This window comes from Mangifera indica, chromosome 1, assembly GCF_011075055.1.
Source record: "Mangifera indica cultivar Alphonso chromosome 1, CATAS_Mindica_2.1, whole genome shotgun sequence".
In the NCBI taxonomy this organism is placed as follows: Eukaryota; Viridiplantae; Streptophyta; class Magnoliopsida; order Sapindales; family Anacardiaceae; genus Mangifera; species Mangifera indica.
This window is the reverse complement of record NC_058137.1, coordinates 11,548,813-11,620,901: the sequence shown is the minus strand read 5'-3', so window position 1 is coordinate 11,620,901 and position 72,089 is coordinate 11,548,813. Positions and strand designations below refer to the sequence as shown.

Sequence of the window (72,089 nt, the reverse complement as noted above, 5' to 3'; positions counted from 1 at the left end):
TGGTAGTATCAAAGTTACAGATGTTTTAAAAACAATCACCTAATCACCTGTCTTCTCATGATTAGGTGACATGGGATCTCCTTGTCATGATTCAACCATTCTAACAACATTTGTCTAAGTATAAACATATGCTTTCATGCACAAGGAATGCTACAAAAAATTACAAATATAACATTTATTAATGAATTTGTTTCTCCATGAGGATTGACTTTAGGACACCAACCCCAATATTTTTATCACCTATCAACATTAAGATTCCTATCTCTCTCTCTCTCTCTCTCTCTCTCTCTCTCTCTCTCTCTCTCTCTATATATATATATATATATATATATATATATATATATATATATGTATATTTTCAAATTTTAGTGTAAATTAAGAGTGGGTGACCTTCATATTTATTGAGAAGGAAAATATAATTAGTGTAATTCAAAGAAATATCATCAACTAAAACTCATTCATAAAAATCATTTTCACTATAATATTCTCAACACGTCCATTATTTATTTATTTCCATTTTTGTTCCTGGTTCTCTTCTTTGATTTACCCAACCTAGTCTTTTTAAGCAAAAATTAAATTAAAATACAATCTCAAAGGAAGAATGACTTAACTTTAACAATAAAATTATGTATAATTAAAATGAGTATTAAATTAGATATCAATAATAATATATCACTATATAATTAATTGATTTAAAATTAAAAATAAAAAAATATTAAATTATATAATTCACAAATCATTACAATAACTTTAAAATGGCGAATAAAAAATTGTACATGTTCTAAACGGTATTCATATTGTTGAAATGATAAGTAATGCTTAAAGATTAAAAAAAATAAATTGTACCATGCTCAATGCCAGAAAATTTTATTAAAATTGCCTCGAAACATTTATAAACATTTACTAATTGTTAATTGTTGTCGATTAACAACATCCAAATTAAAAGAAAAAAAGGAAGATGGTAAGATCCTTCTTTGAAATTTGTATGCAACATCAACGTATAATGAATAGGAAAAGGGCGAAAGACTTCCAGTGCGCGTGGCCAAATAATTGAGTTGACAATTTTTTAAGTTTTCTATTTTTATTACTTTTTGACCTCCTTAGACCAAAAAAACAAATGAATTAATTAATTGTTGACGGGTCAAAATCTGAAACATACCCAGGTACGACAAAATAAAAAAGAAATCCCTTTCACATTATTTCTAGGTTTTTCATATTAAATTAAGAAAGAAAACAATTTGATAATATTTGCTGATATATAATAATATAAAATTTAATGACTCATTAATGGTAATATCAATGGAAAGTTGGCTTAAAAAATAAGATTTTGATTTTTTTTTCTGAGAAGAAAAATGACGAAATAGTAAAAGAGTAATATTTAGGGCTGACAATGGGGGGGGGGGGGGATCTCAATCCCCGTCTCCGTCCCCGTTACGGAAATAAAAATAATTCTTCGTTCCCACTTTGCAAAGAAAAATCTCCTCTATATCCCCTCTCCATCTCCGCAGAGAAAAATCTCCTCTCCGTATCCGTAAAAAAAAATTTCTTTTTTTTTACTTTCTAAACACAATATAAATATATCAAATAATATAATTAAATAAAATTAACATTAACCCACTATTTCAAATATCACAAATATAATACATTAACTACTTTAATATATACAACAAAAATCTAAATAAATTTGAAAAACATAAATAATTTAAAACTATAAAAAATATATTAGTATTTTAAATAAATATATTAATATAAAGGGATTGGGATGGGGGCGGGGAGGGTACACATGTATCTCCATCTAGATTGCGGGGATTTTTTTCGTCCCTGTCCCCGTTTCTATCGGAAAATTCCCTCCCCGTTAGGGTTGGGGAGGGTCGAAGCCCCTAAAGTTGGGTTCAAATTGTCATCCTTAGTAATATTGTAGAATTTTACATAAAACATTTGATATATAAGGCATTAAAAAAATTGACAAAAAATTAAAAAAGTTAATAATCTTTAATACACCCTGTTAATATGATATGACACAATAGAAACAAATTATGTAAGTTAGGGTTTTTTTTTAACACAAATTTAATTTAGGTCAATTCGATACAATTAGAAACTAAATCAGATCGTATTGGGATTGACACGAACATAATTCGAACTAACTTAAACTGACTCAAATGTTTAAAAAAATATTATTTTAATAAAATTTATTAGAGATAGATAAATATAGAAGAACAAGTATCAATATTAATTAAAATTCTTATATATTACACGTAGTTTTATCTTCACATAATTCTAATTATTTTTATCTAAAAAAATTATTTTATTCAATAGTGATAATGAAATTTGGTTACTAAGATTATTGATATATTTTAAAAATTTTAGTATGCAAATTTTTAGACCATTTATAAATAAAACAAAATGTTATGTGGTGTATTTTATTAATTGTAAGTTGAGGTAATTTGGTAAAAAAATTAAAATGTTAAAGACACTTAGAAAAGTGGAAATAATAGATAATTTTAAGTCATTCGAGTTGTATTAGGTTAATTTGAATATAATTCAGATTATGTTAAAATTAAAAATTTTTTGTATGATTTTAATTTGAGTTAGGTTAAAATTAAAAGTCTATAATTTAAAACCTAAACTAAGAAGATACAAACACGATTTGATGATGTAATTTGACATGTATAAGAAAATCCATAAGTAATATTTATTTTATAAATGTAAAAATTATATAAGAAAAATTAATATAATTAGATAAAAATAAAAATAAAGGTTAAAATAATTCATAATTCTTATTTAATTACCAAGGTTTCGATCATTGATATTATAACAAATACATGAAGTCATGTAAGTATAACATATAATAACGATCAATTAGAGCTGAGACCGTAGATTTGACTAAAGATATTGATTTACCGTGTACCTGGAATATATAATACGAAACAAGATTCCTTTTCTTTGTATTCTTTCAATTCAAATTATGAGAAAGACCTAATGACAGAAGAATTTTAACAATTGGTTAGTCAACGTAATTTCATGTACAAGCCAAAAATTATGACTGCATACAACAAATGAGCACAATCAAATTCGTTTCAAAGTTTGACAATTTCATCTGATGATCAGTCTCACTCATCCAATCAAATAACAACCCATATCCAACGGTTCTACCTACTTTTTATAATAGGCTGGATCCCTCTAATTTTGTATATAAGATCAAATATAATTCAAAATGGGACATACAAGGTCTTCACAACATTATATTATTCTTCCCCATTAAGGTCTTTTAAATTTTCATTCGGAAAATTAATTTCCCTTTTTTCTTTTTTGGGTCAAATATACCATTAAAGTTCGACAAATCTTGACTAATACTTCTTAAATATTTGCCTTGCCAATAAATCGTCAAAGCTTAAAAAATTTATCACTCATACATATATGTAGACCTAATAAATGAGTAGATCGGATTGGATACGGGTTAGATCAATACAGATACAAGTAATACAGTACAAATCAAAATAAATTAAATTATATAGGTAATTATTTCTAAAACTCATACTCAATCTATGGATACGAGTTAACTCGTTAGTTACCTGCTAATATTGATATCTAAATTAGTATTTACTATAAATTTACATATCATTAATTTTGAAATTTCCATTTCATAATCAAAGTTAGGTAAGGTAGCATTAATGTTACAGTTTTCAAATTTTGATGGTTCATTTGGAAAAAAAAAGGTGAAAGTTGTTTTCCAAAAATAATAAATTTAAAACTGTAGGGTCGTTTATGATATAAATTTAAGATGGATAATAACGTAGAACCGGATACATGGAATCAGCTGGTTGATATAATATTAAAAATAATATTAATAAAACATCTTCTAGCCATATTCGCAGCAGCAACGTAGTAGCTTCTTCTTTCTCTTCAAATACTCATACAACACGTACCCTCGAGACGCGCTTAAAAGCAGAGGAGACTACATAAAGCTAGAGACAGAAGACGGAGGAAGAAACAAGAAAGAAAATAAGAGAGGACTTAACTTTGATTTTGTGGCTTTTCGTTAATGGAAAATCTCCAGAAGTTATCCAACTCCGAAATTATGGCAGAGACGGCTGAGCCGCTCATGCTGCTGAGCGATGAAGAGAACAACAGCAGCAGCGAGAGCGAGTGCAAGAACGAGAAAAAGAAGTCACGTGAACAATATGAAGTTATATGGGCGACGATAGAGGAGATTTTTGGGAAAGAAGAAGAAGAAGAAGAAGAAGAAGAAGAAGAAGAGGAAGAAGAAGAAGAGATTCTTGGGCCAGCGAAGAAGAGATATCGATCTATTGCAAGTATATACATGAGCACGAAACCGACGCCATCAGAGATGGGAAGAAGAAGCTGAAGCTTGTCTGGTTAATGGAACTTCTTATAATTCACTCTGTGAAACTTTAACTTGTTTCTTTCTTGAAAATTATGCTAATATGAGAATTTCCAATTAATGTTCAGAAAAAATTCTCAAATGTTCTGATAATGCTAACTGAGAAAAGTTGACGAAGTCTTGAGCTCGTCTACCCTTCAAATTCTAGTTTACTATAAGCAAAATTAACACAAATTAGGATTGGTAATTTCTAACTCTAGTTATGTTATTTATTTTTTAAATGATAATAAGTAGTTTATGTGGGAAATGCTTAGACTTGGGAATCTTTGTTTATTTTATACCAATGCATTTATCAGGTCATGGTGAGACTGAAGATGAAAATAGTAAGATGTGGGCAATTTCTGTGCTTTTTAAGTGAGGTCTAGTACTGTATTTGGCGTTTTTGTTTTCAAACACGAAAATAGGAAGCATGATTTTTTATTTAAAAAATAAATTTTAAAGAAAATATCCACGATAAATTGTATTTGTTATCATTTCTTATGATAGCTACAAATAAAATATTGTAAAAAAATATCATGAAAATATAGAAAAAAAATTGTTTCTGTTATAAATAATGGCTTTCCACATGATGAAGAAAGCTTTGCAATTAATGTGGGCGGCAAAGTAATTCTATTGTCTGGATGGGCGGTGGATTGTAGTATACAAGCCCCTGTTTCTCTATGCAATATACACATTCACATCTTTATTTGAGACGTTTTTGCACAGCCAATGCATGATTCCGTTTCTCAACCAAAGTCTTATCAATATGTTTTTGACAATATTTTTAAAATCAGATTAGTGAGGAAATTAATTATCTCATTAATTCATGATTTAATTGGTTTAACCAGTTTGGTTGGAGAATAATTAAAAAAATAATTAAATTATTTAAAAGTAATTAAAATTAAAAAAAATTTAAAAGTCAAACCTAATCAAACCCAGTTTTCGATCGGTTTATCCAATCAAACCCGGTTTTTGATTGAGTTTGATCAAATCAATAACAAAATCAATTTTTTATATTAACTAGACCGAACTTGAAACTAGTTTTTAGTTTAACCGATTGAATCGATTGATCTAATCTGATTTTCAAATCATTGGTTTTTCTTCTTTCTTTTTTCAATCTTTAATTATTCAGTTATATTTACAAAATGATATTAACACAATTTGCTAGGTATATTTTAATAGCATTACTATTAATTATTCATTTTATCTAATCCATTCATATTTTCATTACAAAACTATAGACATCTTGTAAAAGCAAATTCTGGTGATTTATGTTTATGTTATTATATTTATTATCTCATTTGCCAAAAGAAAATTATGGTAATTTATATTTATATTATTTTTGTAATCAATCCTCATTTGCAAATGCAAATTATAATTTTATATTATTTGTAATTTGAAATTGGCAAAATCATTGAAATATATGAATACAAAGTCTCAAATACTATCAGAACTAAGATTTTAAATGTTATAATTTAAAAACTGAACATTTTGAATATTAATCATAAAACTAGAAGTTTTATAAGTATGAGACAAATATAAATTTGAAGTTCTAACACAATAATTTTTGTTTAATTTTGTTTTTTCATATTATAATTATAATTGTAATTCATTTGCAATTTGAAGTTTGCATAAATTTGTAAAATATAGACTTGAAGTTTGAAATATCATTAGAATTAAAGTCTTAAATACTATATATTCTGAATATTAATTATAAATTAAACCAAAAGTTTTGTAAATATAAGACAATATCTTTACCTGAAATTTCAAAAATTAATCTCAATACATTCTCTACAAAACTAGAAGTTTTGTGAATATAAAATAATATCTAAACCTAAAGTTTCTAAGATTGAATGGACAAAATTAAATAGGTTTTAACACGATTCTCCATCTAAAATTTATAAGTCTTAAAAAAGTGATTAAATAAAATATCTTAGAAGAACAAATCCAAGACCACTATTTTTTCGGCATAACATCCATGAAGGATTGCGAATCGAATAAGTGGATATAGTGGTAGGTCTACTAGATTTGTAGAGAAATTTGAATATTAGATTCAATAATACTCTCAATGACTCTATAATTCAATACAACCCTACGATATTCAGAAATTTTCTCGGATTGAGGTAACATGGAAGAGAAAATGTTCTCCACCTTTCATCTTTATAACATGCTCATGTAGTAACAGTATTAGGAAAGGAAATTTTGAATTAATGTTATATTTGATCGTTGATGAAAAACCATCAAACTAGCCCCACAAGCACTGCACCATTCCTTGAAGTAAACGTGATTGCCAGTAATAGTTATTGTAGGCGTGAGCAAGGTTATGAATGAAATAATTTTGATATGAAAATAGTTATAATAGAAAATCTTAATCATACCACCATAAATAGACTAAGACTGAAGCAAAATAAAGAATAATGCAGAGTAAACCACAAAACAATTAGTGTGGTAGTAAATATCATTGGTTGTGTACCTGTTGTAAACACAAACATTGAACATATACAAAAATATAATAATGGTTGTTCGGTCTCTTGATCTAAAAAAGAACCTATTTCATCTTAAAGAAGAAAATGAAAATATACTCGGTCTTGAAATACTATATTTTAATGTCATTAGAGCTTTATTATATTTGGGCTAATTCACTAGACCATATATATCATTTGCAGTGAATTTATTGCCCGATTTAGCTCAACACTAACCCGTCGCCATTGGAACAGAATAAAGTATATATTCCATTACCTATGTGAAACCACAAATTTAAGAGTATTTTATTCTATCAAATCCTCTAAAAACATAGTTTGGTTGAATATGCAGATATTTGTTATCTTTCTAACCCTTATAAAGCCCACTCACAGACATGATATGTTTTTACTTATAATGACACAACAATATCATGGTGCTCCACTAAACAGACTGTGGTTGTAATATCTTTAAATCATTCAGAGATTATAGCTCTCTATGAAACTAGTTAAGAATACATATGGTTATAGTCATCATTCATCATATCTAAAATACATGTAGCCTTTCGTTCATAACAGACACTCCTTCCATATTATATGAAGATAATGCCAACATATACTACTCAAATTAGAGGTGGATAAATTAAAGGAGATAGAACCAAACATATATCACCAAAATTCCTTTTACTAATAAGCTTCAACAGAGACGAAAAATTGATATTAAACAAATACGATCTAGTGACAACCTTATGGCTTTGTTCACCAAGACATTATCAATATCAACATTTGAAAAGTTAATATATAACATCGGTAAACAATAGCTCAACAAACAACCAAATTAATCTCATTACAAAGAGGGGGAGCAAATTTTTGAAGTGTGACACATATTGAACAAATGTGCACTATACTTTTTTTTCTTGACTAGGATTTGTCTCACTAGGTTTTTATAAAAAAGATATTTAGTGACACAGTTTAAGCACGTCCAACCCACATTACAGGATAATAAATAATTACATTCCTTTGTGTTAGTTTTTATATTATTAGGTTTTTTCTTAACAGGGTTAATGTAATTACCTGTAATCAATGCAAATCCAAAGAGGAGGATTATAATTAATGGCTTTCATGTGATAAAGAAAGTTTTGCCATTAATATGGGCGGCAAACTATTTCTACTGGCTGGAGGAGCGGTCGATTATGGTATATAAACCCCTCTCTTTCTTTGTAATATACATATTCACCTCTTTTTTATTTGAGATGTTATTGTGCAGCCTATGTATGCTTCCATTTCTCAACCAAAATCTTACCTCTCTTTTAATCTTTAATTGTTCAGCTACATTTACAACAGTTTCTACATTGCGTGTATATTTTAATTTTTTAAAGTTACATATATATATTTGAAACGAGCATAATCCCAAAATTAAATATTTAAAAATAAAAAAAACTGCAAAAATGAACCCGATGTAAATTTTTCAGGTATTTTTGTTGTATAAATTAAAGTCAAACTTTATCACAATTTAATTTGAGAATGTATTGATATTGAAACAATAAAACTATGTATACCCATTTTAGGTACACAAATGTATACACATTTATATGTGTCATCATGTGATTGGATGATTTTGAATTAAGAATAAAACAATAACTAATCATATGATGACACATATGAGTGTGTATACATTTGTGTACCCAAAGTGGGTACACATAGTATTGCTCATATTGAAATTTGCACATCGGTTGGCAAGCCCATTTTAGCCCAAGAGAATTTAAGCTTTGGAAAAGGTCGAAGGACTATTTGCCACCCAAGGTTTAGTGAAATGATATTATTACTCGTTAATTTTAGAAAACCTAAATACCCACCCATATGTTAAAATTCATTATTAGGGTTAAGGGTAAAAATATTATTTAGCAAAACTATTTAAAAAAAACCTAAAAATTTACCATATTTCCCCTTTTTAGGTTTAAAAATTCAATAATTTTTCTCCAATCAAAGGTTTGAAAAGTGATCGAATCTCCCCTGGGGTTTTCTTTTCCCTTCTTTGGTGACCATCTCTAATGGTCCACCTTCCTAGAATCCTCTTCTCCAAATGAAGCATGCTGATCTTTGACCCAAATTGTCTTCATTCGACAAAGAGATGAAGACGTCGTCTTCGTCTTGCTAGGAAGATGATAATGATTTGTCTTTGTCTATAGTAGATCAGTGTCAAAAATGAATCTTCTGACTTTGATCTGCAGTAAACAAAAATGAATCGTCTTTATCCACTTGAAGAGATAAAGACGACGTCTTCGTCTCTTCATTAGACGAAGATGATTCTTTTTCATCCAACAAAAATGCATGTCATGGCTTGATCATTAATGGAAGAGAAAGATAAAGTGAAGGTCAGTTGTTGATGGGGATCATGGTAGTCACTGGAGAAGGGAAAAGAAAAACCTAGGGGGGATTCAGTCATTTTTAAAACCTTGGGTTAGAGGAAATTGTTAGATTTTTTTAAACCTAGGGGAAAATGTGATAAATTTTCAGTTTTTAAATAGTTTTACTAAATGATTTTTTTTATCTCTAACCTTAATAGTGAATTTTAATAGATGAGTGTGTATTTAGGTTTTTTTAAAGTTAATAGATAAGAATTTGTCATTTCACTAAACCTTGGGTTAGACATAGTCCTTTGGAAAATTCCACCAAACCCCTCAACCATCGTAATTTCCATAAAGCCTCTATAGTTTTAGTAATAATCTTGACATGTGAGACGTTTCGACTTTTTGGTTACATTAGATGGATCAAGGTAAGAAGGTAATTATGTATATAAATAGCATTGGGAAAAGTTTTTCTTAATCAAATAAAATAAGAGGGATACTATATAAACCCATAAATTATCTTATTGACCCTATTTCCAAAAAATCACTATTTCAAATGTTTTTTTTTTTTGAAGATTCTAGGTAAAGCAATCATATATCTCAATCTATAATTGTTCTAAAGTTGAACAAATGGTCATTTTGTTGATCACGTTTCATGAGAATGAACATAGGCATGAATGACAAATCATCATGGTATCTTTGTGTTTCCAAGTTGAGCCTTATTATAGAAATATTATGGATTGTTGAAGCTTTTACAATTAATGAGGTTCAAGGAAAAAATGTGTAAAAACCTTGATAATAAAATTTTATATACAAATAATGAATATAACTTATACATAAACAATGATCTATCATTATTTATATACAAATTTATATTTTTTATTTATATATATAATGCTACTTACACCTGAAGTAGTTAGAACTTGAATATCTTCTAATGAATTGTCAAATCAATTGAAAATGAAAGAAAAAAACTATTTTTGTTTTTTATTTTTAATTTGAGGGAGATAATCATGAGTGATTAAGGTTTTATAATTAAGGATACTATAGTAAGAAAAAGGGTTTAAACCAGTCGTTAGAAAGATGATAATTAAAATAATGAAAATCAAACCTTTTTCATTTTTAAAAGGATTTATTTTATTCATTTCCTCTAGTTTTTAACTCTCAATTACGTTTCAGTTTTTGTCCTTTTTCATAACATACCCTTATTTTCTAATACCACTGTATAAACATGGTGGGGGTTAGTGTAGCAACCCCAGGTGTATGTAGGGATAATTTAGTCATTTTGACATGATCTGAGTCTTTTGGGAGGTTTGATTGTGTTGAATTTTTAAAGTCAAAGAAAAGTCAAACATGTGGGACACCCATCCCTATAAGCCAATAATTTCAAATCATGCTTATGTGATTTTTGCAGTGCGAATCTTAGGTATGCTTGTTCACTCAAAGGGACGATTGTCCTAGACGTGTTTTCTAGCAGTTATAAAACTCCTCCTTGCGCTTGAATTAGGGTTACACGTTTTTAAGCCTAAACTTAATTTCCATAAGGAGTAATAAGGACTTGGGAGCATTGGGAGCTATCGGAGGAGAGGGTTGCCACTGGAATCTTGCCCCGTGAAGACTCGAGCAGTGTCGAAAGAGAGGTAGACGCCCTTCCTTATTCTTTAATTAGTTTATGATATGTATGGATGTTATTTCATAAGTATGTGTGTAGTATAGGGTGTTGTGATTGCTATGAATAATTGTTGTGATTAATGGTTATGAAACGTATTGGTATAAAATTGTGGAAACATGATGATTGCATATTGATATGCATTCGAGATTTACATTTTTTGCATGATCATTTATTGATATCAGTAGTTAGAGGTTGTTTTGATGAAGTGAGAGTGTTAGGCTAGCACTAGGATGATTCTGGATATTTAGGTTACTAAACTACTGTCGAAAATGGTAAGGTTATGGAAGTAACAAAGACGAGGGACACACATCCCCTTATGGGAGGGATGGTCATCCCATCGCAAGATAGAAGATAAAGTCATAACATGTATAAGGGTAGTTTGATAAATTAGCTATATAGGACATTTGATTATGTATGGCTGTGGTCATGGATGATGGTCATGCCTCCCCATCCAAGAATAGGCGTCCCTCATATAAGGAAGGATTGGTCGTCTCCTAGTGCAAAACGGTCATCCCCAAGGTGATCAAGTAAACTGTACCGAGGGCTTAGAAATAATGGTTTTACCTTTCGTTCAATATTATAAAGTGTAAGACATGTCAATGGCTGAAGGATTTTGACAAGAAAATTAGAATTTTTAGATCATGTTCACATCATATGTAACAATGGTAATATAAAATTTATATGTTGTTTCAAGAAATAAAACATAGAAACATGTAAACTACCTTGTATCTTGTAAGTTGATTTGAAGTTTGGAAGCTTGAATCACTAAAATAAGTGATCTCTTGACTTACACCCTTCAAGGAAGAAAAATGGTGCTTTTCCCAAGAAAAAAAGAAGAAGAAGAGAAAAATATATTATTTTTCTACATTTTTCTCTCTTTTATTAAACTAAAACTTGATATTAATCAAGTTGAAGCATGTGTTCAATTCTCATTAGTTGATAATTAAGAGAAATTAGAATTTGACACATGTTGAATAATTTGTGCCCAAAATTATTCATTCTAACTTTCTAAACAATTTAAAAGGTGTAAAACGACAATTTTACCCCTTTTCTGAATCTTATTCAAAAAACACAATTTTTATTCTCGGAAAGTGCTAGCCAGTCATAGATAAATATTTTCAGCTTCATAACACCATTTTCTTCCTTGAAATATAGGTATGACCTTCAAGGCTTATAGTGACATAGCCGTGGGCCCTATATCAGACGATACGTTTCATTATATCATTGTGTAACTCAAAACTGTTGTTAACCAATATATTTTGTTTTTTGCTACAAAATGAAGCTCCCACTGATCATATGGTGTCATCTAGCAATGTCCCATGACTCCTACATCATAATGAAGTACAAGCTTCACATAATGTCAAATTAACCTTTCTTACTTACACTTACCATGTAGTCCAATCCTTCCGTCATTACATCCCAATTGAACTTAGATTCATGGAATGTCAAAATCCAATATTTAATCTTTTCGAATATCAAATCATACATCATAACGTGCCACATCGAAACTGTCTTCATGTGGTCTTTTATTTACACTAGCCAATGTCTTAGATTTTTATATTTTTCGATATTCGTATGAGAACTCGGGAGCAATTGAGCTGACGGATCCCTGTATGATCATCACTTGTCCTTTCGCTGAAGCAACATATGATCAAAGCAACTTTTGAATGAGACATGATTAGCCTCGTGGTATACACCGTATGAACCATACATTCCGAAACGAAGTACAACTGTGATATCTCAAGTCAAAGGATCTATACACAAGTATGATTTATGATGTATCATTGACTACATAGTAATGCCTATGTGATCATCGTTCAACGGTCACGTTCGATAAACAATATAATACAATAACCTTTGATCAGTTCTTTAACTATCAAATGGTTCAATTATTTACCCATGTGTATATCTACCATGTCTAATATCATCCATTGATATACTGTGGTGATATAACACACACCCACTATGCAATACTATTGCCTAAACAGATTGCCTATGCAGAGAACGTTTTGATGACGTTTATTAAAACTGATCGGGACCTTTCACGTGTCGTATGCATGTAGCTAATATGAATGTAATATACAACTACAACATAGATATAAAAGTGACGTAGAAAATATGTGAAGTATGACAGAATTATTCTTTTATTAATAATGTATATGCAAGATATACAACCCTTAAAACCAATTAAAACGATTGGTTTTTAAAGCATATTCTAACAAGAACTCCTACTTGCACTAAAGCCAATCGTGGTAATACCTAATGCCCATCCTCTCTAGATGCTAGTCCAACAGTCTTTACGTTAGTGCTTTAGTTAATGGGTCTGCAAGATTGGTCGCCGAAACAATCTTCTGAACGACAATATCTTAAGCTCCAACGAATTCTCTCAAGATGTGATATTTTCGTTGAACATGCTTTAGCCTTTGATGCGTTCTTGGTTCCTTTGCCTGTGCAATGACACTAGTATTGTTACATAATATAATTACTGGTTGACTCATCTGAGGAACCATGCCCAACTTTGTGGCGAATTTATGCATCCAAACAGCCTCTTTCGTAGCTTCTGAAGTGACAATATACTCAGCTTCTGTAGTAGAGTCTACAGTAGTCGCTTGTTTGGTACTTTTCTAGCTGACTACGTCTCAATTACAAACAAAAATAAATACAGACGTAAACTTTCTATGGTCTACATCTGATTAGAAATCAGAATCTGAGTATTCTTTAAGCGTCAACTCTGAACCCCTATAACCCAGTATTAACTTTTTGGTCCTTCTTAAATACTTCAGGAGGGCTTTTACTACTGTCCAGTGTCTTTCTCCAGGATTTGACTGATATTTGTTTATTGCACTAACTGCAAAAGCAATGTCTGGTTGTGTACATAACATGGCGTACATGAGACTCTCTACTGCCAAATCATATGACACCTCACACATTCGTTGTCGCTCCTCATTAGTCTTTAGACACATATCTTTTGATAGCCACTTTCTCTATGTACAACTTTTGAGGAAACGGTAGAAGACCTCTCTTAGAGTCTTACATATGAAAGCGTTTAAACACTTTCTCTATGTACAACTTTTGAGATAAACCTATTAATCCTTTCGCTCTATCTCTATAGATGCGAATACCTATAATATAGGTTGCTTCTCCAAGATCCTTAATGGAAAAAGATTTTGCTAGCCATAGCTTAACCTCAGTCATAGTGCCAATGTCGTTTCCAATTAATAATATGTCATTTACATACAAGACTAGGAAAACGACAATTTTATCCTTATTCAATTTATAAACACACGGCTCATCCGAATTTTTAATAAAACTGAATACTCAAATTGTTTCATCAAACTGGATATTCCAGCTTCTTGAAGCTTGTTTCAATCCATATATAGATCGATGTAGTTTGCACATTTTATGCCTCTTGATAGCGGATACAAAACCGATTAGCTACTCCATATAAATATTTTCTTCAATATACCCATTGAGAAAAGCAATTTTAACATCCATCTGCCATATCTCATAATCATAGTGTGCTACGATAACTAGTAGGATTATGATGGATTTAAGCATCGTGACTGGTGAAAAGGTCTCCTCATAACCCAACTCTTGTTTTTTAGTATAACCTTTAGCTACCAATCGAGCTTTATAAGTTTCAACTTTTCCATCCTTGCCAATTTTCCTCTTGAAAATCCATTTACATTCGATCAGAACTATTCCATCAAGTGGATCAACGAGTGTCCATACTTGATTGACATTCATAGATTCAATTTATGAATTCATTGCCTCTAGCCATCTACTAGAGTCAATATCTAATATTGCCTCTTGGTAAGTTTTTGGATCCTCTAGATACTCAGTTTCTTCCATTAGAAGCGATTCAAAATCTCTTTTTGTCAGAAATCTATATCTCTCGGGAGGTCGAGACACTCTAACAGACTTTCTTATTTGAGCCATTGTAGTTGGTATAAGTTATTATATACCTAGAAGATTTACCTGAATAGACTCGGTTACAGGTTCTCCAGACTCTTCTTCAAGCATAACTTTCCTTCCTATACCACATTCCTCTAAGAACTCTTTCTCAAGAAAATATACATTTCTACTGACCATAATTCTTTGATCAGAGTGAAAGTAAAAATAATATCCTAAACTTTCTTTTGGATACCCAATGAACCAACCCTTTTTTGCTCGGGACTCCAGTTTATCAATTCTAACCACTTTGACAAATACTGGACATCCCCAGATTTTCAGGTAGTTTACACTTGGAAGTCTGCCATACCATAATTCATATGGTGTCTTTCGAATGGACTTTGATGGTGCTTTATTCAACACATGTAGTGCTGTCTGAAGAGCATATCCTCATAAATAAACTGGCAAATCAGTAAAACTCATCATAGATCGTACCATATCTAACAAAGTACGATTTCTCTGTTCAGACACACCATTATGTTGTGGTGTGAATGACGGAGTCAACTGAGATAGTATTTCTTTGTCTCTTAGGAACTCCTAGAATTATGTACTCAAGTATTCACCTTCATGATCTAAACGTAAAGCTTTAATATTTTTTCCAGTCTGGTTTTCTACTTCTTTTTGGAACTCTTTGAACTTTTCAAAAGCTTCAGATTTGTATTTCATCAAATACAAATACCCGTATCGAGAATAATCATCGATAAAGGTAATAAAGTATGAAAAACCTCCTTGGGCCATTTCATTAAAGGGGCCACACACACCAGTGTGTATCAACTCTAATATATTTTTGGCTCGCTCCCTTTTATTCTTAAACGGAAGCTTGATCATTTTTCCTCGAAGACAAGATTCACAAGTAAGATAGGGTTCTAAACCCAATGAACCTAAAAATCCACTTTGTCCTAATTGTCGAATCCAATCCTCTCCAATATAACCAAATTTGTGATGCCATAAAACTATTGGATTTATATGTTCTCTAGTTCTTTTAGATGATTTGGAATACATAGTGCTATGTAAATCAATTTCTACCACATACGAACCATTTGTATTGATAGCATTTCCTACTAATCTATTCCCAAAATAAATTAGGCATTCATTTCTAGTAAATGTAAACTGATAACCATTTTTACACAAAACTAGAATAGAGATGATATTCCTGGTGGCATTAGCAAAATACAAAGTTTTATACAAAGTTATTACATGCCTAGTAGGTAACTATACACTACATACACCTATAGCTTCTGCAGAAACTCGTGTCCTATCAGCCAGTCTTAGTGTGATCTCATCACATCTCAAGGTAGAACTATTTTGCAGATGTTGTAAACAAGCACAAACATGTGAAGTTGCAGCAGAATCTAATATCCAAGAATCAATGTTTGAATTAACATTTAATTCAAATTCAATTACATAATATTGATATGTACCTGCTTTGCTTTTTCTTAGATCATCAAGGTATAAAGGGTAGTTCCTCTTCCAATGCCCCTCTTGATTGCAATAAAAGCAATTGCTCTTCTCTTGCTTCTTTTCTTTCTGTAGAACATATAGTCGTGGAGGCTGAGAACGTGATAGCCTGATGTCAGAACCCTTCATCCTAGAAGGCCTAGTAATGGTTTTCCTAAAACCTTTTCTTTGTACTTTTGGTCCATCAGATCCCATCTATGAACCTTTCCTCTAAGGCTTTTGAGTTTACCTCTTTTTGCCTCTTGTGGCAAAGGTAGCTAGCAACTCAGCTAGTGTTTTCCCTTTCTTCTCATTATTGTAAAATTCTTGAATATCATTGAGAAGCTCAATGAGAGTACGCTCAATCCTATTGAGATTATAATTTGTAATAAATGGCATAAAAGTTGGACAGAGTGAATGGAGAATCAAATTCACTCGAACATTATGTGGCAAATCTGTGCCTATAATTTGTAACTCCCCAGTCTTGTTAATCATTTCAATAACATGATCATCTGGGGAAATGCCCTCCTTAAGCCGCATGTTGAATAGTGAAGTCATCAAATTATATTCCTTCACTCAAGCATTTTCACTATATAATTGTCTTAAAGTAGTGATAATTTCATACGCACTCTTCACGTTCTCAAACCGAGTTTGAAGTTCAGAGTTCATTGATGCTAGCATATAACTGCGAACTCGTAAGTCAACATCTACCCATTCAGTATAAGCCCTTTGCTCTTCTTTAGGGGCATCAAGGTCTACTGCTACTGGTAAAGGTGCCTCTAAGACATAAGCTGACTTTTCAAGATTGAGAACAATGGTCAGATTTCCCAGCCAATCCTTAAAATTGGGACCAATAAGCATATGCGAGTCCATCAATTTCAGGAGTATATTGTTTGTTGTTGACATTTTGAGATTTTAGATCACAAGAGAGAATGCTGCAAGAAATAACAAATTCATTAGAAATTACCAATAAACCTAATCTTATTAGCTCCCACTATTTTATTCAAATCTTATACTTCCATGGTTGAAGATTCGAAAAGTTCATTGGATCACTTTCTAGTGGGGAATCAAGTTCTTATCAAACTTGACAAATTGCACATAATAGATCTAAGTCCATCAAGCTTAATAAGTAGGAATCGATTTCCTTTTACATTCTAAATGCAAGCTATGATTCATATGAGCCTCTAGCTTTGAGCACTGCACATAATAGATCTAAACACTCTAAACTAGTCAAATTCAACCCATCGTGCTTTCTAGATATAATACCCCATCACTCCGGCACATAATAAAATCTAGGGAATGATAGAAATAGTACTCTAGACACCAATCGACTAATTTTACGTCATATGGCATAGTATCCGTCACATTATAGAAATCTAGGATTTCTAGCCTTATGACGTAACCCTAATCAACCCATAATGGAATGCTCGAATTTGATATTGAAAATTTGGGGAAGATTTTATTATTATTAATTAGGTTCATTTTATATCTTGGGCAGTCTAGTATGTATCTTTGGATAAGTATTTGTCACCCAAGACATGTTACTAAACCATATTCTTACAATTTATACCATTAAAAACGTTTCTAATATCCTAAATGGTATTGTAAGAATATTTCATGCCTAAAAGTTTTAGTTCTCTAAAACACAAAACTATGTGTTATATGCCATAAATAAATTACATGATAACATAAAACATAAAACTTAGGCATGCCATTGAACACATATCAACTATATTATTCAATAATCAAAAGAAATTATATTTTCATACAACTTAGCATATTACATATCTAAAATGTACATTAGGTTGATCTTGCATATAAAACATCCAATATCTTATAACTTAATTTAGACTAGCAAACTTGAGTTTTTATTTATGTATCTAAGACAACAAACATATCCAATAGGTTAAGTCCATTTCAATCTAGCATACATAATATTAAGCATTTAGATGCATGATGTTTACCATGTCACAATGTCTCATATATAACATACACATGTCACACATTAATACTATCACATATACCTATAATAACATGATATTTTGGGCATCATATTAATATTTGTAACACCATAGTCAAACATTTAAACATAGAAATTAAATTTGTAATTTGGTAAACTTAACAAATAATTTACCATACTTCATGCTTTTTATTCAAGTTTGCTAAAACACAAACACATCCAATGTTTGGTGTCTACAAGATCAAACCATAAAAAGTAAACAAAGTAATTTAACCAAAATTTTATATTGCATTTTTCTTGAAACCAACCATGAAACCCTAACTCTTGATGTTTCCAAAATACATACCAAGTTCACCAAAATCTCACTAAACATGGTTCAATTCATACTTAAACATGAATAGATTTTAGAATGACAAGTTGTAAAATAAATACATAACACATGCCTAATGTGAGCCAAATTCACAAGTGTCATGCATTTCACCAAATCATGACATATATGAATTATTCATCACTCAAACATAATCCATCTCACCATGCAATAATTATTCAAGCATGAATATGGTTACTCATAAAGTAATTTATCCAATCCAAGCTATCAAGAATTCAATTCTCAATCAAACCAAGTCAAACACTAGTTTAATGAACTAGTAACAATTCAATCAACATTGAATGTTATTTCCATCAACCAAACACATGGAAATCATGTCAACTTGTTCATGCCCTTCACCAAGTCACACAAACTAAGTTTCTTAAAAGCACATTCCCATGTAAAGTCAAGATTAAAATTCATGTGTATATCATGACAATTATGTATCAATCATGATTAAGCCATTAATTTCAAAAACACCCAAATTTCTAAAGTTAGGGTTTTTAAAATTTTTTTTTTTTAATTATGTCAAAAGTTATCCAACACAATTTCAACAATTTAAAGCTTCTCAAATGCCATTAAAACATTCCTAATAACATATGTACACTTGGTTTGAACCAATCACACATAACAAAACTTATATCTTAGGTTTTGATCACTAACATTTTCAAACACCTAAAATTATGGCATGTTCTTGTCATTCAAGGATCAAACTCTTGCTCTGATACGATTTGAAGGATTTTGGCAAGAAAATTAGAATTTTTAGATCATGTTCACATCATATGTAACAATGGTAAAATAAATTTTACATGTTGTTTCAAGAAATAAAACATAGAAACATGTAAACTACCTTGTACCTTGTAAGTTGATTTGAAGTTTGAAAGCTTGAATCACTAAAATAAGTGATCTCTTGACTTGCACCCTTCAAGGAAGAAAAATGGTGCTTTTTCCGGCAAAAGAAGAAGAAGAAGAGAAAATTATATTATTTTTCTACATTTTTCTCTCTTTTATTAAACTAAAACTTGATATTTATCAAGTTAAAATATGTGTTCAATTCTCATTGGTTGATAATTAAGAGAAATTAGAATTTGACACATGTTGAATAATTTGTGCCCAAAATTACTCATTCTAACTTTCTAAACAATTTAAAAGATGTAAAATGATAATTTTGCCTCTTTTCCGAATCTTATTCAAAAAGCACAATTTTTATCCTCGGAAAGTGCTAGCCAACCGTGGATAAATATTTTCAGCTTCATAACACCATTTTCTTTCTTGAAATATGGGTGTGACCTTCAAGATTCATAGTGAAGTAGTTGTGGGTCTGATATACGTTTCATTATATCATTGTATAACTCAAAACTGTCGTTAACCAATATACTTTGTTTTTCACTATAAAACGAAGCTCCCACTGATCATGTGGTGTCATCTAGCAATGGTCCATGACCCCTATATCACAATGAAGTACAAGCTTCACATAATGTCAAATTAACCTTTCTTACTCACATTTACCATGTAGTCTAATTCTTCCGTCATTACATCCCGATTGAACTTAGATTCATGGAATGTCAAAATCCAATATTTAATCTTTTCGAATATCAAGTCATACATCATAACGTGCCACATCAAAACTCTCTTCATATGGTCTTTTATTTACACTGGCCAGTGTCTTAGATTTTTATATTTTTCAATATTCGTATGGGAACTCGGGAGCAGTTGAGCTGACGGATCCCTGTATGATCATCACTTGTCCTTTCTTTCAAGTAACATATGATCAAAGAAACTTCTGAATAAGACATGATTAGCCTTATGGTATACATCGTATGAACCATACGTTCCAGAACGAAATACAACTGTGATATCTCAAGTCAAAGGATCTATACACTAGTATGATTTACGATGTATCATTGACTACATATTAATGCCCATGTGATCATCGTTCAGCGGTCACGTTCAATTAACAATATAATACAATAACCTTTGATCAGTTCTCTAACCATCAAATGGTTCCATTGTTTACCCATGTGTATATCTACCATGTCTAATATCATTCATTGATATACTGTGGTGATATAGCTCACACCCACTATGCAATACTATTGCCTAAATAGATTGCCTATGCAGGGAACGATTTGATGAAGTTTATTAAAACTGATCGGGACCTTTCACGTGTCATATGCAAGTAGCTAATATGGATGTAATATACAACTACAGCATAGATATAAAGTGATGTAGAAAACATGTGAAGTATGACAAAACTCTTCTTTTATTAATAATGTATATGCAAGATATACAACCCTTAAAACCAATTAAAACGATTGGTTTTTAGGGCATATTCTAACAATGACATCCATTCTTATTGAGTTACAGATAAGAGGCATCTGGGACATCCATTTCAATGAAATACAGATTTTAAGAGACATCTAGGATGTCTATTACATGGGTGTACTAGGTAAAAGAGGCATCCAAGATGTCTATCTTGATTCTCAATATGGTGTAAGAGACCTTTAAGACATCTTACCTGAGAGCATTACCAGTATTAAGTTGTTAATAATAAGCCATATTTGAGACATCCTACCTGAGAACATTACGAGTATTGAGTTATTAATGGTAAGAAATGTTTGGGTGTCCTACCCGAGAGCATTACAGGTATTGAGTTATTAATAATAAGAGATGTCTGGCATATCTTACTCGAGAGCATTATGCGTATTGAGTTATTAATAGTAAGAGATGTATGGGATGTCTTACCTATTATAGGCAATGAGATGTTAATGGTAAGAGACGTCTAGTATGTCCACTTGACAAGCATCCAAGACACAAGCTTATATAAATATATGTATAGTTGAGCTATCAAAGGATGTTTCAAGAATGCTCAATTGATTGTTTGCCTACTAGGTGTATGGTCACTCATGCTTTTTTGGTTGTTTGCAAGTAGACATGAGAGTAGGATAAACAAATAGGCTAACAGATCAGTTCACTGACGACACGACCACCGTAGCAAATGCATTTTTTATTTATTTTAATTCTATTTTTAGGGAGTTATTTTGGGGTTATTCCATGCACATTACTATGTTTCATAGTAATTTGAGGTATTAGTTAGATAATTGGCATTGTATGATACCTTGGGCAAAGTTTCTTATTTTAATAAAATCATTGAGGTATTTTCATAGAGTTATTTTTAGTAAATGCATTTATGAGAATTTTATGGCATGCGTGACATATCATCCCAGTAAATTACTTTTAGGTGTATGACTTAGAGATGGGGTGTTACTTTTTTGGTATCAAAGCATGGTTTTGGGACCCTAAAAGAGTTAAGTAATTTTAAAATTTTTCGTGCTTAAGTATGGTGGCCTATGAAATGTTGATCCCTCTTTCAACTTGCCACTGTAAGTAAATGTGCCTTTTTCTTCCTTTATTATGTATAAATCATGGACTGGTGTGTGCATGTTTAGAGACAATGTTTGCTGGCTTTAGGCATTGTATTCTTGGTTAAGAAATTACAAGAAAATAACCCTAGAAAACCAAAATAAACAAAAATTGCATGAGAAATCTCCTTGTGTGTATGTGTTTGCATCCACCGAACCTTATTAGCTTGCTAGGAAATTCCTAGTTGCTGTAATCGTATAAGTTTAATTAGTTTCTAGATTTCAGTCCAAACTCATAAAGGAAGATGAAACCGGGTGATGGGTACTAAAGTGTCATGTCTTCCTACAAAGAATGTGGGATAAATTAGTGGCCAACGTGTGTTTTATTTAATTGATTTCCATGCCTGTAGGTTTGGATTTTTACCTTACAAAATTATGATTATTAATAGGGTTTGCATGAGAGCTTGGTATGTTGCATAACATGAAGTTCACTTGGAAGATTAGCATATCTCTAGAAGAAAGTTAAGTAGACATATTTTTTTCCCCTATGAATGATTTAATCATTGTGAAATTACAAACCATTATATGTATGTGTGATGAGGATTTAGTGTGGTTGCTACTTGTGAGATTTAGGAGGATATGAGATAAAAAATATATATACACCCCTAATTGTTCAAATGAATTTTGAGGATGAAAATCATTTAAGGAAGAGGAAATGTAGCAACCCTAAGTGCATGTAGGAGTAATTTAGTCATTTTAGCATGATTTAGGTCTTTCAGAAGGTTTAACTATGTTGAATTTTCAAAGTCAAACTTGTAGGACACTCGTCCCTATGAGTCGGTAATTTTCAATCATGCTTGTGTGATTTTTAAGGTACGAATCTTGGGGACACATGTTCTGCTTGAATGGATGGTCATCCTAGATGTGTTTTCCTGTGGTTATAAAACTCTTTGCACTTGAATTAGGGTTACATGTTTTTAACCCTAAATTCAATTTCCACAGGGAGTAATGAGGACTTGAAAGCATTGGGAGCCGCTAGAGGAGAGGATCGCCATCAAAATCTTACCACATGAAGACTTAAGCAACGCTAGAAGAGAGGTAAACGCCCTTCCTTATTCTTTAATTAGTTTATAGTATGTTTGGATGTTATTTTATAAGTATGTGTATAGTATAGGGTGTTGTGACTATCATGAATAGTTATTATGATTAATAGGGGTGAAACGTATTGGTATAAATTTATGGAAGCATGATAGTTGTATTTATTGATGTGCATTTAAGATTTACTTTTTTTGCATGTTCATGGATTGATATCGGTAGTTAGAGGTTGTTTTGATGAATTGGAAGTGTTAGGGTAGCGTTAGGATGATTATAGATAATTAGGTTATTGAACCACCATCGAAAACAATGAGTTTTTAGAAGTAATAGAAATGAGGGATGCCCATCCCCTTATGGGAGGGATGGGCATCCCCTCACAAGGTAAAAGATGAAGTCATAACATGTATAACAGTAGTTTGGTAAATTAGCTATATGGGATATTCGATTACATGTGGATGTGATTAGAGTAGGACAATCATCCCTTGCCATCCTAGAATGGTCATCTCTTATATAAGAGGGAAGACTGTCTCCTAGTGTTGAAGGGTGATCAGTTTAATCATAATAAGGGCTTAGAAAAGATGGTTTTGCCCTTCGTGTGATAATATAAGGTTTAAAAGATGTCAAGGACATTCATTCCTATTGAGTTAAAGATAAGAGGCGTTTGGGACGTCTATTTCAATGTGTTAGTAGAAATTAAATAATTCCAGAATCATAAAAAACATACTCGGATTTGATATTCTTGTATTCTGATGATGATTGGTGCTCCATGCATTCCAATTATCAATCCATAATGCAATTTGTTTAATTGTCTTTCTGTATTCTATGATAATTTTGCAGAAAAAAGTAATAGAAAAGAGAACGTAATTTTGAGAGTTCTAAAAACTATCCTTAGAAGTTATGTAACTTCTTAATTAATATGAGAGACAATTGAGAATTCGAACTTTGAAATCCTAACAATAATTAACCTCTATAACTGCAAAAGACAGTAAAGTCATTTTCTCTGCAAAGGTTAATTAATAATATATTTTAACCCTGATATCTCATAATGGGTGGATTGGATCCAATTTCTCCTACTCACACATAATGGGTGATCCGAATAAAAAACTCTTCTACAAAAATCTTACAAAACAAAGCAATTCATATTGGCAAATGTGTCATGCAACCTTGCGAGCAACCTAAACTTAGGAGCTAATTTGCTATGCATCTATTAGGAAAAACATAATGTCTTCAACTCGAATAAAATGATAAAGCATTAGTCTCGCAACACCTTAGACTTACTCAATAACACTAGCTCACTTTAATCCCTTATTTATTATTGTGTTATATTTCTATGTATTCATGATCAAGTCCAATCTCTTGTATGAGTGATATGATCCACCGACTAATAGACACATATAATATATATAAGTTTTCCTCTTTTACTCAAAATTCTTAATTTAAATTTAGTTGTTTTTCTAGTCATGTTCCTAAACCAAATCGTGTGTGGCTATAAATATCAAGCTAAGATAACAACATTAAGAGTAAATATCAAATAAAAGCAAAGAGTCAAAAGGTACCAATATGAGGTAATTCTCATAAAGTCTTACACAATGAAAGAATAGGGATTCATCCTTCCACAACTTAAAATGGTTGTCTTATGCACACATAGTATGAATCATGTGCTACATTGTGTATCTATTCAACATGTTATTACTAACATTATACAGATCTTAGTTTAGTCATTCCACTCAGTGTCTAACCTGAGTTCTTAATCATCTTTTTAATCTTGTAGATGTCACAATATATTAAGAACTCATATCTGATACTCATAAGTTATTTGGATGTGAAGAATCCAAACCATTCATTGCAAAAATTCATCTATTCATAACCTTATCTTGTTTAATTATCAAAGCGACCTATCTAATAATAATTCATTTCTTGAGTAACTTTCATATTTTACGTGTGTTTTCTCAGTGTTATCAATCTCAAGAAATATATCTTATCTTTGCACACTATTCTCAGTGTCAAAGGCGATTACTTGTGTGACATTATCACTTGTTGAGCTTTCAAAAACAATGTGTACATCGATAAACACCAAGAATTTAAGCACATAAATAAAGTAAATTCGAATTATTCGGTTTTCTAACATTGTGTTACAAGTATAATATATACTCAACAATTCATATATTATATTCTACGCAAACCAACAGATTTAACATGTGCAAGATATACATCTCTCAGAATTGGTTTGATTAAAGGATCAACAACCATATTATACATAGAAATATATTGTACAATCATTTCCTTCTTCGAAATGACCTATCTAACAAAGTTATATCTAATATTGATATGTTTGGTTCTATTATAGAATTTGGGATCTTTGTGAAAACTATTATAACTTGATTATCACAATGTACAACTATTAGACCAACTACTTCGTTCTGTACACCCCAAATTCTTAAAAAATCTTCTTAACTTCCATGCTATAAATTCAACTTCCATTATGGACAAGATTGTGCATATCTGTTTTTTACTGCTCTAAAATATGACGCTTTTTTAGAGTAAGAAAGTATAACTAGAAGTTAATTTGCATTGGTCCATCACCACCCTCGTTGGCATCTAAATAGCCAATCATACACAAATATGATTCTTGATAGTGTAAAAAATAATCCATAATGCCATTCAGATATCTCAATATCCTGTTGAAAGTCTTCTAATGTTCCCTTCTTGGATTCGATTGATATTGACTAACCAACCAAACAATAAAGCAAATATTGGGGCGAGTACACATCATTGCTTACATGAGACTTTCAACTGCATTTGAATAAGGTACTAAGGACATTTCATTTCTTTCGTTTTGAGTCTTTGGACATAAATCTTGGCTTAATAGATTGTCTTTTGACACAGGGTTATTTACGAGCTTGTAGTTTGCCATGTTAAATTGTTCTAGAATCTTTTGGATATAATACTTTTGTGATAGAGCCAAAAGTTTATTTGAAGGATCCTTTTTTATTTTAATACCTAAAGTATAATCTGGTTCACCCATATCCTTCATATCAAAATTTATGGATAACCAATTTTTAATGATCATCACATACTTCAAATCACTCCTAACTATCAATACATCATCTATATAAAGAGATAGAATTGCAAACTTGTCATCAGACCTTTTTACATAGACACAGTGATCTTGTTCTAACATCTTAAAATTATAAGATAATATAGTCTTATAGAATTTTAAGTACCATTGTCTTAATGGTTGTTTCATGTCATATATCAATCTTTAGAGCTTGCATACTTTGTGTTCTTGGCCTTTTACCATGAAACCTACAAGTTGATCCATATAGATCTCTTTGTCAAGTTCTCCATTGAGAAAAGCTATCTTGATGTCCATTTGATGCAATTTTAGATCTAGATGTGCTACCACAACTAAAATTACATGGATTCAAGTAAATGTCACAATAGGTGAAAAAGTTTCTTCGTAATCTATACTTTCTTTTTGGGTATAGCCTCTCACCATAAGAAGAACTTTGTATTTATTTATTGTGCCATACACCTTACATTTAATATTGAGAATCCATTTATTTTCAATAGGTTTTCGACTCAGTGGTAAGTATACCAAACTCCAGACTTGGTTAATTTCTATGGATTTCACTTTTTTCTCTGTTACTACTTATCATTTTTCCTTATCAAAGGACAATAAAGCTTTTTTTGATATTCTTAGTCTTTTTCTCTTCAAGAAGAGCGGTTATGAAAACTTCATTTTCAATTCCAAAATGTCGCTTAGGGATTTTATGACGTTTACTCTTATACAATTGAGAATTTGTGCTCCTATTATCCAAAATAGGTTAGAGCTCAATCTCATTGCTCCTATTATCTAAAACATGTAAAAACATTATCTCTTGTGACACAATTGATAGTCATTAAGATGTGCTTTCTTTACATTCCTGTTTTGTCTTATATAGATAAAGACTTTTATCAATGTCATAGGAAAATCAACTTATATGAATGTTATATCTCTAGATTCTATTTAAGTCATTCTTCCATCAGAGTCCTCTTTTATGAACACGTACCCTTTAGAGTGTTCAGAGTATCTTATAAAAATACATTTCTTTTCTTTTGGTCTTAATTTTTTCGAATTTATGGAACATATCATGGATATATGTAACAGACCCCCAAGGTTACATCATATTCAACTTAAGTTTTCTACTTGTTTATAACTCATAAAAAGTGAAAGTTACTGACTTAATGGGTCTTCAGTTAAGTATATAAGTCATAGTCAAAAGTGCATCTCCCTAAAATGAAATTGGAAAATTTACTTGCGCCATTATAGACTTAACCATTTCTAATAAAGTTCGGTTCCTTTTCTCCACTACATCATTTTATTGTGGAGTTTTTGGAATTGTTAGTTGCCTCACAATACCTTTTCCACTACATAATTCCTTAAATTTAGTAAATAAATATTCATTGTCTCGATTAGTTCTCAAAGCTTTTATTCTTTTATCTAATTAATTCTCAACCTTATTTGTACAATCTCTAAAGCAATATATTGCTTCTGACTTATGAGAGATCAAATAGACATAACCAAACTGTGAATAATCATCTATGAAAGTGATGAAATAAAATGCTCATTTTCTAGCTCTAACATTCATAGGATCACAAATATCTGAGTGTACAAGTCATAAAAGAATTTTAACTCTACTAGTTTTGCCAAAAGGTTTTCTAATAGTTTTTCCTTCTAAACAATGCTCATAAACAGGCATATCTAATTTTAGGACAGATCCTAATAAACCTTCATAGACCAGTCTGTTCATTATTTCTTAGCCAATGTGCCCTAATCTAACATGTCATTTATTTGCATCCACATCCAGGCTACTAGGAGTTGCAAATAACAAAAAACTAACAAAATTATTATAATTACATGATAAGGTTTCTAGCACCATAAAACCTTCAGACAGAAATCCATATCTATAAAATACAGAATCACAATAAATTTTAACCAAATTCCAAAAGAATGGTAAATTGTATCCTAATTTAACAGAATAATTACAGAAACTAAATTTCATCAAATTTTTAGAGCATACAGGACATCATATAAGTATAAGGTTTGACTACTGTGCAAAACCAATTTGCATATGCCCATTCTTTTAACTTCTACTTTAATATTATTACCCACATAAATCCATCGTGTTTCCTTTGGTATTCAACAAAATTCCACGAAAACTTCTCTATCATGAGCTACATGGTTTGTGGCTCTTGAGTCTACAGTCCACATAGGATGAGATTCAATTAATAAAATAGTGGCCAAAGGACAATTTCCCATCCAAGGTTTGATGAAAGGACAAGTTCTCACCCGTTAATTTTCAAAAACTCAAACACCCACTTATTTACTGTTATGAATAGGGGTAAAATTGTTATTTCATAAAAAATAAAAAATAATTTATTTCCCCCTAAGTTTATAAATTTGATTTCCTCTCATGAAGGTTTGAAAAATTATCTTTTCCCCTTAGGGTTTTGAAACTATCACCAGAGACGGCAAATGTATTCTCTCTCCCTTCCAACTTCTCTCTTCCTCCTAGTCTAAAACCCTAAATCTTGGTCGAAGATCGTTGGCATCAGTCGTTGCTTCCAAACGATCCATTAAACGACAGATCTTCGATGACGTTGCTTTCAATTGTCATATTCATGGCCTTTTCATGACTACGTCTTTGTCATAGAGGCTAGAGGGAGCATCGATAGATGAAAGGTTAGCCGAAGAATGTCATCGGAGAAGGAATAAAACCCTAGGGGAGAAATGGCAATTTTTCAAACCTAGAATGGGGGAAAAACATGATAGTATTTTATTTTTTAAATATTTTTAGTTAAATAACAATTTTACCTTTATTTGTAATAGTAAATGGATGGGTATTTGGGTTTTTGAAAGTTAATGGGTGGAGATTTGTCCTTTCATTAAACCTTGGGGGGGAAATTGTCCTTCGGCCTAAAATAGTACTAGAAGTATAAATCTTACAATTTGAGACAATATAAGGCAATACCTTCTTCAGCTCCATGTATTCATGAACAAAGTGACCCTTGTTTCCACAATTGTAACTGGTCAGATTGGTCTTATATCTTTTCCTAGTATACTTGCCTCTTTTTGTGCTTGAATCGTTTGTTCTTATTCATAGGTCCTTAGATAATCTATTTCCCTTTTTTGGATTTTTTCCATTTTCGTTTGTAACAAGAAAACTTCTTGGAACTGGACTTAATAACATATGGTTGAGCATTTGGTCCAATAGCATTTAGACGCTCAGTTTCTAGTTCAAGATGACGAGCAATGTCATCGAAAGTCTTGATGTTGTCATTATGAGTCATATTAACTTTCATGTGGCTCCAACTATTAGATAAAGATCATATAACAACTTAAACTTGCTATTCATCAGTCAGGTCATGCCCAACCTTTTTCAGCTCAATTATCATGTTTGATATTTCCCTTAGATGTTGCTTTATCATCTTATTAGGAACTTTCTTATACGTAATGAACTTGATAGTCAACTGCCTCAATTTGGAAACGACCATTCCTTCAAACTTTTCCATCATTGCCACTTGCATAACATTTACAATTTAAAATTGCTCATACTGATAAGCAATGTTATCATTGTAAGCATCCATGTCATGCTTATGCTGGGCATTATTAGGATTCTACCCCTTAGCCAGTTGGGGCTCTTCCATAACTTAATTAATAGCTTCTAAAACATCTTGTTTATCTAGGATATAATGCATTCTCATTCTCCAGATCTTATAATTGTCCCTATTTAGTCTTTCTTCCTTATTAAAATCAATAATAATTTTTTTCAAAGCCATTATTTATATAACTATAGAAATATGCCAACATAACATCAGCAATAAGATATCTACACATTTTATTGTCATAATTGTATGTTAAAAAAATTAAAATATTTCACATAAGGTATAGAGTTAAAAGTTCATTATGTTCCCAATTATCGTCTATAATACAAATGTTCAATATTTTAACAATTAATCCAATTGTGTCAATAAATATTCTAGACGAGAATAGTTAAATTCTACCAATCTTAGAATTCCTACAAATAGTCGTAATATTTATTGAATCAACATATGATTCAATAGATTCATAATTCAAAAGAAGTTCTATATAGTAGCATAACTAAAAATAAAAAATAAGCATGAAATTCAAACATTTTAATGACTAGTTTCAATGGCTAGAACCATTCTTGCCTAGAACTAGAATTTGAACCATCTTTGATACGAGGCTTATAATTGTTGAAACATAGCATTTTAACAATCAATTGTTCTTCCACTCAGTACCAATCCCGAGGACAAAAGACCTCTTTAGTTTTTTCAATGATCCTCAGAGTGACTTTATCCAAGATAAAGTTCCTACATTGTTTGCGATAGCTAACATGCCTCACACTTCGTTGATTTAGGAAAATAAAAAAAGCTGTAGATTTTCTTATGTTCATAACAATTTTTCGCTCTTCTGCTAACTATAACTCACACAAACAATCCCAAAAGTTCAATACTTTCTTGTCATCCTGGATAATATTGGACAATTATGTGGGTTCAATGATTGGGCATTAACATCAAAAGTTCATAAATCCTTACATTATAAGTTAAGGATACACCCTCATTTCTTAATTCTAATATTCTCTTAATCATGGTCCAAATATGAGTGAAGAAGTTGTGTTTTGGATTCATTTTATAGTTTAAATAGTAGTCATTCGTCAACATGTTCACCCTATATATGACTAACAAATGGATAATAATAAATTACACATGCATAACTATATAAACAATACATGTTCACATGTTTAGCAATATATAATTTAAAACCATGATCAGAAAAAACACTTATAAGTGTTCAATTCATGCAAAAATAGGTCATACAAAATAGAATTAATAAAATCTGAGTTTATGCAAGCTGCCAAACACATATAGAAGCATGCACGCACCACGCATTGGAGAACGTTTCTCATACGTTGCCACGACATGGGAAAAGGTCCTCAAGTGTCACGTTGGAGTTTTCCTTGTCAATCAAACCTTGACTATTGACTGGTTAATCATTTGATTGTTGACCGATCAAACATTGGCCATTGACTGTCATCTAACTTGTGGGTTAAAACTTGGGTCGAGCCACTTGGTTGACCAAAATGGGTTGACCCATTAACCAACAGGTTTTTGATCAATGTGTTACCAATGAGTCAGGTAATCGGGTTTCCTCACGTGATTTCGACCCATGACAAAGGCAAAACCCTAGCAATTTCAACAGCAAAATTGGCTAACTTCCGACCATTGAACGATGGTGATTTAATGGGACTTTTGAAGCCCGTGACTAAAAGATTCAGAGTCATCCAATTTTAGGTGAAAACGTCATCAAATTTCAGCGAATTTAATGCATGAATGTCACGATTTTTTGGATGAAAAATTTGCCACTAAAATTTGATAAATTGATGCGATTTTGATGCAATATTTTATTAAAAAAAAATAGATGTATATCATATCCACAAATCATCCTAACATAATTATATGCTATAATTATACACAATTACATCGAATTCATCAATAACTTGAAAACGGTCCATACATATTTAAATAAAAATAGTCATTGTTCAAAGCAATTTAATTTCTTAAAACATGTTTCAGAATTATGCTTACATCACCAACACCACAATCAAACATATAACCATACTTTGATACCAATGTTAGTGGAAATTAAATAATTCCAAAATCATAAAAAAACATACTCAGATTCGATATTCTTGTAGTCTGATGATAATTGGTGATCCAAGTATTCTAATTGTCAATCCATAACACAATTTGCTTAATTGTCTTTTTGTATTTTGTGATAATTTTGCAGAGAAAAAGTAGTAAAATAGAGAGTATAATTTTGAGAATTCTAAAAACCATCCTTAGAAGTTACGTAACTTTTTAATTAATATGAGAGGCAGTTGAAAATTCAAACTTTGAAATCTCAACTGCAATTAACCTCTATAATTGCCAAGGGTAGTAAAGTTATTTTCTTTGCAAGAGTTAATTAATAATATATTTTAACCTTAATAGATTGGGTCAACCCATCATGGGTGAATTGAATCTAATACAATGAAATATAAATTTTAAGAGGCATTCGAGATGTCCATTACATAGGTGTACAAGGTATAAGAGGTATGTCAGACGCCCATCCCAATTCTCAGTAAGGTGTAAGAAACATCTAGGACGTCCTACCCAATTATGGATATTAGGTTGTTAATAGTAAGAGATGTTTGGGATGTCTTACCGGAGAGCATTACAGGTATTGAGTTGTTAATGGTAAGAGACAACTAGGACATCCTATCCGAAAGCATTACGAGTTAAGTTGTTAATGGTAAGAGACAACTGGGACATCTTATCCGAAAGCATTACAAGTTAAGTTATTAACAGTAAGAGATGTTTGGGACATCTTACCCGAAAGCATTGTAGATGTTGAGTTGTTAACAGTAAGAAATGTTTAGGATATCTACTCGAGAGCATTATAGGCAATGTGTTGTTAATGGTAAGAGATTTCTGAGACGTCCACTTGACAAACGTCTGGGACATGAGATTATATAAATATGTAAGTAGTAAGGTTGTCAAGGGATGTTCCAAGAACGCTCGATTGATTGTGTGCTTATTGGGTATATGGTCACTTATGTTTTTCTTGTTATTTGTAGGTAAACATAAAAGCAGGGTAAATGGGGAGGCTGATAGATCAGCTCACTAACGACACGACCACCATAGTAGATGTCTTCTTTATTTATTTAATTATATTTTTAAAGAGTTATTTTAGGGTTGTTTCATTCACATTATTATGTTTCTTAGTAATTTAAGGTGTTAGTTGGATACTTGGCATTATATGATAGCTTGGACAAAGTTTCTTTTTTTAATAAAATCATTAAGGTATTTTCGTAAAGTTATTTTTGATAAATGCATTTATGATAATTTTATGGCATGCGTTACACGTCATCTTAGTAAATATCTCCTAGGGGTTTGATCTAGAGAGGGGGTGTTATAATCGGCCCAATCTAGGTCTCTTATTTTTAACATAACCCGTAAAAGTGCAATCCATTATTGTGGTTGGTCAAGCTGTAGGCATAAAAACCAGGTCCATAGACTAGTTTGACATGACTTGTTACTTAGCAGACTATTAGAAAAGCACATGCTAAAGTCGTTAACCTGATAGGATCATATTTATTCTTTTTTCTTTTTAATCTATATAAACCCCCCTCCAAACCAAATCCAAAACATAATTTTCCAATCTCTCACTCTCCAAATTTTCTTCATTCAATCTCTCTTAAAATTTTCTTCATTCAATTTCATTCTAAAACTCTTTCAAATCTCAATCAAATTTTAATTTTTTCTAACAACTTAGTTTCTATTTGTTTAACAATTTTATATTTTTTCAATTATTTTTTCCTTTAGACTACTTTGGTTATAAAAAAACTTAATATGTTCTAAATGAAAAATGTATTCATTTAACTAGAATGAATTCATTTTTGCAGGCTCAAATGAGAATGAAAAGGTTCAGTGCAAATACTGTACAAAAGACCTCATAGGAACAATAAGAGTTAAATTAGACCTATAATTCTCATAAATCATTGCAAAAATACTCTGGTTTAAAAAATCCAATTAGAGTAGTAACAGCCATAGGTATGCCAAGGGTATTTTGGTCATTTACCTTATTATTGTGTATTTAATTAGAGTTGACAATTTTCAATACAACCCATTAACCCGATATGACATGATACGAAAAATATCAAGTTAAAGTTAAGTTTTTTTTACATGAAATTTATTTCGAGTCAACTTGATATGACTTAAAATTAAATCAGATAGTGTTAAGGTTCACACAAAAGTAATCTCACATGATCCAAATCAATTATAATGTTTTGGAGAAATGTGACTTTAATAGAATTTGTTAGAGATAAATTATAGAAATGTTAAATGACAATATTAACAGCAATTGAAATCTTTATAGATTGCATAAAATCGTACATTTATATAATTATAATTACTTATATTATTGTTTATTTTTATTTAAATATTTTATTTTATTATTAAGTAGTAAGAATTTGATTTAGTTAGTTAAATTATAAACTTGTTTTAAAAGTCTTACTCTTATTATAATTATATATTGTATTTTTACAATAAGAATTTTAAATCTTTACCAACTATATATAGTTATATCTTTGTATAATTATAATTACTCATGTTATTTTTTATTTTTATTTAAATATTTCATTTTATTATTAAGTAGTAAGAATTTGATTTGGTTAGTTAGATTATTGACATATTTTAAAAATCCTAGTCTGTAAATTTTTAGACCATTTGTCAATAAGACAAAATGTTATGTTGTATGTTTTATTAATAATAGGCTAGGGCAAATTAATAAAGATATTAAAAATAATAAAAACACTTTGGAGAGTAAAAACAATAGATAATTTTGGGTCAATTTTGGTTGAATCGGCTCAATTTGAGTATTAAAAGGTTGGGTTAAGATTAAAAAGTGTTGAAATGATTATAAATCGAATCGGATTATAGTTGAAGGTCTTTGACAGGAAACCCGAACTAACACAACACAAATATGACTCAATGATATGAACTATCAGATCTATATTTAATATATCTATTTGACTTTTGGGATGCATGGTCGTGTGGGTAGGCCACATTCCTGTGTATGTAGAGGCAAGGGCAAAATAGTCTTTTCCTATGTAATTCATGGAATTTGGCTAAGTCTAGAAGGAATGCATGCCCGTGTATAGTGTTATACATGTCGTGCATAGTCAGCATGTTTGAATTTTGGATAAAGAGCAGTTTTACGATTATTTCAGAAACTACCATTTTTGTGTAACAACATACGCGGTCATGTATGAACATTACACACTCGTATATCATAATTACAATGAAAATAAAATGAATCCAAACTCGTTTTGGCTCATATTTTCATCATATTTTCTAGAAAAGTGAGAGAGTTATGAGAGAGCCAAGGAAGGATTTCTGCCAAAGGAAGCCATTGGAAGTTTGTTGGAAAAAATTCTTGCCACGTGAACACCTTTGTGCCACTGAAAGAGAGGTAAGTGAACAGCTCTTTTCCTTATGGTTTATTATTCGATTATGTGCTAGGAAATCGATTATTTTGGTTTATCCTTAGATTTCATAATCATACTTGAGATGTTTATAAATGGATAATTATGGGTTTATAAGGCAAATTATGTGTGTGTGTGTGTGTGTGTGTGTGTGTGTATTTGATGATGATTATGTAAGTAGTTTGTGTGTTGCTTGCTTATGAATATTGGCATGCAATTAAACTAAGAATCAATGTTGATATGTGTTAAGTACTTTTGTAGCCTTTTAATGTGCATTTGGATGCTTGTTGTTGGTATATGGGATGATTAGAACAAGAGATTCGTATTATTAAATTGTGTGTATAGTATCAAAGAGATTAGCCATTGTAGTTTAAGAATTGATTAAGGATTTTGATCAATTAATGACATTAAAGTGAGACTCTTTAGTTAGTTAGTCAAATTATAATGTAAATTCTACAAGTGTGCATGTGATTAATAGTTGAAACTTTGAAGAACCGAAATTTGTAACTTGGAAAATTTGATGCAACATGTTTGTCGTGTACTTTTGGGAGAAAATCGTCCCTATGCAAGTTGAGGCCATGGGTGTGTGAAATTGGGTATGGATACACACCGTGTCGTATAGGACACACGACTATGTATCCTATCCTAATTTGTGTATCCATATATGGTTCATGCATGGGCATGTGCCTAGAAAGAGTATACCCTCGTGCATGATAAACACACCTCTGTATACAATTGAGGAAAATGTGATAGAAGGCTTAGATGGCTAGTAATGTTTACGAGGGATAATTGTAATGACTATTTTACCGTTATGAGGGATAAATGTGTGGAAAAAAAATAAAAGATAAGTCTCTAACGAAGGTTATTTGTGATAAAAAGAACTATAAGTGGGTCTAACTATGTGGACGATAACACGAACCTTGATCAAAGTGGTTTCGAGTTATATGTAATATATCACCGAACTATGTGTAGTATGATTTATCATCAAGTTATGTACAATGTAATGTATCACCAAGCTATATGCAGTATGATTATGTCACCAAGCCATGTGCGATATGGCAGTAAAAGTAATAAAGTTAATCTGTGTAACCATTTATATGACCTTAACCCTCAGCCTGGTTGACACGTAATAAGGTACACTATATAGATAACATCAAGGATGTCAGGTGCTTTCACCATGCCTCTGGGATATCAACATACATTATTGGGTAAGAGTCATCAAGGATGACACTGATTGTGAAATTAGGCACAGGGTATCAAATTACTCAGATGGGCATCTGAGATGTCGGGAAAACATCCAAAACATCATAACATAAATGATTACATGACACTTGGGAAATATTATATGATGTTATGTTATGTGCTTACCTACTTATTAAATGTGTTTAACTCACCATTCCTCTTGTAATTGTGCAAGTAGATTCGCTGAGCAACTGGGTGGTAGTGGAGGTAGCAAATCAGCTCCGAACATTGCATGAGGCTAAAGGCATCTTCATCATTTACATTTATGAAATTCATTTATGTTGGCTATGCATTAACCTTGGGATTTAGGCCATTATGCACTTATCATTGTAAACTTGATTTCAAATATATTGATTGAGTTTGGATTATTTATTAAATATTGATTTAAATGCACTTATGGGGAATGTGGATTTTACTTATTTAATATACCAAGCAATTATTTACAAATAGTTTATGATTACACGTTTTTTCAAGTACAAATTTTGAGTAAAAGTATGTATCTAGAAAAGGGTGTTACAATAGTAGATAAAGGAAAAACGAGAAGTCACTACAAGAAAATGAGGTTTTAGCAACTAAGTAAATAGTTGCTAAAAGTTCAAATTTAGTTACAAATTATATTTAGCGTCTATTAAACATTAGTAACACAATAGTTGTAAAAGCACTATTGAGAAAAATATTCAGCAACTAATTTAAAATGGTTGTTGAAATGTGTTTTTAGCAACTAGTATGTTAGTTACTAATTATAATTAAAATAGTAGCAAATGTGTCTAAACAACCATTCATTTAGTCGCAAAATAATGTCATTAGCAGCTAAAAATTTAGATGCAAATAAATATGTTTAGCAACTAAAAAAATTAGATGCAATTAAATGTTTTTAGCAACTAAAAAAATTAGTCGCAGATGAATGTCATTCGCAACTTAAAAAAAAAAAGCAGATGAATGTCATTAACAACTAACAAAATTAATCGCAAATAAATATCATTAGCAATTAAAAAATTTAGTCAAAGATAAATGTCTTTAGTAACTAAAATATTTAGTCACAAATGAAATATTAGTAGTAACGAAAAAATTTAATCGCAGATAAATATTACTAGCAACCAAATCAATTTAGTTATAAAAGGTATTTTTTAATATTTTGCTTATTTTTTATTTTAAAATTTTATAACTACTTTTATAATTACTAAAATGATACTTTTGATAACTAAAGATATTACACATCAATGATTTTGTCTTAGCACTATATTTTCCAATTTTTTCTGCTTTTATATATATTAAGAAAATGATACAATATCAAAATTATTTGAATAATATCACAATACATAGCTCTATTGCTATATATAGAAAACATGTTCATCTATACATAAGATAATGAATATAGCTGTTACAAATTGGTTTTTGTTACATGTAGGAGTTTTTCACATCCAACTCCTCTAGTCTTTCCTCACATATTCTTCATCAAAATAGCACCTACAAATGGTACCCATACATATTCAGCAATATTAGAAAATAACCATTTGATAATTAAGATCTCTTGAATTTCTAAATTATGAAAGAAGTTTTAAGTTCAACAAGCTTTTCAAAATAAAATATTGAATATGCAATATCACATCTTGAGCAACTAATTTATCAACTAAAATAATTAAGAAAGTATAAGTCATTCCTATATTAAAACATGCATGATTTACACAAATTAAAAAACAGGCTGATATATAAATGAATTTATATTTTTACCTGTGTTTTTGTCATTTTGAGAAGACAATGATGAACTTTCTATCCCTATAACTTGATTTTTATTTTTTCAAAGGTTTCTTTTTGTATTAGGAGCCATAATCAGAATCTGTAAAAAATAAATCAGAAATACAAATGTCAAGAGCAATATTTTAAATTTGAAGATGATACAATTATACAATTGTTCAATAAAGAAAACTAATGTCTACTTCTTTCATACCATTTTTCATTCGCTCTTAGTATCACTAATTAAGTTTACTTCAATATCATTACAATAATCAATCATTGTTTCATCTTCTTCCTTAATATCATCTTCTACTACTTCAACATCATCATGTACATTACTTAAATCAACTAAATCTGGATCAATATCATTTCTATGGAATTATCTACTATTATCTAATCTTCTTGCATAATCCATTCACTTTCAAAAATTCAGTTTGTAGATTAGTAGGAACAATATTCTCTTTTCTTCATTTATGTTATCCGTCTCTTGTATATCGTATAAGTTTCTATGTCAAGCTTTTCAAATCACTTTCCAATGAACCCTATACTTGTAATCATCAACGTAAAATACTTGTTCGGCCTAAATTGCAAGTATAAAAGGGTCATTTTCATACCAAAACTTGCCAACATTAATGCACATGATATGATAATCCTTGTGTTTTTTTTTTTTTTTTGGCATCTGTGTCAAACCAATCACACTTGAATAATATAGTTTAGAATCCATATATATATATTTTAGTTCCCAAACACAAGATAAAACACCAAAGAACTCAGTTGGTTCACCATCATGCTCTTCTGGTACCATCACTCCACTATTTTGAGTGACTCAACTATTTTCTTGATTTCTATTATGAAAACGCACTTCACTGACAATACAATTATTGTAGAAATTAACCTAAAAGTTAGGGCCACAAGATAATGAATATAGTTGTTTAGTTTTTTAATTAGATTCTCCAGCATGCAAGATGTTCATTTACACAAAAACATTGGCTTTGATGCAAATAAAACAAATAATTGATAAGATAAAATAATTTGTCCATTTTTTTAAGTATGTTTACTTACATGATCTTCAAAGTGTTTTGGGAATAATTGTTCATGTCTTTAGTATATGTTATCACGTTATTGTGTCTCTAACTCCCTTAAGTGTTCATTGGTTATTAAGGGACAATAAGAAAAAAAAATTCTTTTCATGGTCATTAACATTAAAAAAAAAAAGCCTACCAATTTTTATAAAACAAATTAAAATTAAAAGTGACTTACTCTAGAAAAGCTTGTAGCTCTTTACAATTGTTCATGACATACCAATAAGGTTTTTTCAATTCTTTTAGGGAAAGTTGAATTATTTGCATTGAACCCCATAAACGAGCCTTTTGTGAAAATACTGAGAGGTCTCTATGTGATTGGTCAAGCCAACCATCATCATTTTTCTCTACTCGGTTAAATCTAGTTTTAATTCCCTGAAGATACATTGAACAAAAACTTTAAACTTTATTCATAAAATAAGCTTATGCAATAGAACCTTCTGGTCTAGTTTTATTTCTACCATATGTTTTCAATTTTCCTAAATACCTTTCTATTGGATACATGCACCAATATCCAGCAAGTCCCCCAAGTTTAGCTTCAAATGGAAGGTGTATAGCCAAATGGACCATAATATCAAAAAAAGCAAGAGGGAATATCATTTCAAGTTTACAAAGAATTAGGGTTTTTTCTTTCTCCAATCTATTTAGATCATTTATCGACAAAGCCCTAGCACATATTTGTTGAAAGAAGTGGCATAGCTCAATAAGTGTTGTACAAACATCTTTATGCAAGTATGGGCGTACTCCCACAAGCAAGAGTTGTTGTAACAACATATGATAATCATGACTCTTTAATCCAATTGCCTTTCCGTCTTTGACATTGACATTTCAAGAAATATTAGCCACATACCCATTTGGAAATTTAATTGATTTTAAAAACTAACAAAATTGTTTTATTTCATCTAATGTCAGAGTATAACATGCATGTGGTTTCAAATACTTGTTACCATGAGGTTGCAAGTGTAACTTTTTACTTATTTTCATATCTGTCAAATCTAATCAAGTTTTATCAATGTCTTTCGATTTTCCTTCAGTGTTCAACAATGTACCAATAATGTTATCACATATATTTTTTTCACTATGCATAACATTAAGACAATGTCTAATTTTAAGTTTAGACCAATATTCTAACTTAAAGAATATACTTTTCTATGTCCAGTTAGATTCATCATAAGTCTATTTTCTTTTTCGAACTTTGATAACATTTTTTTTTTACTTTTCTCAAACACATATTTTCAACATTACCTTATTGTTGAAAAATTCCATATCCTAAGAATATCTTTGATGAAGGTCTATTTTCTCTTTTCCATCAAATTGTTTGCTTTTCCTCCAAGGATGATCTAAAGACAAGAATTGTCGATGACCCATGTAGCATATTTTAATTCTCAACAATTGTGATAAAGTATTTTCATTAGAAACTGGACATGCCTTATATCTTTTGGTTTTTTAACCAGACAAATTTCCTAAGGCAAGAAAATCATTTATTATCCGCATGACAGCAGTATGTAAACAAAAATATTCTCTACTAAACGTATCATAAGTTTATACTTCGTCATCCCATAATTCTTTTAATTCATCAATTAATGGATGTAAATATACATCAGTATATCTTCCAGGTGCTTTAGGTCCTGAAATTAGCAATGACATCATAAAATATAACTCTTTAATGCACTTCCATAGAGGCAAATTATATAGGACAAGTATCACTGGCCACATGCTATAAGAATTACACATATTTCCAAAAGGATTAAAACCATCACTTGCAAGATCTAGCCTTACATTACATGGATCAAGTGCAAAACTAGTATATATCTTGTCAAACTCCTGCCAAGTTTTAAAATCAATTGGATGCCTTAACACATCTTCTGTATAAAGTCATTTTTCCTTATGCCACCTCATATCAAAAGTCTATGTTTTGACATATACAATCTCTGTAATCTAGGTTTCAATGGAAAGTAACACAATATTTTATGAGGAATTTTTTTGCCTTTCCCTTCATCAATCTTATAACTGGGCTCATCACAAATAGGACATTTATCAGTTTTTTCATGCTTCTTCCAAAATAAAGCACAATCAAATTTACATGCATGAATTGATTTATATTCTAATCCTAATTCTTACATCTTTTTAGCTTCATAGTATCACACTGGAAGTTTTGATTCTTTGGAAAATACACTCTTTAATAATTAGAGAATCATGTCACATGATTTATTAATCATATGACTAATGACTTTTTTATGCATCAATTTCACTATAAATTCTAGTGCCGAAAAGTTTGTGCACCTTGGATATAGTTCTTGTCGATCTTTAGCAAATAAACTTTCAAACTTCTCAAAATTTTTATTGATCACATTGTTGTTTGTACTATCACCCATATTTGTTGATTGTCCAAGGCTTGAATCCATATGCATGTGTATTGGACCAAATGCATCATTCAACAATTTGATACATTCATCCTCATCTTCAAATTCGTTGTCTATTTCATCAGTAAACATATCATTTAGATTATTGTCTTGATTAGTGTTTTCCCCCCAATATATTCATTTGTCATAACTTCTAGAAAAATCGTACCGATAAATGTCCTTGAATGTTAATTAAATTATATAATCTTGTATTCAAACAATCTCTACATGGGCAATGAGTCTTACTCTCACTATTTAAATGATGTTTTGCAATGTCAATAAATGAATCAATTCCTTCAACATATTCTTTACACAACCTATTAGACAAATCAATCCAACTTCCATCCATCGTCAAGTTAATTGAATAATACAACAAATCCTCAGTTACATCTACAAGAATGAAAAAGATTAAAAAAAAAAAAAAAAGCAATTTAATTGAATAATATAGATGTTCCATTTATATACAGACCATTTAAGTCATATTACTAGAAATAACTATAAATTTTATGAGGTCTACTTTGTGCAATACTTATCACATCAACGTAGGTCTATTTGTTCCTAGGCAAACTGGTCCACAAGCACATATTTCAATTCACTATTAAAACCCAAAGATAAAATAAACTAACAAAAAAGAAATTTTATGAAATTAAGAATTATAGATAAAATATTGAATTTGAATGTGACTTTTTACAAGAGTTTATTTCTCCCAACCAACAATTTTAGAACACAATTACCATCAAGTTATACAACACAGAAATGAAAGCTCTAAATTGAGCCAACAAGAGTTTATTTCTACAAGAGTTTGTTCCTCCAAAACCAATAATTTCAATCCACTTGATCTCAAAGAAACTTTCATCTTAAAACAACATTCAAATCAAACCAAAAGCTCTAAACTGAAAGAAAAACTAGTCATACATGATATATCAAATCCTCAAAGTCAAAAAATGCAAAATAAATAAAGAGTTCGAAAACATAACACAAACTCACAACTTTCAAAACTCAAGTCTGATGAACAAGCCAAGAGTCAAACAATCTGAAAAAACAACTCATCAGACAACAAAGATATAAGTTTTGAAGCATACCCACCAAGCAATTGAGATCTATCACTCACACTACACTTGAGCTACTCAGCAAGATTTTGAAACGACAAGAATTACAAGTTTACATAATAAGAAGAATGGCTAAAGAATTATAGGTTTACATAATTGAATTGCAGACTTTCTTAAGCCATGTATTATGTAGCTAAAAATTTATTCATGGGAAAAGAATTACATATTACATAATTAAAAATTTACATGTGTGCTCTGTAGAGATAAATATTGATAGCTAGGGAATCAGTTGCAATAGCGTGGATTTTCATAATACATGGGATAAACTAGAATAAGCAGCGCCAATTTTCATAAATTGTGTAGAATAAATGAACCTAAAGCATGAAGTCGCTAAGCTAGAGACAGAACGGAGCATTAAAACCGTGGATGCACTCTAATGAAGCCAAAGATGCATTCATCGAGACTTCAAGACACTGACGAAGGTCAAAATTTTAGACACCAGAGAGTTTAAAGGCTCACAAAATGCAAATGAGTTGGAGACATTGAGATTAAAGCACGACTGAGGAAAAAGAAAGAAAGTAAAACTTGAAGACGGCGGCAAAGTTGAAGGCACATCATATTATACTCATTCTACTTATAATATAATAATATTATATTCAACTAACAAAAGACCTATATATCATACTTACATTTTAATATAATAATATTATTAGAATATATTATAATAAATTAGTAATATCTTTATTAATATAATTTTTTTAATAATGTTATTATATTGTATTAAATTTATTAAATTTATTAATAATATTATATTTAATATAAATCAATTTAGAGTCAAATTCGAATTTGTGAGAGATGTCATCATAAACTTATTAGTGGGAATAATATTATTGGGATAAATAATATTATCAGTTGGATGAATAATAATATTAGTGAAACAAATAATATCACCGAAATGATAAATAATGTCATTAGCAAAAATAAATAATATTATCGAATGAGAATTCAAGTCAAACTCTGATTGAACTATTAAACTATATCATCAACTCAAATTCAATTCAAATCAAATCAAAAACCAATTCAAGTCAAAGTTGTTTTAATAGTTTAACTATAAATATAATTAGAATATAAGAATATATTCTATAAATTTATATTGAAAACTTAATAATCACACACATATTAACAGTTCAACTTTTATTTTTAAGTTTTCTCATGTCTTATGTGATCTTTTATTTAGTTACGACTATAGTATTTTATATATTTTGTAAACCATGGGCAATACTATATGTATACATCTTTAGTATATAATTTTAGTACTTAAATGATGTGTCATTGTATGATTGAGTGTTATTTTATCTTTAATTCAAAATCATCAAATCACATCAAAACATATTATCTGTGTAGTCAAATTATATATTAAAAATATATATACATAATTTTATTGTTAAACTATATTTCCCATTGAAGTTATATTTGTCTAACAATTTTATCTACGAAGGAAAGTTCACATGTTAAAATAGTAATTTAATTACATATTTTGTGACTAACATTATAGTTGTTAAATAAATTTATTTACAACTAAAATTTTAGTTACTAAAATAACAAAAAGGATGAAATTCTTATACAACTAAACATTAAGTTGTCAAAACTAAATTATTTGCAGCTACAAAATAGTCACAGAACATGTCAAAACATCATTACTAGCAACTAAACATTTAGTTATAAAAAATTAATTTTACTTACACATTTCATGACTAATGTTATAGTTGCTAAACAAATTTATTTACAAATAAAATTTTAGTTGTTAAAATAATAATTTATAATTATTTGCAACTAAAAAACAGTTACAAGACATTAAGTTTACCTCTATTTTGCAACTAAAAACTTAGTTATTCAAACATAATTAATTGCAACTAAAAATTTAATTGCTCAAAATTAATTTTAATTACATATTTGGCTACTACTGTTTTAGTTGCCAAATAAATTTATTTACAACTAAAATTTTAGTTACTAAAATAACAATTTTATAATTATTTGCAACCAAAAAATTAGTTATAAAACATTACGTTTAGATCTATTTTGCAACTAAAAACTTAGTTGTCAAAACATAATTAATTGCAACTAAATTTTCAGTTATAAAAAATTAATTTTAGTTACACATTTCTCAACTAACGTTATACTTGTCAAACAAATGTATTGACAACAAAATTTTAGTTGCCAAAATAACAAAAAAGATGAAAATGTTTTGCAACTAAACATTCTTTTACTTATTCCTACAAGGTTTCTCTTACATTGTTTATACTACATCCATTCTTTTCTATAGAGTCTACAAGAGTGAATTCACTTCAATCGTTTGAGCATCTTTTTTTTTTTTGAACATATTAAGTTTTTTTTCATTATCAAAGTATTCTAAAGGAAAAAAAATTAATTAACAAAATTGTAAAAATAAAATAGAAACTAAGTTGTTATATATTAAACAAAATGTGGAGTAGTAGATAAAGCAAAAGTGAGAAGTGAAACTGTCTAATGGCCACGTGTGCGAGTTTCTCAGTGCTTATGTTAGCTAAGTGTAAGAGCAAAAACTATCCCAAATAAGGTGTTGGGCAAGCCAAGAAGACGTAATTAAAGAACGCAAGTCTCAGTACAACGTCACCGATAAAATGAACAGTTTCCTTTAATTAGAATAAAATATAAGTAATAGAAATACACAGATGATTTTCATCATTTGAAAATAAATATAGAATGTAATTTGGAGGGTGGACCACCATTTACGAAATATTATCCTTATTTATGTTAATTTGAAAGTAAATATAAATTAGTAAAATTTAATAATTACTTTTTAAAAAATAAGTTTATTATTAAGAAATGGGCTAGCCTGTTATTAACTCATGGACCGACCTAACTATTAGGGTAGGTGCTCTAGACCCAATTGAATTTGATATTTGTAGATGTAATTTTAATATTAATAATTAATAAAATGATTGATTGTGATTTAATTCATATGTTGACTATTTATATGATTGTACAAATAAAATTCCTTTGGAATGGTAGAATTGTAACAAGAGAATCATACGACTGATTAAGAAAACCCTATGTACATATTAAGTGATCATTCTAGAAACATTTGTAATCTCGACATTACAATAAACAAGGGCACATGTAATGATAGTGGGATTATCATAATATTGAGCAATCCTTCCAAAAATAGTGATAGTTAAACTGTTGTAGATAGTTTAATGCAACACATGGGTGCATATTATAAACGTCTTCATTAGACTGAGCCAACCAAAAGATATCCATATAGATGGTTACTCCAATATCTATGAAATAAATCCTCTAAACATTGCTGGTACATATGATTCATTGACTTGAGGTTATTAGACTGTCTCGTGTAAGGATAAGTATGGTTTGATGCTATATAATATTTCATCATAATTAGGGTAACTATAAAGGTAGTAATCGATCATATCGTGAGAAATATAAAGGTTATGATTCATAGATAAAGATTCATCACTCATAAGCACAAAAGAATATATCTCACATAAAAATACTAAAAGACATTTATGACTGTTTGAATCTGTAGCCACAATAGGATGAGGTTGTAATCTAATCTAAGTTAATCATTGATGTATATCAGTTCATATAAGGAACTACGGAGATATTGATTGACAAAATGATTGAATTACATGTAAGATGTTGTAAAAGCTTAGGAGATGTTCGTTAACACTTTGTTGTTTAAATGGCCATGATGTTTTGCTAGAGGTTAATCTTAGTCTGTGTCTGAATCTAGACACTACTGGTTCGATAGAGAGCTTATGGGTCACACATACATAGAGGTTTATTTGAACCTAGAGATGAGATTATTTAGTGATAATTCTGGTGTTTAAAGAGAGAAAGAAACCATTGAAAAACTAGTTTTGCCTATTTAGGTTGAAGAACCTAGTTGATCGCGCTTTAACCAAGGTATACTTGTGTGCATGGTGCTGGCTAGTACCATGGAAAATAAAAAGCATGGCACAATTGGACAAAAGATTGTCCAACAGTGCAAGACATAAAAACATGTCAAGGGGCACATTTGTGTTGCCACCCATGCATATGTGTGTTAAAGGTGTCGAGCTTGGTTGAAATTCTTGCCATACTCGAACACCTGCACATATATACAGTGTATGTTAAAATAAATAAATTATACATAATTTAAAAAGGTAGAAAACCTTAGTCATAAGCTTTCTATTTTTTCTCTTCTTCTTCCATAAACACATTGGTCTAGTCGGAGAGCCCTAGCTGCCTTTTCACTTAGATTACCTTTCTTGTGTTTGTTCTCCACATGGATATCAAGACACCACCTCTCAAAGATTGGATAGCATTGTGAAGGTTGAAATAACCATCAACACAAATATAAACTTAAAACACCTTATGGGTGCTTTTGCATGTTCATGAATGTATGTTTAAAATGGGTATCCTGGTTGGGATTTTCAAGTTTGTATGATTTTTTTATTTTTTTAAATTTCTTTGTACTATATCGATGCCCTACAAACTCTATAGCGGTATTAGAGCAACCGTTTAGCATATATTCATGAAAATTATACTTATTGTTTTGATTAATTTTATATGTTGATTGCATATAATCAGATTAATCAAAACTGTTAAAATTTGTAAAGATGATTTGCAATCTTGTTATTGCATGATTTGTTGAGTATCATGTATAACGTAAACTATGTTAAATTATTGAGTTATGATTCCTGGATTTTTGTTTGAGTTTTGTTGACATATGCAGGTTTATTTGTTAGTTGAATGTCATAGGTTTCATATTGTTGTATGAAATCGTCTTTGAATTATGTTGATTGCATGATTCAAGGTTTGTTGTTAGAGTATGCTTTGCGTGTCGTGTTCTCTTACATTGGTGATTGACTTGTCAAAAATTGGGAGGTTTTTTGGATTTTTCATCACTGAAAAACCTAGAAAGCCATGACTGAAGATTAAAGCATGCTGCATGGTTGGACTAGCCATGACTATTTCATGGTGCCTTAGCACTATATGATTTATATGGTTGGACAATTTTTTAGTCTAGCCATGCTTTTTTCTTGATACTTTGCATGGCTAGATCAATTTTTGTCCAACAGTGATTTATCCTTGGTGCTAGCCACCTTAGTTTTTCCAACTGTGCCCAAGTTGTGACTCTAGTCGTATAATATTATGGAATTTTAAAGAATTCTAGATGCATGGCTGGATGTCATACCTAAACGCCCAACAAAGTTAAAAATTATGATTTACTCTTGTTTTAAAAAATTTAGATAGAATTGACATTTTTTTGAGCTTTGGGGGTTGGATTGAAATTTTATAAAACTTTAAGGACCAAAAAAATTTGCCCCTTGGGATAATAATAATTAAAATTTTAATTTTTAACTGATATATATATATGCATGCATGATGCCTAATACATAGTCAAAGAACCTTATGGATTTTTTATATTTTATTTTATTTTTCATTGTTTGGTTGTAATTTCTAGATAAAGCATGTGTGCCCTGCCTTTATCGCATTTCTTCTTTTAGAATAGGTTTTTTTTTTTTTTTTTCTTATAATTCTATAACTGGAAAACAAAGTCATGTAATAATTGAAGATTGGAGACAAAAGGACAAGTGTGAAAACTTGAAGATGAAGATTTACCTAGGTTGACCAGTCAAACTTTTCTTGACTCGAAAGGTTTGACATTAGTTATGGCTTTATGCTGGCACTTTTCTTTTTTACATTGTAGAATGTATGTATAAGTTTTATTTTGCAAATATCATTTAACATGCAACTAAAATCTGATAAGATTAAATAATAAAACCCTCAACTTAAAAATTAAGTCTAAGATTTAATTAGTTTCTTCTAATAGGATGCCCTAATTAAGCTTCTATTTATTAGAACCTTGTTCATCAAAATGAAGGGTACACTACTACTTAGTGGAAAATTAGGTGATGATCATGTTGAGTCCGACTTAACTAATGTGGTTTGCTTGTTCACCAAAACAAAGGTGAAGTATGTTAGAGGCATGAGTAGGGAATGCATTTGTCAATGCAAAGAGATATGTAGTATCCACCCTATCTAAGTCTATGGATAAAACTTTATACCAATTGTAGATTGGATGAAAGCCCAATCTAGATTACTTTAGGATTTGGGGCTATGAAGTTTATGTTAAGAGATTGACTTCGAACAATCTAAGCACTAAGTCTAAAAAGTGTGTTTTTATAGGGTGTCTAAAGGTTACAAAGGGATACTACTTCTACCACTCGAAGGAGAAACAAGTATTTGTTACTTGTATTAATGTGTTCCTTGAGAAAGAATTTATTCTAAAGAGAACCAGTAAGAGAAAGGTGGAACTTGATGAAGTTTCTATACCACAAGATACAACGAATATTAGGTAAAACAATGTGTCATCATAGATAGTTGATCATGATAAGGAAGTTCCTCCACTTCAGGTGGAATAACCTCAAGGAACACAAGAGCTATGTAGGTCTACACAAATACATCACAAGTTAGAGAAATTTGGTTTTCTCCTAACTTAACACAGTAATATATTGGTCATCAATAATGTCGAACCTAAGACCTACGATGAGCCTATTTTAAGTCCAAATTTTAATAAATGGTTGGATGTCATGAAATCTTTCCAAAACCAAGTATAAACTTTAATGGATGTACTTGAAAGAGTAAAACTCGTAAAGTGTAAATGGGTTTTCAAAAAGAAAACTGACATGGAAGATAATGTGCATACCTATAAAACATGATTAGTTGCCAAAGGTTTCACTCAGAATATGACATTGACTATGATGAAAACTTTTCGCTAGTCGTTATATTTAAGTCTATTAGTATTATGCTTGCTATAGTTATACATTACGACTATGAAATCTTTTAGATGGATGTCAAAATTGTTTTCCTGAACAGTAACCTTGTAGAAGACATCTATATGGCACAACCTAATGGTTTTGTTCTTGTTGGATTGGTAGACAAAGTATGCAAGTCCATTTATAGACTTAAACAAGCTTTGAGAAGTTAGAATATTCGTTTTGATGAAGTTATTCATGAGTTCAGATTCATAAAAAACAAAGATAAATTATATGTGTACAAGAAGGTCATAGGAGTGTGATTGCATTTCTGATATTATATGTTGATGACATCTTAATTATTAGAAATGACATACCAAACTTATAATCCGTAAAGGTTTAGTTATCAAGTGTCTCTTCATAAGAGACTTAGAAAAAGCAATATACATTCTTAGGATTAAAATTTACTGAGATAGAGAGTGTAAACTATTGAGCCTAAGTTAAAGCACATACATAGACAATGTATTGACTAGGTTCAATATAAAAGAATCCAAGAAAAGATTTCTGCCTATGTCTCATAGTGTATATCTTTTGAAAGAGATGTGTCCATATACACAATCTGCGAGAGATAAAATGAGTAAGATCCTATATGCTTTGGCTATAGGATTAATCATGTACAACATGTTATGTATGAGGAATAATATCTCATACACCTTAAAAATTTGTGGTAGATATCAATCTAATCTAGGTGAAAAACATCATATGACTGTCTAAAACATCTTGAAGTACTTAAGAAGGACTAAAGATGCATTTTTGGTTTATAAAGGGGGATCTAAACTTACCATAAGAGGTTACCGTGATGCTAGTTTTCAAAATGATCGAGATTATTACAAATCCTAATTAGAGTTTGTGTTTTGTTTGAATGGTGGTGTAGTTACCTAGAAAAGCTCGAAGCAAAGTACAAAAGGTGATTCTACAATAGAGTTCAAGTATATTACCCTTTTAGAAGTAACAAAAGAGGTTGTATGGATTAAAAAGTTTGTTACTGAACTTGGAGTGGTTTTAAGTATTGTCAAGCCGATTGAGCTATGTTGTAATAACAATGAAATGATTGCTCAAGCAAAAGAGTTGTACTCTAATCAGAGGTCCAAACACATACTTAGACGATATCATCAAATTTGAAAAATTGTAAAACAAGGTGATATATAGATACCAAGGAGCAAAGATTGATATAAATAACAATTTGGCTAACTCGTTAATAAAACCTCTGTCACAACAGAAGCATGATAGAGATGTAGTCAAGTTTAGCATTAGATATAAAATTGATTAGCTATAGTACAAGTGAGAGATTGTTATGGTAAGTGCCTTAAAGCCGATCGAATTTGACATTTGTGGATGTAATTTTAACATTAATAATTAATAAAAAGATTTATTGTTATTTAATTCATAAGTTGACTATTTATATGATTATATGAATAACATGTCTTTAGAATGGTAGAACTGTAACAAAAAGATCAAATGATTGATCATGAGAACCCTATATACGCATTGAGTGGTCATTCTAAAAATGTTTATAATCCCAACATTACAATGAACAAGGTCACATGTAATGATGATAGGATTATCATAGTGTTGAGTGACCTACCAAAAATAGTGATAGTTCTTACGTGTCGAAGTTATTGTAAAGAACTTGGTACAACACATGGGTGCATGTTTTAGACATGTTCATCACACTAACCCGACTCAAGGATATTCATATAGATGATTGGTTTTTTAAACACCATAGGCGTCTATGATCCTTTAACTTGAGGTCACTAGACTATCTCGTATAAGAATCGGTATGGTTTGATGTTATCTAACGTGTTGCCATAATTGGGGTAACCATAAAGGTAGTAATTGACCTTATCGTGAGATACATGGAGGCTATGGTTCATCGATAAAAGATTTGTTACTCTTGAGAATAAGAGAAAATGTCTCACATGAGAATACTAAAAGACATCTATGGCTACTTAAATTTGTGACCATAATGGGATGAGGTTGTAGCCTAATCCATGTTAGTTATTGATATATATCAGTTCATATTAAGGAATGAGATAAACATTTTTCTATGTCTTAGCCTCAAGAGATATTGGTTGATGAAATGATTGAATTACACGTAACTATGATGTTGTAAAAGTTTAAAAGTGTCCACTAACACTCTGTCATCTGAATGGTTATGATATTTTACTAGAGGCCAATTTTAGTTTGTGTTTGAATTCGATATAAATCTAGACACTACCGATTCAATAAATATCTTATAAGTAACACGCATATAGAAGATGGTTCCAACCCAGAGATGAGATTATTTGATGATAATCTTGGTGTTTAGAGAGATAAATAAATCATTGAAAAACTAGGTTTGCCCATTCAGGTTAAAGAATCTAATTAACTAGGCTTTGACCCAAGGTATACTTGGTGCACATGGTACTGACTGGCACCATGGAAAATAAAAAGCATGGCATGGCTGGACAAAAGATTGTTTAACCATGCAAGAATTAACGACATGTTGGAGGGCACATTTGTGTTGCCACTCATTCATGAGCATGTTAAAGGTGTCGGGCTTAGTTGAAATTCTTGCCATACTCAAACATTTGCACATATATAAATAGTGCGTTAAAATAAACAAATTACATAGAATTAAAAAAGGCAGAAAACCCAAGCTGCGAGTCTTATGTTTTTTCTCTCTTTCTCTCGTGAACACATTGGTCCAATTAGAGAGCTCTAACAGCCTTTTCACCTAGATTACCTCTCTCATGTTCATGTTCCGTATGGATACCAAGACGCCACCTCTCAAAAGTTGGATATCATTCTTTCTCTTGTCACTGAAAGTTAAAGGAGCCATCAATGTAGGTATAAACTAAAAACACCCTATGAGTTTTTTTGCATGTTCATGGATGTATATTTAAAATAGGTATCTTAGTCAGAGTTTTCAAGTTTGTGTGATTTTTTAATTTTTTAAATTTCACTACGTTGTCGGTTATCAACACTTTGAAAATGGTACATGCCCTAACCCAACCTACTACATTATGGGCTATGTCACAAGCCATCATAAGCTCAAGGGTCGACCTAACCCACAAGGCTCCCTATAATGCGAGCCTTGGCCTAACACAACTTGCAAGCCAGATAAGTCGTGCCTGAGCCAACTTAACTAGGGATGCCTACCACCACCTCTACCTTAGCAATAGAGCTAGATTTGAACCAAGTCAACTCGACTCAGATCAACTTGACTAGAATTTGTTTGATTTGAATTTGAGTCGAAAGATTCGAATCATTATTTAAATCAAGTTGAACTTAAACTAGAAGGAGTTTCGTTTAGTTTGACTCGAATTCATGGGTCGATACAGTTCAAATTTGTGATTTGGATTAATTTGAATTTATAGTTTAAATTAATTATTCGAATTCATAGTTCGATTTAGTTTAGATCGATAATTTTTATATTATTTGAGTAAAATGATATTGTTTTACCAATGTATTATAAATCTGAGCTACGAATTCAAACTATCAATTCAAATCATGATTTTAAATCGAACTAAGTTATAAATTCAAATTATTGATTTGAGTTATGAATTCTAACCGAATTCAAAACAAACCAAGCAAAATTTGAATGTATTCTCTTTTGAAAGAATCATGCATTTATACATGTAAAAATACGGAACCAAAAGGGAAGGGTCGTACATGCAGAATGTCTGTCCGTTCTTGTTCTTGTGGTGCCACGTGGATATTAATCGTACTTATCTGGTGAAGGCACATTCCAACAATTATGGTTTGAAAAATTATAAAGGTGGCACTTATCCGCACGTTCGGATTATTTTTATTCCCCCACAAGAACATACAGTATTTTGAGTGAGGTTTTCATCTACAGAGAAGATTTTTAGTGGCTGAGAGCGTTTTCCGGTGAGGATAAAGTGATTAATCGACCTCGAATTTTTCCTGCTGGGATCACAAGTAAGTAGATGTGTGATTATCAATACCTTGATCTGTGGTTATGTGTGTGCTCCAGTCTATGGACTTTGGATTTATAGCTTTATCTGATGTTATTGATACGTCTAAAAGCATGTTGTAGTCATTGTATGGGAAATACTTGCAAGAATTAGATAATATGAATATATAGGTAAAAAGAGATCAAATACTGAATAAGGATTAGAAAAGTGTTTTATGCTGTTATTCATGCGAATCTGAATGGTAGTTGATGCATTTTGATGACTGTTTGTTGATATGCCATGTTGAGGAATTTTGTCATTCGGTACTTTTATATTGTCATGTTTTGGTGTGCAACTTAGCCTGGATATGCTTTATAAACCTCATGTATAAATTTGTCGTTGTTGTGGTGTGAGAATTCTAGCAAAGATGATAAAAATTTTCGTTCCAAACACAAAAACGACCACTCCAAGAACAAGAACAATCATGACGAGTTTGTGTGCATATGAACGATTGCGCATAAGACCCACATGATTGTTCATTGATTGGGGTAGAATTGCTATTAATCATTGGGTAGTCATATTATATGATCATGCCTGATAAGATGGACTAAACACAATAAACAATCATGCAGAAGAGTGCACGACTGTTAATAAATATGAAATAACAATTTTACCTTATGACAAAGTACAATCGTGAATGTGAGGATATTAAATGTTCATGACATACGCATAAGTAACTATTTAAGGATATGTATAATCGTTCATAAAGTCATAAATATTAGTGACCATTAGTGAAGTAGTTGTTCATATTAAGAATAAGTGCATGCCACTTAACTCAAGGCATACAGTCATGCAATGGGAGAAGGTTGAACAGGCATTCATGAAATAAATTCATCTATTTGTAAAGATGTCCCATCAATTTTTAGTAATAAATAAGTTATGTAGTTGTACAAAACCATGCCAAGAACATGAATACAAGTTAGAGCATGGATATTACTTAAGTTTGAGAGTGAAAGCGAGATACGAGCTTGAGTTATATATTTTAATGGCTCGAGTGCATGTATATTCTCATGAAAATTTATCACAACGTAGTTTTTCCTAAGACTTGAATTTATACATGTTTTTTCAAACTTAGGGTGTAGAGCCGTGTTTTGGAATTAATCTCGTATGACATGAGAGACTAATGATATGCAATAGATGTGTAGGACTTGATCTCATAAAGCACATAAGGACCTAAAATACCCATAATATATGTGTTGGACATGTTCCCTAGTTTTTTAAAAACCCATAAAAATATGTTTCTCATAAAAACTTTGTTTTATCCCAAGGGGATAGTACAACTCCGGTGAAATTTTTCGTTACCAAAAAAAAATTTCTCAAAACAATTTTTATTAGATATGTTTCACGAGTGCTGTTACCAGGGAACGACTATAAAATTCTCTCCACACATGCCCTAAATATGGTATGTATGGTATAGTTATTTATGACACAACAGTTATATGTGTGAAGAAAAAAAGACTGCTATTATGCAACTTACATGGCCGGAGACTCCAATCCCGATCTCAACTCAAACCGATCGATACAAACAAAATGTTCTTAAGAAAATGTCAGATTAACTCACATTTTTGTTATTTTAATTATATGTAACAAATTATACACAGATGTCATATTTAACATTGCCATAGAATATTTAAAAATTGTGAAAACAAACATTTCATATTTATAATCAAATATTTAAAATTATAAATATATGAAAATGAAAAAAATATATATATATGCTCTGTCTATAGAGAATGAAAGAATGTACTGCTCTATTATTACTATTAACAAAGGAGAAAAAATTGTACAATCCTCTAACTTGATATATAAAAAAGTTGTCAAAATTAAATAACTAAGAAAATGTTCCTAGGCCACAACAATCTAATTTAAAAAATAGCCGCAAGCACCACTAGCTGCTAAAACTTCACAATTTGAAACGAAAGACAATGCCCATAAATATCACCAGACTTCAGCAGGCATCAACTTATCATTTTTCGACCCCAAACCTTACTTTCATGCTTCAGCAACAGTTCCCCGCTTATGCAGCTGTTGCTGACCCACGATTTCGACCATGCCCACGACCCCATCCCCTCCTACGACCACGCCCTGCAAAAACCCAAGTAAACATTTAATATCTATAGAACCGGCATCTACAACTTTGCATGTCTTAAAATAGGACAGAACTATCATAATATGCATTACTGGAAACAATCCCTATTCAGCTCTTATTAGGTGAAACTTCGAGAGTAAGAAAAAGCATTTGTTCATTACTTAATTTACCACGACCTTGTGGAGGCAGTGCATCGTATTCACCATAATCATAAGATCCACTTGACTGACCACCATAAGCCCATCCTCTACCCCGAGAAGAACGACCTCTTGCACGTCCTCGACCTCTGCTGCCAAAGCCAGGACCACCATCCCAACCATCACCATTATAATCTCCTGCACCAGTTTAATTTGCTCAACTCATTAAATGAGCAGATAAGGGTCATTTCATCTATTCAATTTAGCTGAAATATGTACATAATATTAGTAAAATGACCTCCATATGACCAGCAAAGCTTTCCAATAAAGGGAAAAGCTTATGGGAAATGAACCCTTTTGTTATCTCTTCGGTATCCCTATTGGGTGACACTACTCAAATTCTTGAAATGAATGTGAATGCAACAATTTTTCTGAAACCAGATACACTAACAAGCTCAAAACATGCAATCGTTTAACTTGTTTAGCTTTTGTGATTCTGATTCTAGCTTCTATTTACAAAGAATTTGCAGTCCAATTTGCAATGACAGTATCTACACATCCACTTCAAAGCATACAACATGATGTAATTTAAGCAACTGAATAATCCAAAAGTAGAGAGCCATACCTCTACCCCTGCCCCTTCCTCCACCACCACGCCTCCTACCTCTTGTCTTTGGAGAACCCTCTGAGGTCATACAACAACAGAACATGTAAAATCAACTCAGACTCTTACCAGAAGTAAAGATTTAAGATTTATAGACAAAAGAAGTCTTTTCACCTCCTTCATCTTCAAATTCATTCCATGGTTTCACTTGATCAGCAGAAAGAGGAGGCTGGTATCTGAATTCACAAAAGTAAAGAAAATTCAATATACTGCACCTGATTACAGCAGAAAGAGGAGGCTGGTTTTGAACCCAACTTTAGTTTTTTTTTTTTTTTTTTTTGTAATAAAAAAAATGTACCAACTATGCCATATACTGTCAAAAAATAAGGAAAAAGGAAGGTAAGCATTCATCCTAATACAAATATATTTGAAATTTATTTCAGTTCGAGCAGAAGTCATAAGAGAATTTTCAGACTCACTTTCACTCAAACTCAACATACCATTTATTCATCATAAGGATATATGCAGTTCCACATTGACATTTATTAATGTATTAAAAAAAATCTATTTTAGTTAGCTTTTTGGTACTTTGAAGGAAAATAAAGCAGCAAACTCATTACAACCAAAACATGGTGTCTTCAGAGTCACAAACATAACTTCCAATACATACCACAAAATTTAAAAAAAAAAAAAAAAACACCCACAACATAGAAAATAAACAAATAGAAGCATCTAAGCAGAAAGCACATAGCCTGTAACTTCACAAGTTATGTCACTAATTGTCAAATCAAATCCAAATTTTTTAGTTTGAATGATAGAAATTGAGATATAGATATTATGAGCATATGGATTTGAATTCAAGGCCTAGCCTCCATGTAACTAAATTTGGTTATTGGCAATTCATACCAACTAGGATCCATAAGTATTGCTACAGAAACATCAAATCTATCAATCAAACCAGAATAAGACTTTCTCATCTCTGTCAACTATAACCACAATTCAAACTTAACACTTACAGAGGTGAATAATAACATATTGATCAAGACATAAATGTTTAAAAGAAATTACCAGGCTGATACCTAAAATAATATTTTAAATGTTTCCTTGTATATCATCTAATAAGTCTCAAATTCAAAATATGTGGAAAATGGATACAGCTATATATTGCAAGCAAAACTCTCAAGTTACTTCTAAATCTTCTTTCAGAAAGAATAAGGAAATAAATAAGATTGATATGAAATAGTAATTCGAAAACATTTTTTTTGAAAAACTAGGTTACAATCAAAACTTTTAACGTATTCTAAAATGATAAGATAAAATAAATTTGAAAACTATGCTCCAATTTAAAAAACTTGAAGCCTTTGTCCGTAGTCCAAAAAATTATTTTTTCCACATGAATTTTTTAATACAATACGAGAAAAGGCTGCAAAAACAAAAAAGTGCGTGTTCTTTAAATTTTGCATCACTAAAGAATTGCATGCCGAAACTCATTTCTAGAAACAGCTTAACCAAACAGGACTTTGGAGATTTTTTGTATCCCTTGTTTTTTAAAACAGTGTATCCAAATTGAATACCAAGCGCAATCTTCATTACCCTGTTGATGATGTATTGAGCTCCTTCTTTGACAATGTGATAGTGATCACTGATACATGGCGAGTAGTCTCTAGTCTGAAACAGAACAAAAAACCAATCAATAATCCCTCTTATCCCCAAACTAGAATAAGGCATATACATGAACTATAAATAAGAGTCTATGTTTCATACGGAAGAAGTCCTTCTTCTAGTGGCTCCCACATGTCTGTTATATCAGTTGATCCAATTGAAGTGTTTTGATGTAGACCAGGAATCCGCCTCTGGAAAAAGATAATAAAATTCAAAAAGATTAATAAATGAGTGAAACATGGGGTAAAAATGGGAAGAAAGACATTACTATTACCCAACCTTTATTAATTCAGCAATCATAACAGTTTTATTGATAGCTCTGCCCATCGCTTTAAGAACAATTTCACAGGATCCTTTCTCCTACAAAACACATTACATTATAACCCAAAAAAAAAAAACGTGATCGAGTTTAAGTCACACTGAATCTAAACACTATTTTAACTAATTTCTTCTCTTGGCAACTTTCGAGGCAAACTACCTATTACCTCAAGAAGTTTCTAAAACGTCCTTGTATGAAGTATCCCGTGCAAATGTCAATGTTTTTCTTTACTAATACCTTCCTGTATTGCAGAACTGCTGGTTAATCCTATACTAGATTCAAAAGACACAGTTTTTCTTTTATGTTGAAACAGACATGCATAGCTATCAAAAACATTTTCATATAAAAAAGAAAATTAACAAAATTTAATGAAAATAAACTGTTTGATCATTTGCCCAACAGAACTATGATACCGAAAATAGTACAATGAATTCATCGTGAAAATAAACAAAGAAACAATACCTGGAGGAGAGAGGTGGCATAAGTAATATAATTTCTCATCCTTCCTTGAGTGGTTATACGAATATCATTTTCATTTATAGGCGTCTCAGCTTTCGGCTTCTCCAATCTCTGATACCGATCCATATCTATTCCAAAAACAAAAAACAAACACCACAAACCTACTTCAAAAACGCAAAACCCACCAGGAAAAACCTTTCCTTTACCAAAAAAATCCAACCAAAAACCAGAGAAAAGTTGGGGTTTTGAGCGTTCACCGTTCTTAAGAGGCCAGTATTATAAGCAAAGCGAAGCACGCAGTCTCAGAGACGAAGACGAGTTAAAAGTTAGAGTTGAAGCAGCTCTGTTCGCGCATAAAATCTGGAGATGGGCTTGTCTTTTGATTGTGAAATTAAGCCTCGTGCGGTGAAAAATCAATGGGGTTTTAGAAATGAGATTGTTGGATAAGAAAGATAATAATTGTTAAATTAAGAGCAGATCAAGGATAAAAGTTAAACCACTTTCAGAGAGATTAGGGCTTTGTGGCCCCGGTCTTTGAGCCGACTAGACCGCTTAATCTTTAAATATGAGCTTAGAATTTTGTTTTGGGCAAGTGAACCAACACGCTGCGTTTGAATGTATGCATTTTGGGGTGATCCAAACCAAATTGGTGCAGGTTTAGTCTTGGAAGTTGGCTCAAGTTGGTTTAGGTTAGCTCAACTATAATTCGTTTGATTTGAATTTAAATTGAAAATTTTAGATCATTTTTTAAACTTAGCCAAATTCAAATTAGAAAGTGTTTAGTTCAGTTCGATTCGAATTTATAACTCGATTTGATTTAAATTTATGGATCTATTCAACTATAATTCATAGTTCAAATTTGTAACTCAATTTGACTTAAATTTATAATTCGAATCAATAATTTTGTTTATTATTTACATAACACGATATTGTTTTGTCAATAACTATAAACTCAAATCATGAATTTGAGTCATAAATTTAAATCATCGATTTGAATCATAAATTTGAACCAAACTGAACAATGAATTTAAACTATTGATTTGTGTTAAAATTTTATGTCAAGCTTGAGCCAAACCAAATATTTTTTTATTTAAACCAAATTGAGTCACCCTTAATTTTAATTTGATGAACTTGAGTCAAAATCAAACTAAACTACCCCTTTATGCATTAGTAAGCATTGCTTAAAAATCTATAATGAACTAGTCCAACTATCGTTAGTTTGATCAAAATAGATGTAATATTCCTAAACTAATAAAAAGGCGATTTAGCCATTTAGTTAAATATTTGAATAAATATATTTATACAAGTCACTTGTTTAGGTAAGAGGTTGCATATGGGAAACGTAGATCATATTTTCACCAATTGTGCGCAGGCGTAATGCACTCGTCCTATCATTTATGTTGGATTGAGTAACGCCTGCTATGTATGGGGGTTGACCCTGGTTGGTTTCTTTTATAGAGCAATTAAGGCTTAAACCAATGTATGTCAGAGATTATGGTAGTGAAACAGACAACTTGTACCCAAGGTATGACCTGATTCAAGCCTAACAAAGTCTACAGGCTTATGGAGGGTCCTTTTACGGGTTTAAGGTCGCTAAACACATACTCAACCCAACCTTTTATAGATTCTAAGTGTTTGGACTACTCCGTTTTGGCATGAAACCAACCCGTACGAGTTCTGTTGTACAGGATCCTTATAAGCAAGGCAAATACAGAGCATACTTTCGTTTGGATCAGTGGTATAAGAGTGGGATTGGTAATTCTATGCAAAGAGATTAATGACTTTTGCCCATGACTTAAGATAATTTACTCAGAAAGAGAATTCATAGAGAGAGAAGGAATTAAGCAAATGGTTGATGATCCCTTCTGAAAGAACGGACTACTATTTATAACAAAATATTACACAAAGGAGGATGCCAGTTGGAAGGCATCTTTGTTACAGACGTAAGGGCTTACATCATGGAGGTTACACGTGTTAAAGGAAACAAGCAAAATGATTTTACAACACGAGGAAAGCAAATACATTATTATACAGACTGTCGGTAGATAAGTCCAAAACATGATTCAAACTAACGGGTCAAATTGGGTGACATGGAGGATCCTAAGCCATGGGAGGTGGAAGCTGATTTGTGAGTGAGCTAGTTATGTTGAGCAATGAGAGCATCGACAGCGTCAAAATCAATGTCATCTAGAGATTCGTTCTGCTGGGAAAAGAAGTCATATAGATGGGGAGTGGTATTCTGTGTAGCAGGAGCAGAATCTGTAGGACTATCTTCAGGAGAATCAGCACGTATCACAAAATGCTTATAGTTGTAGGTACATGTGCTTTGTGAACAGAAAGCAGGATAGGAATCAACTTGTAAATATTTGTACATTGTTGGTTCTTGATCATATGAGGGGTACGTGTCTGGATGAGCATCAGGATGGATTGGGACAGGTGGAAATCCTCCTTCAACTTCGATAATGGGATTGTGCCATGTGGATAAAGACAAGTTTGGAGACAGTTGTGGTGATATATCCATATCTTATGAGCTGGAAGTAGACTTTGTCGGATCTGTCGGCTTGTGGCGTTTATTGAGCTTGAAGTAGAAAACATCTCTGTCATGTTCAAGCTAGGCCATGTAAGGGGTCGGATATTCTTCCCAAGGGGCATCATCTACAGGCGTGGGCCAGACTTGATGAGGGATGATTGAGTTGGCTTCAGTGATGGAACGTTTAAAATTGCAGTATTTTTGGGTATATTTGGTGCGGTATTTTTAGAGGCTATATGGAAGATGAGCGTATTTTCGGGTATAAGTTTCAAATAATACCTTTTGTGGTATTTGAGAACTTGGGCCTTTCGGGTAAGAAACAGGATGGAGTATTGGGTTTCGACAGGTCTGCTAAAACTTTAGTGGTCTAATTGATATTGGAAAAATGTGCAGGTTCACCAAGGAAGATGATAGAACCATTTGAGGAAAATTCTGAATGGAACTAATTCTGGCTAAGAAGGGTCATGTTCAATATGGTTAAGCCAAGTGAGCATCAGGTTTACAGGAAATTCTATGGTAATAGTGAATTTTACAAGTAAGTACCATAGAAACCAAAGAGAGTTCCAAGTAAAATCTCTGGCACGGTCTCAGATAGAGAAAAGAGAGATGTAGGGAAAGTCTGGATGTATGTCAATGGAACCAAGGGTGTAGGGACCAGTGTCTTGAATGGTTTTACTTTGGTAGGAGAGTAACAGGGTTTTTATTTCGTCAATCGATAATGTAGAATAAATGGCGGGAAATTCAGGAGGTAAGTATGAAATACCATGAGGTAATGGATTAGAGGAGGAAGACATGATGTAAATCTGAAGTGGGGGTGAGTATAGAATGATTGGTTTGAGAGGCTTTTTATATGAAGGCCGGGATAGGTAATCAAGGACAATGTGGTTTTTGCCTTTGACATGTTTAACAGTGAAAGAGTAGTTTGCAAACCACTCATTCCATCTCATGAGTTGTGGATGTGGAAGGCGTTTAGACTTTGGGACTAACATGGATGGGAAAGAGGTCATATCAGTTTCAACAATGAAATGATGTCCGCTGAGATAAATTCAAACTTCTCAATGCCTCGTTTGACTATAAGTATTTCTTTGAAAGTTGAGTGATAGTGTTGTTCTGCAGGTTTGAAGTGTCCACTTTTATATCCATATATGTGTCTCTGTCCATTGAGATGTTCGAGGAGAATGGTCGACCAGTAGGCATTACTGGCATTAGTCTGTAATATTTTGGTTCCTTCTGAAGGAAGTTTCAATGGGGGTAAATGAGGAATTATGGTTTTAAGTTGTTGGATGGACTTGGTATGGACATCTGTCCAAGGAAGGGGATCTTTTTTAAGCAATTGGTATAGGGGTTTAGTGTAGTGGCTAAGGTGTGGGATAAATTCGGAGACATAGTTGACAATTCCAAGAAACTGTTGGACCTGTTTTTTGGTGAGGTGTTCATCAGGAAAATCTTGCAAGTGGATTCCAATATGAGTCTAAGGAACATAGGATCCATTGGAAATTGTCATTCCCAAGAATTCTATAGAAGACTGGGCTAAGAGCATCTTCTTTTTAGAAAGCATTATGTCATGGGTTTTGACCAAATTGTGAAATTGTGAAAGGAGTTGAACATGATCTTTATCGTTTTTGGAAAAGAAAAGGATGTCATCAATGTAAATAAGGGTTTGGTCTTGGATTGGGCTAAAAATTTTGGTGATGGCTTTTTGGAATAGTGAAGGGGCTGTTTTGAGTCTAAAAGGCATAACGGTACATTGGTAGTGATGACCAAGAAGGGAGAAAATAGTTTTGGGTCTGTCTTCTGGGGAAATACCAAGTTGCCAAAAACCAACTTTGAGATCAAATTTAGAGAGAACTGTAGCCTGGGCGAGTCTTGCAAAGAAATATTGCTTGTTGGGTATGGGAAATTTGTCATCTTGTCGAAAACTGTTGAGGGGTTTATAATTGATTACAAGCCTTAGTTTTCCTCTGATTTGTTCTGCACGTTTGTTGACATAGAATGCTGCACAAGCCCAAGGAGATTGAGTAGGCTCGATAAGGCCTTTTTGTTTGAGTTGGGCTAATTCTTGTTCTACTTGTTGGGCCAGGTCAAGATTGAGTCCATGATGACTTGCTTTGGTGGGGTTGATGTCTTCATTCTTTTTGAAAGGGAAAGTAATAAAATACTCAGGATTTTTTCACAAAGGATGATTGCACTTAGTGAGAAAATTTGTGTGAGAAGTTACACATATGATTCCATAAGGATTTGCTGCTTCAGAGCTTCAAAAGGGGTGATAGTAAAGTAATTTAGAATTTTACTCTATGGAAGGAATTGTTGAGTGTGTTGTAACCCATCAGAACGCAGGTAAACTCGTTTATCTAAGAATTTCTGAATGAGGTCAAAGCCAATAATCGCATCTTTGCCAAGAAGGTCAGAGGCAAGAAACTTGTGGCTGATATTGATGGAAGGAAAGGGTTGTATTGTGACAGTCTTGCTAATAGCCTCAGTAGCAAAGACTTCATTGTTGGTAGCACGAAAGTATTGTTTATGAGGTCGCCAATAACTGAGAGGGATGACAGAGGGTTTAAGGATAGAGGAAACGACTCCAGTATCGATTAGTGCAATGATTTTGATAGGGCGGTCATACTTGTGCAATAAGAGCTTGAGTTCTGCAAGAGGTTACTGATGTTGTGGATGATGAGCTTGTAACATGACTCTATAAGAGGGATGAACTTCTTCTTCTTCAGAGGAGTTGTCAGGAGAATCATCAGTCTGAGAGTCATAAAGAATGAAATCCAGTTCTGAGTGTTCTGATTCTGTTTCAGAGTAAAAAGATTCCACATCATGATTGGCTAAATCGGTAATTTGAGAAATCTATTGGATCATCTTCTTCTTTTTGGCAAGAAGGCATTCTTTAGAGACTCATCAAGTGGTACACTGCATATGAACAGATCCAAACAACTGAAGTTCCACCTCTTCAATACACAGACTCTCAATTTACTAGATCTACCAATGGCAGACTCTCCATGTCTTATGATGGACCTTCTTCATTAGCAAAACAACCTCAGTGTTTTCCTACCCAGTTTTCCTGTGCACCACTTGATGATACTCCACAAGCAGAAGTTTATGGATTCACCCCTCAAGGTGAAACTGTTTACCTGCTTCAACCTTACGACCTTGAAAATCCTCAGTGTCAATGTATTTCCTGCATGGAACAGGCAAACCTTTTTTCTACCTCTAATCGTCGTCGATTTGCTCGGTCTCATACTTCCCCCAAACCAAAAAAGTTAGACACTCAACGCCTTTTTTGGCAAAGATATAAAGCTGGGGTACCTGGATATAATCTCCTTGAAGACCCTTCTGGAAAATTTGATTATATTGTGTATTATGATCATGGGGATCCACTTGCTGATACCACTGATTATATTCCTCCTACTGGCTGGCATGATACAGATAATGATTCTGACAATTCTGATGAACCCCAAAACCCACCTACTCAAATTTCTCTACCACAACAAAAACCCCAGTCCAAATGGAAATGGATTCCAAAAGTACAACCTTTGGTTTCCTCTCTTTGTATGATGTTTCAACCTGTAGAGTTTCCTCCTTTGGAACTAGTTTCTGATCCAGTCCAATGCATTACTCAGGCATGGAAAATCAAAGACCCTCAGACTATTAAACCTGATGGCACTCCAGAACGAGTCAGCCCAGTAGAAACAGTTCTCAACTGGCAGTCTCAAAATGCTCTAGCCCAAAACTAAGTCCTATAAGACTTACACTATATGGCCCAACGAATTGAAAAGAAAATAGATTCCCAGGCCCATTTGGTCATGAAGTCCATTGATGCTCTTCGACTCAAAATCCAACAAGTCTATACAGACATCATGTCTTGTATTGACCAACAAATTCCTTTCCATTACCAACAACAGGAGATGAATTCTCTTAAAGCCCAATTAGCCCATTTGGAAGCCATGGTCCAACAAGGTCCTCGCATTGCTATTCCTCCTGTTTTCCCTTTTCACTCTTATGATGCGCTTCCTCCTAGCCTTTTACCTAAAGAACCCCAACAAATTTACACTAACCGTTACCATCAAGGATTTGCAAATTATAAATGCCTTTTTGGAGACTCCTCTATTCTCCATCCAAAACCTAAACCTCCTGAACCTCGCCATACTCTTTTCCCATCTCGACATATTCCTACACTTGTTTCTCCCCCTTCACCTTCTCATGGAAAAGCTATAGTCATATCTGAACTTATTGATACTAGCCATGTTGATCTATTACCTTCTCAACAAGCTATCTTTCCTAATCCCATCAGTGATTTTCTTATGGCTCATACTAAAAAATCCACCTCTAGATCCTCAAAAACGAGTATTGAATCCTCAGTCACAATTTCAGATACTTACTTTGTTCTCTCTGATACTCAACCTGTTTTGACCTATGAATATGGTCAAACTTCACAGCCCCAAGACAAAGCTGAGTCTATCATGAAAGAACTTCTTCCTTTAGAACAACCCTCTCGGACATCTCAATATGTGCCCAACACTACTTCCAAGTTCCAGAATTTCACATTTGATGATATTTCAGTCTCTCAGTATCGAAATCGTATCCATGAAATGACTGGTTAGCTTAATACTGAAATGTTGAAACCTGATACCAATCTTGTACAGGTTTTAACCTCTTTTGTCTCTCATTTTACTGGTGACTTTAAAGAATAGTGGATTGTTTTTGCTCAGTATAGACAGACTCAACTGTTACAGATTCCAGATATTGATCAATTCATGTACAATATTTATGTGGAATTTTTAGGCAGTCCGGCCCATATTGCAGACCAGGCCCGTGAAGAATTTTTCAAGCTCAAATGTTGTTCCTTCAACCCCAAAGACCTAGAAAAGCATTTCAAGAAAGCTCGTGCTCGTTTTTACATTCTCAAAGGTGTTGATGACCCAAACTTAAAGCAAGCTTACCTCAACCAATTGCCCGAACCTCTTGGCAATGAAACCCTTCGGTTTCTCGAGTTCCAAGGTCATACTTTGGCCCAAACCACACTTGGTGATCTCTATCAACTGGTGCTCAACCAATTGCAAATGCTTTGCAACAAATCCAAATTTCTTGTCAATGTGGATAAGCTTGGAAAATTATTAGGACGAACCTGTGACCGTCCTGACCTCAAGATCAAATGCTCCTATAGTGATAAAACTTGTGATTGTCGTACCACCAAGAAACGACATCATAGAAGATACAATCCCAAGTATAGAAGAAAGACTCAATTCTTCAAGCCTCGAAGATCTAGACGACGTTTCTTCCGTAGAAAGAAATCTTTCAAGAAAAATGATCGTTGCTTCATTTGCAAAAAGAAAGGTCATTTCTCTAAAGAATGCCCTCTTGCCAAAAAGAAGAAGATGATCCAACAGATCTCTCAAATTGTCAATTTAGCCAATCATGATGTGGAATCTCTTTACTTTGAAACAGAATCAGAACACTCAGAACTGGATTTCATTCTTTATGACTCCTAGACTGATGATTCTCCTAACAACTCATCTAAAGAAGAAGAAGTTCATCCCTCTTATGGAGTCATGTTACAAGCTCATCATCCACAACATCAGTAACCTCTTACAGAACTCAAACTCTTATTGCACAAGTATGACCGCCCCATCAAAATCATTTCACTAATCGATACAGGAGTTGTTTCCTCTGTCCTTAAACCCTCTGTCATCCCTCTCAGTTATTAGCGACCTCATAAACAATACTTTCGTGCTACCAACAATGAAGTCTTTGCTACTGAGGCTATTAGCAAGACTGTCACAATACAACCCTTTCCTTCTATCAATATCAGCCACAAGTTTCTTGCCTCTGACCTTCTTGGCAAGGATGCGATTATTGGCTTTGACCTCATTCAGAAATTCTTAGATAAACGAGTTTACCTGCGTTCTAATGGGTTACAGCACACTCAACAATTCCTTCCATAGAGTAAAATTCCAAATTACTTCACTATCACCCTTTTTAAAGCTCTGAAGCAGCAAATCCTTATAGAATCATGTGCAACTTCTCACACAAATTTTCTCACTAAGTGCAGTCATCCTTTGTGGAAAAATCCTGAGTATTTTATTACTCTCCCTTTCAAAAAGAATGAAGACATCAACCCCACCAAAGCAAGTCATCATGGACTCAATCTTAACCTGGCCCAACAAGTAGAACAAGAATTAGCCCAACTCAAACAAGAAAGCCTTATCGAGCCTACTCAATCTCTTTAGGCTTGTGCAGCATTCTATGTCAACAAACGTGCAAACAAATCAGAGGAAAACTAAGGCTTGTAATCAATTATAAGCCCCTCAACAGTTTTCTACAAGATGACAAATTTCCCATACCCAACAAGCAACATTTCTTTGCAAGACTCGCCCAGGCTACAGTTCTCTCTAAATTTGATGTCAAAGCTGATTTTTGGTAACTTGGTATTTCCCCAGAAGACAGACCTAAAACTGTTTTCTCCCTTCCTGGTCATCACTACCAATAAACTGTTATGCCTTTTGGACTCAAAACAGTACCTTAACTATTCCAAAAAGCCCTCACCAAAATTTTTAGCCCAATCCAAGACCAAGCCCTTATTTACATTGATGACATCCTCTTCTTTTCTAAAAACGATAAAGATCATGTTTAACTCCTTTCACAATTTCACAATTTGGTCAAAACCCATGGCATAACGCTTTCTGAAAAGAAGATGCTCTTAGCCCAATCTTCCATAGAATTCTTGGGAATGACAATTTCCAATGGATCCTATGTTCCTCAGCCTCATATTGAAATCCACTTGCAAGATTTTCCTGATGAACACCTCACCAAAAAACAGGTCCAACAGTTTCTTGGAATTGTCAACTATGTCTCTGAATTTATCTCATACCTTAGCCACTACACTAAACCCCCATACCAATTGCTCAAAAAAGATCCCTTTCCTTGGACAGATGTCCATACCAAGTCCATCCAACAACTTAAAACCATAATTTCTCATTTAACCCCATTGAAACTTCCTTCAGAAGGAACCAGAATATTACAGACTGATGCTAGTAATGCCCACTGGTCGGCCATTCTCCTCAAACATCTCAATGGACATAGACATAATTTTCCTAAAAGACGTTTCGGAAGGATAACGGTATAAAAGAAAAGAGATAGTTTTCTGAAGGTCTTTTTGCTAGGTTTTCTTGTTTGTTTCCTTTGCACCAAGAAAGGAATTCTCACTACATAATTGTTACATTGCCAGTAACCATTTCTTATACAGCCAAAGAGAAAGAAGAATCTTCCGTTCGCCGGTCAGAGAAAGAGGTCATTGAGGAGACTACTGCCACGCGAAGACAAACGTGATCGTCAGATGAGAGGTAGGTGTTTGATCCAACCTTCCCTATTGCAATCTTTGTACTGTAATATGATGGTTGAAATAATCTTTGTATGAATTTATGGAGTCTGATTCGGTGCTTAGGTATGTAAAGAAAGAAAATCTGAGAAAGAATACCAGAAAGAAGAAAACGTAAGCATTTAGTTGTTACTTTTCTGCACTTTTAGTTTTGGTTATATTGATTTTCATATTGCTATATGCATATATGCATTTGTTGATGGTCGTATGTATTATGTGGTTGTGTGATGATATTTCAGATTAAAAATTATATGGGTGCTAGTGTTGGTTTATATGTGTGCGTATATATATATATATAGATATTACGCCACCGGCATACAGCACGCACGCCGACGTTCTCGTTGTCATCGTGCTGCATACTCGTCGAATGGGTTGTGCACTCGTCAGACGTGCGGCAAGGATGCCAGGCAGAATATAATCTCCAGGAACTGGAGTATTGTGGGCATGACGAAATTATTGGGTGAAAATTGAAGTCTGCATAGCATGCCAGCCATGCATAGCGCTGGTATGCTATGTGCACGCCCACAAAAACTATGGTGCATTTGCACTATTTAAACTATTTCTTTTTGGCTTGGGATGCCATGTGCGCAGCCACACACATTGTGGTGCACCTGCACCAAGTAAAATACACTCCAAACAGCCTTCAATGCAATCATGCCAAGTTTTTTTTTCTTTTTTTTTTTATGCTCAAGTTCAAATCTTGGGAAGGTAATGTTGGCACTACTTATAAAATGGGGAGATCATTTTAGTGCCTATGAGAGACCGTAAAAGATTGCATTTGAAAACATAACCCTAATTACAAGTGTAGATCATTACGAGTCACATTAGAGGTTAAATGATAAAATGCTCTAGTCTTGAGTATATTCAAACCGATAGATGAGATGTCCTGGTTTTGAATAAAGAGAAAGTAAAAATTAATTTGATGTACGGTGTTAACGTGAGCAACACCTAAGACGGGTGTTCGGATTTGGTGAAAATGGATATATAATGTAACTAAAACAGTGGCCCTCCAATATGATGACGTAAGAGGCATCTGAGATAGGTGTTTAATCGGGTACATCAGGGATGGGTGTGACGGTGAGACTCCGTCGAAAATATCTATATGAAACATCAAATTTATTAAAAAAGTCTACTGAGTTTTACAATTTATATATTTATTTTAGGGTGTTGCAGGTAGAAAAACAACGAGGCAGGCGGGGAGACGAGTGGATCAGCACGTTGAACTGCGTTTTGGCTATAATTATTTTATTTCTATTCCGATCATTTTCACAATAATTTACTTTATGAAATCCATGTATTCCGAAACTATCAATTTATTTATATTCACTGAATTTTACTTTGACACATTTTGACACATTTTTCTTTGTATTCCAATAAGTATTATGTGATGATTTCTCATAAACATCAAATTGTATTTGATGGTTATCATTATTATTTTTTTAAATTAAATTAATTACCGCTAAGGGTCCGATTCCGGAATAGACTGTTACAATAGAACACCAAACTAATTTTAGCCATAAGAGTAGACTGATTCAAGATTGAATCAGTCAAAACTTATTGGTCAATCTAATCAAACGATCTGCTTGCTTCCTCAAGCACATTCGTCACAAAATATTTATTAGTAAACATTATTTATTTAATAAATATAATATATATATATATATAATTTTAATTATTTCATTAATATATCCTAAATTTTATATATAAAATAAAATTATATATACCTATTTTGAATATACAAGTAGATACATATTGAATATATGTTATCAAGTGTTAAGTGATTTTGAGTTAATAATAAAGTAACATCTATATATATATTTATGTATTTATTTATTTGAATTATAAAATTTGAATTCTAAATTTTTAATGCAAGTGTTTTCATAATATTTTTAAGTATAAATTTAATGTCAAAACATTTAAAATTTATATCAAAGAATAAATAGGCAATGGAAACTGGCATTGGGTCACGTTCTCACATTTTCCTCCTACAAGAATTTGTCTAATGATTGCAACAGTGAAACCCCCTAGCAAGAAATGACTCAGATGATGAGATCATATAAAAGTTGATAACAAATGATATTTTTAATGTTAGTTCTGCATATGATGTTCTCTTGAGTGCAATTCAATTGAGGAGTGAAACAGTCGGGAAACACTTATAAAGTTGTTATGTACCGCAATGGATTTGTCAATTTCCTTGGTTAATGACTTATAAACAGCTCCTAATTAATAGTCTAAAAATGAGGTCTTATTGATTCGGCTAACTATCCATTATGAGGAAATTTTGAAGATGATTGGCTTCATGTTTTGCATGATTGCATTTATGCAAAATGTATATGAGATTATTTTATTGCACATAATCATAAGGAATCATTTTATAGGTTAAATAGTGATAACTGATTAAGCTTGAATTTGAGTCAAAGGGGTAAACAAGTTTTTGGACACAACTAGAATGTGTGGTTTGTTTGTTCTTGCTACATGTTGTGGAGTTTGTGAAATAAAGAGCTTCTTGAGGTTGATTTTTCAAGACCAACAAAGGGAGTTAAGATAATTATTGATTATGTTAATACATGTATGGACACTTGAAAAATCTTCTCTAAGAAAATATCAGTTAAGGTTATTGTTACTCTGGATGTTCACTGATCACTTCCTGTGGATGAGACTTGAAAATTAAATGTTGATGTTGTTGTATCAAGATTGACTAGTATTGCAAGAGTTGGGGGAATTATCAGAACTGTAGGCTCTAATTACTTTGGAGGATTCACCAAAAACTTAAAGACTTATTCAATGGTAGAAGCTAAATTATGAATTATTAAACTTGGATTTGAAGTACTTAGAGATTATGGGGCTTCAAATATTCAAACTGAGCCCAACTCTAGAGTGGCAATCCATTTGATGCAATCTATACATTATAGTAGAAGTTTTCTTACTAAACTCCTCAACGGCATCAATAATATGTGTCATAAGAATTGACAAGCGAGGTTTGTGTAAGAACATGTATATGGTCTCTATCTAAGCATATATATACTGAGTATGCAAGATAGAAACCAAAATTAATATGCGGAATATTAAACACTAACCTCCAACCATTGCTTGACGATTTGATGCAGTATAATCCTTTGGAAATTGCTTGCAGTTTCGTCTTCCAAGTGATCTTTTTTTCTCATATAATGGTGTATGTTTTCAAGTGTAGAAAAAGCTCACCCAGGGACCCTATTTATAGCCTTAAAAAGCATTCTACCATCAAGAATGCAACGCAAAATGTGAAGTTATGGCATGGGAGTTACAGACCATTAAGCGATGAAGAAGTAACTGCATGAAGCAGTTACCATTAAGCCATGAAGAAGTAACTACTTAGTAACTGCATGAAGCAGTTACCAGTAAGAAGAAAAAACTAACATTCTCCTACTTGGTCTGTAACCCATGAATCCACATACTGAAGTAAAGAAATAAAATACACGAATC

General features: G+C 31.9%; 1 protein-coding gene and 1 long non-coding RNA gene across 5 annotated transcripts; one reads left to right on the top strand and one right to left on the bottom strand.

Annotated features, from left to right (window-relative positions):
- Positions 1–53,192: 53,192 nt before the first annotated feature.
- LOC123194481 lies at positions 53,193–70,058 on the top strand. Its single transcript, XR_006497282.1, has 2 exons — positions 53,193–53,417; positions 69,801–70,058. It is a non-coding gene; the product is annotated as an uncharacterized LOC123194481 (long non-coding RNA).
- Positions 55,187–59,269, bottom strand: LOC123194458 (ribonuclease P protein subunit p25-like protein). Of its 4 annotated transcripts, none has more exons than XM_044607670.1 (9): positions 58,980–59,269; positions 58,726–58,850; positions 58,224–58,304; positions 58,047–58,135; positions 57,876–57,950; positions 56,457–56,518; positions 56,304–56,363; positions 55,712–55,876; positions 55,187–55,537 (listed from the first exon to the last, which is right to left on the bottom strand). In XM_044607670.1, the coding sequence occupies exons 2-9, from the start codon at positions 58,846–58,848 to the stop codon at positions 55,470–55,472; spliced, it is 723 nt and encodes a 240-aa protein (XP_044463605.1). In that variant the 5' UTR covers positions 58,849–58,850; positions 58,980–59,269; the 3' UTR covers positions 55,187–55,469. The 4 variants fall into 4 exon arrangements, with proteins under 4 accessions (XP_044463605.1, XP_044463597.1, XP_044463621.1 ...); XM_044607662.1 differs by having other exon boundaries at positions 55,703–55,876; positions 58,980–59,268; XM_044607686.1 differs by having other exon boundaries at positions 55,718–55,876; positions 58,980–59,268.
- Positions 70,059–72,089: the final 2,031 nt, after the last annotated feature.

What these genes read in the sequence shown, in the direction of transcription:
- LOC123194458 (XM_044607662.1), bottom strand. Translation starts at nt 58,848, where the DNA reads ATGGATCGGTATCAGAGATTGGAGAAGCCGAAAGCTGAGACGCCTATA. An exon ending in ATGCCACCTCTCTCCTCCAG is followed by an intron (nt 58,305 to 58,725) that starts GTATTGTTTCTT and finishes TGTGTTTTGTAG; the next exon opens with GAGAAAGGATCCTGTGAAAT. An exon ending in TGAATTTGAAGATGAAGGAG is followed by an intron (nt 56,364 to 56,456) that starts GTGAAAAGACTT and finishes GTATGACCTCAG; the next exon opens with AGGGTTCTCCAAAGACAAGA.